The 62,862-nt window shown below is 32.1% G+C and overlaps 8 protein-coding genes and 1 non-coding gene across 15 annotated transcripts; 2 read left to right on the top strand and 7 right to left on the bottom strand.

Annotated features, from left to right (window-relative positions):
• Positions 1–19,950: 19,950 nt before the first annotated feature.
• On the top strand, positions 19,951–27,321 carry LOC112734491 (uncharacterized). 6 transcript variants are annotated; one of them, XM_072233688.1, is made up of 15 exons: positions 19,951–20,819; positions 20,906–20,991; positions 21,690–21,844; positions 22,220–22,278; positions 22,439–22,633; positions 22,934–22,988; positions 23,114–23,308; positions 23,415–23,539; positions 23,906–24,089; positions 24,226–24,285; positions 24,375–24,617; positions 25,205–25,463; positions 25,573–25,778; positions 26,010–26,060; positions 26,532–27,321. In XM_072233688.1, the coding sequence occupies exons 1-15, from the start codon at positions 20,638–20,640 to the stop codon at positions 26,817–26,819; spliced, it is 2,343 nt and encodes a 780-aa protein (XP_072089789.1). In that variant the 5' UTR covers positions 19,951–20,637; the 3' UTR covers positions 26,820–27,321. The 6 variants fall into 6 exon arrangements, with proteins under 6 accessions (XP_072089789.1, XP_072089790.1, XP_025639615.1 ...); XM_072233689.1 differs by having other exon boundaries at positions 19,953–20,819; positions 21,721–21,844; XM_025783830.3 differs by having other exon boundaries at positions 19,953–20,819; positions 23,114–23,338.
• Positions 27,322–28,166: 845 nt separating this feature from the next.
• On the bottom strand, positions 28,167–30,478 carry LOC112734490 (protein BYPASS1-LIKE). Its single transcript, XM_025783828.3, has 2 exons — positions 30,114–30,478; positions 28,167–29,655 (listed from the first exon to the last, which is right to left on the bottom strand). Exon 2 carries the CDS (start codon positions 29,574–29,576, stop codon positions 28,401–28,403), a length of 1,176 nt encoding a protein of 391 aa, XP_025639613.1. The 5' UTR covers positions 29,577–29,655; positions 30,114–30,478; the 3' UTR covers positions 28,167–28,400.
• A 1,038-nt stretch (positions 30,479–31,516) lies between these two features.
• Positions 31,517–36,006, bottom strand: LOC112734489 (tubby-like F-box protein 8). Of its 2 annotated transcripts, XM_025783827.3 has the most exons (7): positions 35,312–35,683; positions 35,108–35,172; positions 34,863–34,911; positions 33,831–34,252; positions 33,610–33,697; positions 32,753–32,885; positions 31,517–32,452 (listed from the first exon to the last, which is right to left on the bottom strand). In XM_025783827.3, exons 4-7 carry the CDS (start codon positions 34,176–34,178, stop codon positions 31,738–31,740), a joined length of 1,284 nt encoding a protein of 427 aa, XP_025639612.1. In that variant the 5' UTR covers positions 34,179–34,252; positions 34,863–34,911; positions 35,108–35,172; positions 35,312–35,683; the 3' UTR covers positions 31,517–31,737. The 2 variants fall into 2 exon arrangements, with proteins under 2 accessions (XP_025639612.1, XP_025639611.1); XM_025783826.3 differs by having other exon boundaries at positions 35,108–36,006.
• Positions 36,007–37,240: 1,234 nt separating this feature from the next.
• On the bottom strand, positions 37,241–37,314 carry TRNAV-CAC (transfer RNA valine (anticodon CAC)). Its single transcript has one exon. It is a non-coding gene; the product is annotated as a tRNA-Val (tRNA).
• A 659-nt stretch (positions 37,315–37,973) lies between these two features.
• Positions 37,974–39,854, bottom strand: LOC112734488 (WAT1-related protein At1g25270). The gene is made up of 5 exons (XM_025783825.2): positions 39,516–39,854; positions 39,128–39,244; positions 38,655–39,057; positions 38,410–38,561; positions 37,974–38,319 (listed from the first exon to the last, which is right to left on the bottom strand). The coding sequence occupies exons 1-5, from the start codon at positions 39,764–39,766 to the stop codon at positions 38,124–38,126; spliced, it is 1,119 nt and encodes a 372-aa protein (XP_025639610.2). The 5' UTR covers positions 39,767–39,854; the 3' UTR covers positions 37,974–38,123.
• A 3,845-nt stretch (positions 39,855–43,699) lies between these two features.
• LOC112734486 (WAT1-related protein At1g25270) lies at positions 43,700–46,369 on the bottom strand. The gene is made up of 6 exons (XM_025783820.3): positions 45,919–46,369; positions 45,720–45,836; positions 44,777–45,020; positions 44,546–44,707; positions 44,324–44,475; positions 43,700–44,239 (listed from the first exon to the last, which is right to left on the bottom strand). The coding sequence occupies exons 1-6, from the start codon at positions 46,152–46,154 to the stop codon at positions 44,047–44,049; spliced, it is 1,104 nt and encodes a 367-aa protein (XP_025639605.1). The 5' UTR covers positions 46,155–46,369; the 3' UTR covers positions 43,700–44,046.
• A 2,219-nt stretch (positions 46,370–48,588) lies between these two features.
• On the bottom strand, positions 48,589–49,758 carry LOC112734487 (cytochrome b-c1 complex subunit 6-1, mitochondrial). The gene is made up of 4 exons (XM_025783822.3): positions 49,577–49,758; positions 49,390–49,474; positions 49,013–49,102; positions 48,589–48,929 (listed from the first exon to the last, which is right to left on the bottom strand). Coding segments are annotated over exons 1-4 (210 nt in total). The 5' UTR covers positions 49,579–49,758; the 3' UTR covers positions 48,589–48,896.
• A 1,441-nt stretch (positions 49,759–51,199) lies between these two features.
• On the top strand, positions 51,200–52,300 carry LOC112734484 (uncharacterized). Its single transcript, XM_025783819.3, has 2 exons — positions 51,200–51,575; positions 51,808–52,300. Exons 1-2 carry the CDS (start codon positions 51,366–51,368, stop codon positions 51,937–51,939), a joined length of 342 nt encoding a protein of 113 aa, XP_025639604.1. The 5' UTR covers positions 51,200–51,365; the 3' UTR covers positions 51,940–52,300.
• A 4,028-nt stretch (positions 52,301–56,328) lies between these two features.
• On the bottom strand, positions 56,329–58,464 carry LOC112734483 (serine decarboxylase 1). Its single transcript, XM_025783818.3, has 3 exons — positions 57,781–58,464; positions 57,138–57,700; positions 56,329–57,052 (listed from the first exon to the last, which is right to left on the bottom strand). The coding sequence occupies exons 1-3, from the start codon at positions 58,022–58,024 to the stop codon at positions 56,486–56,488; spliced, it is 1,374 nt and encodes a 457-aa protein (XP_025639603.1). The 5' UTR covers positions 58,025–58,464; the 3' UTR covers positions 56,329–56,485.
• Between the last annotated feature and the right edge of the window lie 4,398 nt (positions 58,465–62,862).

The following is a 62,862-nucleotide window of genomic DNA, read 5'->3' as shown; positions in this document are numbered from 1 at the left end:
TTAAAAGGTCTAATTAATCTATCTTTCGTTAATTAATACATAATTCACGTGACACTTATTAGCTTCCCCTGAATAATGCCCTCTAATGTTGCATATATACATATCTATCTCTCACGTTTTGCCTCGTCATCAAATCAAATCAACTAATCATTCTTATTCTTATTCTCAAAATTCTTGTTACTTGACCTGGCTATCTATCTAGGTAGCTCTTTTTGTGTGATCGATTAATTAAGGTTACGTTTTTCGTCTATATTCTTCTTTCAGTTAGTGTGTTATGCAAAAGGAATAATATATATAACAATAATGCTAGGAACCAAGATGGTTCAGCCAAATATTTTTAGATGAATCTAAAATTTTTACATGGATGGTGTTTATACTAGACATTAGGATGTTTCTTTTCTTTGTAAATTGAATGGTTCTGAATTTATTTTTTTATTTATAATGTTTTAGGCATTTAGAGAGATAAAGAGGGTGAAGAGACAGAAACTAATTGAATCAGTTTCCGTAATTCACGTTGTAATGATACATTCCTCCTAATTTAAATGTTGTGAAACATTTAATAACCAATATTTTAAATTATAAATAAATAAAATTAATTACTATATTTATAATTAATTAAGTTGTTCCATTTTTGGCTGATTTAGAATTGGTTCCTATACTTTTCCTATATATAACAACCCCCATCAACTACTTTAATAATATTGTTTACTTTTTGCAATTTTGTTGCTTTTAGTTTGTGGTAATTACTTAGTTTCTTCCATCCTGAACGGTATCAGTGAACACAAGATGAAAATGATTCTTGATGTGTGAGTCTTTGAGCAGAGAAACTGAAAATGAATTGTATTGAGTTATGAAAATATTGTGTTACATCACACTCTTATATATAGGCACTACATTTATACACTGCTATAAGAAAGCAGTTATAATATATATATATATATATATTCTCATCATTTTTTGTTATATTAATTATTGAATTAATATACGAGAAAAACTAAAAGACTAACAGAACTTGTTGTTTTTGGTCCGTATTTATCTAATAATTCAATAATATATTTTTAAATATTAATAATTAATTACAGATAAAAATTATAAATTCTGTTGGTTCTCTAGTATTTTGTTAATGTATTATATATAAATTATATTTAGATATATTAGTTATTTTTGTATCTAAATAGTAAATGAATTAATTAAGAATAACTAAAAAATAACAATGACAACAAAAAAATAAAAGAAAAGGAAAGAGTAACATACATATAGCATTTGACTATCATTGTACATGTTTATAGCTTGGGTATGTAGTGTCCTCATATATTTCGTGCTGTTCAGCATGGTGCATTCACCTAGACTTGCGTACATTTTCATTTTTATTATCCAGCACAATTTTCAATACTTGGTAATATATTTAGGTCGGTTAATTAATTACTTGAGTTCGTATTATATACCTCCAATTTAATAAGTAAAATGTTCTAAACATTCAGAAGAGAAATATATACTATATATGAAGGGAAAATTTTTTTTCCCAATTATTATTAGCATGTAAGGTACTAGAGGTAAAACAGAAGAAAGGTAAAGAGTAGAATTAAGAGAAAAACTGAGAGTGAATGTTTTGTTGTTGATTGCAAAAAAGAAGATTAATTGTACAGTGTGTTTCAGGATTACAATTTATAGTGGCAAGTGAGGTGTGAGAAGTGTGACTATAATTGGTTAGAGAGAGTAATTAGTTAACTAACTTGTTGAACTGTTATAATATAATTGCTTGCTAATTTAGGAAGGTTCACATAATTAATAGTTTAATACTAACCTACATGTCCCCTCAAACCAGCGGTCATTTAAGGTTTTGTTTTGAAGACTCTGAGTAGATTTTTAAACTTGAAGAAGGATAAAAAGAGGTTTGGTCAGTGTATCTGCCAGTCCTAGGTTGGGATGTGTTGAACATAATTTTTTTTTGTTACATAATCTCTAACAAATGGCTGATCAAGGGAGAAATATTTTGATTTTGTTGTATAAAATCAGATTAGCTGCGAAAAGAATTGCACTTTGGTTGCCACAATAAACAATTGGTTTTGTTGCACAAAATACTTTAATTTCTGTCAGTAGATTTTGAAGCCAAATAATTTCAGTTATTGCATCAGAGATACCTCAAAACTCTTCTTTAGTGCTGCTCTTGGATACTGTAGCCTATTTGTGACTTGCCCAAGACACCAGATTCGGGCCAAGATAGATCCCATATCCATTGGTTGATTTTCTGTCATCAACGTCACTAACCCAATATGAGTCATAGAAGTCATAAATTTTGAAGTTTGTGAATTTGCTGAACCTTAAGCCATGATGTGTTGTGCCTGCTAGATACCAGAGGATCCATTTTATAGCTTTCAGTGAGAATTGAGGGAATTGTGAAGAAATGGTTTTACCTTGTTGATTGAGAAAGAGATTTCTAGTCGGGTAATAGTAGCATATTGCAATCCACCAACAACAGATATGTACAGTGTAGGATTGGAGAAGGCTTCATCACCTGAGGCAGAGAGTTTGAGAGAGGAGGTATGGGAGTGGGGACTGACTTTGCGTTGCTCATCTCAGCTTTCTTTAGCAAATCCTTGATGTATTTTATTTGTTTAAGAGTTATTGTGTCATTCAAGCTCTTTGCTACTTCAATGCCAAGAAAATAATTCATTTGAAGGTTTTGGTAGGCTTAGAGAAGGGGGGTTGAATCTATGCCTTTCTTTTAAGTTGCTGTTATGACCCTTTAAAACAAACTTTCAATTCTGATTCTGTTTGAACTCAGCAGCGGAAATTTATGAGACAATTTATTTTTGTCTCATGAATATCAGAAAACAGAACTGTGCAGAGAAGAGAAAAGCTAACACCAGCATATATCCTGGTTCGGTTGCCTTGTGTTATGCAACCTACATTCGGTCTCCTCCACAACAATGGAAGAATTTTCACTATAGTTAACAGTATTACATACACCAATTTCACAGGATTGACCCAATCCTTTCACACTCAAGTTCTAACCTAATTTGACATTGGCTGTGCTAATACCTAACTATTCACTCTTAGTGCTAACCCAACTAAGAAAGGGATACCTCACAGGTACAAGATACAAGACACTTAACCAACCTAAAGAAATCTGAAAATAACTCTAGGCTTTTCTCTCAAGTGTTTCTCTCAGCCTTTTTCCACTCATGGCTTTTTCTTAAGCTTTCTCACAATACCTTTTCTCACAAGAAATTACAGAAAGATAAACTTAGAAAAGTACATTACAATCAGTAAAACATGAAGGAGATTGATTTCATCAACAGCCTCTGTGCTATGCAAAAAACCAGATTAGCAAGCCTCTAATTCAGTTCTTCATACTGGCGGAATGCACCTTTTGATTAGGTTACACTGTCCAGTTAGTTGAACTTCTTCAAAGAGCTCTCTCAGAACAAAACCTCTATTCACTGATTTTCTCTCCTTGGTTTCTGAATGAACAACAAACCTCTTTTATCTCCTTGCATGTTGCTGGGTTCTTCTTCCAAGGTCAACACCTTGAGCCTTGAGCTTCACCAACCCACAGATTCACTTTTTCACCTTATTTCCCAGAGTAGAAACTCTTCTTCTGACTTCCTCACCTTGATCGAAAGCCATAAAACAGCAACCATAGAAATCTTCCAATGGTCAACTTGATCTGAGCCCTTGAAAACCAACTTGGTCCCCAAGTCATGTTTAAGATCGTGGATACACAGCAGAGAAGAATAGAAATCCTCTTTCCCTTGTATCCCATTTCGGATAGAACAGAGAGTTGGGAAGAAGAGAAGAAACTGATTTGCATGTATGAGGAAATGGTTTACCTTTGATCTCTTCTTAAGCTTGATTTGGCTTGAACTTGTTGATTTGACATTCTGTCTTGCAAGCTTAAAACTTCTCTCTCTTGCTTCTTTGGTTACTAGCTTAGGGAAGAAGTTCTTTCTCTCTTTCTTACTTTTCTGAGTTTCTGACTTGACTGAGATAGAGAAGAAAGGAACGTTGATTTGGTGAAAGCAAGTGAGAGGGAATTGAAATTCAATTCGGGCTTGGATCGGGTAGTGATATGCTTGGCCCGTTTTTTATTTCTTTGGCTTCTTTCTTTGCTTTTCCTTGGGCTCTTAATTTTGCTTTCAGCCCACCATCCTTGCTGATTGCTTTTCATTCCATTTGGGCTATGGAATTTTGGCCTGCAATAATAAACAATTAGTAATAAGTAAATATAATTAATCAACACTAATTATTTATTTTGCCCAAAAATAATGTTTGTCATCACTAATTAATTTGGTTAATTTCTTAACTCAACATCATTTCACCAAGTTCTTTTAATGAAAAGGTGTCATTTAGCTAGGCCATGAGACTCTTAATTTCTGCTTCTGAACTGCCAGTGACTAGTATGTCATCTACATACACTAGGAGTCTAGGATATAGATGGATGAGGCGTGAGTGAACCTGGTGAAGAGAGATACATCGGATTTGGTGCTAGAAAAATCAAATTGTTGAAGGGTAAGAGCTTAGTTTTGTGAACCAAGCACGAGGGGCTTGCTTGAGTCCATAGAGTGATTTTTGAAGCTTGCACACTTGTTGAGGGTTGGATGACACAAATCTCTCTAGCTACTACATGTAGACATTCTCAAAGAGATCCCCATTTAAAAATGCGTTGTTAAAATCGAATTGGTGAATTTTCCATCCTCTTGTAAGAGCCACATTGAGCATGATTCGATTTGTTGCAAGTCTGACTATAGGGCTGAAAATCTTATCGTAATCAACTCCTTGCCTCTGGTGGAAACCTTTTTCCATGAGCCTCGCTTTATACTTTTGAATGGTTCCATCAGAGTTATTTTTTACTCTAAAAATCCATCTATAGCCTATTGGCTCTGAATGAGCAGGTGGATCAACTAGCTTATAGGTTTGGTTCTTTATGAGGGCTAAGTATTCTTTATTCATTGCCTCCCTCCAGTTTGGAATTGCAAGTACCTGAGTAATTGAGTGTGGAAGGCTATGGCTGGTGTGTTCTTCAGTGACTAGAGTGGCAGCGAACACTTTGAATTTAAAAATTTCACTCTTGCTTTGAGTTTGCATAGTAGGAGTGTTTTGAGCAGTAAGGGAGGCACGATTGAGTTGATCATGCTGAATGTTTGGTCCAATGACAACCTGTAAAGGTACAATTTTGAAAAACTCTGCATTTTCATCAAGTACATTAGCAGAATTATTAGCAGACTCAGTATTAGTTACATAAACAGATGTTGTTGATAATGAATTAGATATGGAATTGGTAAAATTGGAAGGAGTATCATGAATGCCTATGCATTCTGGTTGAATTGTATAGGTAGATGGTGGTGTGGTTTCTTGTTTTTCAGGATTGGGTGTGGTGTGATATTCACTGAAAAGGGATGGAAAAGGAAATTCATGTTCACAAAATAGCACGTGGCGGGTGATATACACCCTGCTTGATAGATACAAACACTTGTAGCCTCTGTGGTCAGAGCTATAACCAATAAAAATGCATTTGGTGGACTTGTGATCAAACTTATATTTATTGTATGGTCTTAGCCACGGATAACAGGTGCAGCCAAAAAGCTTTAACGAACTGTTATCAGGTGAGGTGTGGAAGAGAGTTTCTAGTGGTGTCTTGAGATTAAGAACTTAGGTGGGTAGTCAATTAATGAGGTAGGTATAGGTCAATATGGCTTCATTCCAGAAAGAGATAAGAAAGGTTGCTTGGAACAGTAGTGTCAGTAAGGTCTCTGTTAGGTGTCTGCATTTCCTTTCTATATAACCATTTTGCTGGTGTATTTGGGGACATGTAAGTCAATGTTGGATTTTTTGTTCTCTAAGATATTGAGTGAACACTTTGGACAGGTACTCTCCACCGTTATCTGTTTGGAGTGCTTTGATTTTGTGGTTTGTTTTGGACTCTATCATAGTTTTGAACTGACAGAAAGTTACGAAGGTTTGTGATTTGGTTTGGAGGAGGTAGGTGAATGTGTATTTGCTGAGGCATCAATGAAGCAAACTTAATACCTGAAGCCTAACCTACTAATGGTTAGTGTAGGTCCCCAGAGATTAGAATACACAAGTTCTAAGGGTGTGTTGTATTTGTTTTTTGACTGTGAGAAAGGGAGTTGATGGATTTTGTTGGTGAGACATGGTTCACAGTGTGTGTTGGAGCTACTGTGACTTTGACAAAAAAGAAATTTGGTTCTTGATGAGAACAATTTTGATAATTTTGTGTGAGGGGTGGCCTAGTATGTGGTGCCAGAGGTCAAATGTGCTGGTGTTGTTGGATTTTGGCTCTTGATTGCGTAAGGCAGCTGATTTCAAGTGTGTTAGTGATAATAATATCATTAGTGCTAGCAGTATTAATAGTAATAGAAGGAACAGAAGAAACAATATTGGCGACAGCTTTATTTATACTGGAAATGACATGATGAATTTGAACATTGTTGTTTGCATTTCTCTTGGTGCTAGTACACTTATTTTTTCTATCTAAGCTAAAATTTTCATTATTTGAGCTAAAATTATAGTTGCAGTGCAAAGTTGCAGCAATTTCAGTTTCAGTTTTGTTCTAAACTATATTATTTTGACTACTACTATTACAGTTACTAATTTCTTTTTCTTTTTCTTTTGTTAAATTGTTGCTATTCTTTTTCTTTTCTTTTTCTTTTTCTTTTTTCAAACTATCAGCAACGATCATACTATCAGCAACATTAGCACAAAATTTCTTTTCCTTTTCAACAAAAAAATCTTGAACTTTATCAATTTTTCAGATTGGCCTTTGTATCTGGATATAATGAAACCAATATAATCCATTTCTAAGTCTGTCTTGTAGCAGAATCTTCTTGGATTCTTGGTATTTTACAGCACACAAGTAAGGCTAGAATTCAAAGAATATTCCATTATCAAGTGCAAATTTGGAGACACTCACTAAATTTTTTGAAATTGATGGGACATGAAGCAAATTCTGGAGTTTAAAAAACTTATTTGACATAGATGCATGCATGATAGACCTTCCAATGTTAATAATGCTCATACCTTTTTCATTACCTCCAAACACTTGCTCAGGTTCCTCGTATTCTGAACTATTGATCATGTTCATTTGGTCAAAAATGATGTGGTGAGATGCTCCAGAGTCAGGACACCATCCTGTGTCACTGCTGCTTGCTGGAACTATTAGCAATGCTTGAAGAGCTTGGTTAGGCTTGCTTGGTTGCTGAGTGTATTGGAAGTAGGGCTGAGTTTGGTTGTTCTGTTGATGAAAAGTACCATTTGGTGGTGGAAGCGCCTGATTGAAATGTTAAAGTTGTGGATTTGGGTAATTCTAGTTGAATTTATAGTAACATTGCCAGACAGTGTGGCCAATTCTTTCACAAAACTGACATTAAGGTCTATTCCTTTGCCACCACAATTTACCTCCTCTGAAGCTCCTTCCTTTACTTCTTCTGCTGTTTTGGCCTTTGTATGAGTCTCTTGTGTAGTTCTCATATGAGTCTGGTATTGTGTAGTCATTGAATTCTTTACCTGCATCTGATTTTTTGTGCACTCAATTTACATGAGCCATGGTCAGAACTACTTTTCTAAATCTGTCATTCACTTTCTCTTGTGCCAGAAACTGTAACTTGAACTTACTAATAATCATGTGATCCATTCTTCAATTAACCATGGTGATAAAAGCACTAAACTCTTCCTCCAATTCTCCTAAAGTACATTCAAAATGTTCCTCTTTTGAGAGAGGAGCTCAAAGAGCTGAAAGTGAGTTGATTACCTTGTTTATCTTGTTGATATATTTAAAAACCGTTGATCCATATCTCTTGATTGTCTTCAGCTACACTTTTATGACCTTATCCTTGATTTGAGTCTTGCTGCGAAGTAGTCTTCTAGAGCATTCCAGGTCTCATACGCATAGTCATATTCTACAATTTTATTAACAAAAATTTCGTTCATGGAAGAGAGCATCTAGCCACCAAGCACTTATTTCGTTGTTTCCATTCTTCAAATTTTGGAGAGATTCTATTTTCTGCTTGATCTTGATTAGTGTTGAATTTTCTTGGAATAGACGATATTGCTACGATGTGATTCTGCCACCTATTTGTCTTGAGGCACGCTAGTGCTTGCCGTTTTTATACCTTAAAGTTATCTTTATCTAATTTTATTATTGTTAGAAAGTTGGCAATCGAAGCCATTGTTGTTGTTGTTATTGTTGACGGAAGCTGTGAAGCTTAAACAATTGAGTGTTGATTTGTAGAAGGTGTGAAATCCTCCTTAAATCAGAATCGTAAAGCTCTGATATCATATAAAGTACTAGAGATAAAAGAAAAAAAATAAAGAGTAGAATTAAGAGAGAAACTGAGAGTGAATATATTATTGTTGATTGTAAAAAATAAAAATTAATTATACAATAAATTTTTTAATTACAATTTATAGTGGCAAGTGAGGTGTGAGAGGTGTGGCTGTAGTTAGTTAAAAAAAAAAGTAACTAACTTACTAAGCTGTTATAACAAAATAACTGCTTGCTAATTTAGAAAGGTTCACTTAACTAACACTAACAAACATAACTTTTAGTCTTTTATATATATTATGACGCTCAAAATTTATCTTCATAAATTAAGGTTTAACTTTTTAATTAAGACTTTCCTGGATTAATAAATTGGAAAAATGTTAGATGAATGATATTTTTTTAAAAGGTAAGAGTTAATTAGTTAATATCGATTCAAAATATAGAAAGAAAAATTTCAATAACCTAACATTTGAGTTAAATTTAAAATTAAGCAAGAGAAATGTGTGTTTGAACACGTAATATTGTGTATTTCATGTTGACATCTGGATTTTAGTGTAGTAGTAGCAATTTTAATAACTATAATATAATTTTATATTATGTATATCCACAATTAACTACTTAATGAATTATTATATATTTGTATATAAATATTTGTATTATTTAATTTATTTTTAATATATATTTTATATTAATAATTAATTTAATAATTAATTTTAATATACATCTAATAATATAATTAAAAGATTATAATGCATGATAACATTTCATGTGATATATCATATATGTTATGCACTGTGCAGTGCTAGCTTTATAGTAGAATAAATGATTAAATTCGTTTTTAAAAGAGAATTTATTTTTTAAATTAGTTTTTAAATTTTTTTTTAATTAAATTTATTTTTTAAAATTTTTAATTAATTGTGTTTGTTTTTTATTAATTTTTTATTGACAGTGTTAAAATTTATTAATGGGACATATTAAGTAATACTATAATACACACATAAAGTTTTAATTAACTATTAACATAATAAATTTATAAAATTAGATCAAGTCAAAATCTAATTGAGAAAAAAATTTGAGAGATTGAAAATTTTTAATTTAAAATTTATTTAATTTAATTTTATAAACTTATGATTTTTTATGGTGTCACTTAACGTATTATCACATACATCAACAAATTTTAACGCCGTTAATAACGTAAATTATGAAATAATTAAAATGACTAACTTAAAATTTTTAATAGACAAATTTAATTAAAAATAATATTTTAATAACTAATTTAAAAAATAAATAATATTTTATAAACTAATTTAATAATTTACTCCTTTATAGTATTTTGTGGTCGAAATATGGATGACCAGTCAAAACATGGTACTTTAGTTTAATGTATATAGAACAAAATATAAGATAAGATATAAGATACGGGGTTACCAATTAAAAGTTCTCTTAATTGTAAAGTGCCATAAAAAAATTGAAAAGCTTTAGCTTTCAGGAACGAATTTTGCATTGAGCACTGTCCATTGCGTCGCATTTGCTATTAATATATATACACATTCTTTTGTGTATAAGATAAGATGTTACATGATACGTATTCCTTCACCCCCAATTATATTTGGTTGCAATAAGAATTTTCGCACTAAATAAAGGTAGCTGATTGATATTGCTATAATTAATTAATTTTGGTATTTTGGGTTTAAAGCGTCTAGCAATAGCTACAAGTCTAGAACCATGTATATAATTATATATAGTACTAACAATCTGCGCAAGTTATGAAATTTGTATGCGTAAAAGAACATTTTATATTATTTATAATCTAATCATTTGATGAGAATGGAAACTCGGTGGGTTTATTGGTTCTTTGTTTTGATTAGATGGTGGTCTCTAATTGTTTTTTTATTTCATTTTTCTCTTCTCTTTTTTCTTTGCTTTATTCTCTCTGTAAATCTAATTTATTTTGGAAAATTACTCTAGAAGGCTATTATAGAGAATTAATTATTAAAAATGACAGTTTGGAATGAAATTATTTAAAGAGGTTGATTTATGTAATATTTTAAAAAATGACTAAATTTTATTTTCGTGTTAACAATAATACCTTTGATCATCTTCAATCTTAATGTAATTGAATATATCAGTTTATCTCTGCACTGCATTGGCTTGGGTTGCTGAAATTCTTATCCCTTTTATAAGTACAACAATGTTTATAGAGCAACAATGAAATTTTTTATCAGTGGACAACTTAAACGATACTCGAGAAATTTTGTTGACAAAAAAATATTTAGTTGGCTAATAGAAAAAATAATATGGCAAATTAAATTAAGAGTAAGATAATAATTAGGTTTTTAAAGATTTTGATTTTGGGTAAATTAGTCAATTAAAAAAAAGTATTAATTTGGTCTTTCAGGATAGTAAACGATAGACGCATGATCTTCTTCTATCAATTTATCAACTAAAATCTAACGGTGATACTTATATATACTATCAATTACTATGACATGTCTATCTATGAAACATAGTCATATAGATATAACAATTTTTGGAGCAAAATTTTACTTATTTTAACAGGATTTGTGATAATTAGAGAGTAATTGATAAATGATATATAAAAACTCAAAAGATAATAAATGCTTTACTGTCCAAAATTATATCATTTTTCTGCTCACATGATAGTAACGAAATATGCACCACGGTAAATAACGAAATACATGGACAATTCAATTTCGTTTCGCATTATTTATTGACAGATCACAGAAAGACATACATATCTATTGTTTGCTATCTTAGAGGACCTAATTGATTTTTTTTTCTTCGAGGATAAATTATCACTTTACTCTTAAATTAAAAGATTATCTCGCATTATCTTTATTTTTAATTTTGAAAAATTCAAATTTAAATTTTTATACTATAATGCAAAATTATATTTTATATTAATTTTTTTAATATTAAAAATTTTAGTAGTAATTCTTTATTTGATGTTAATGAGCTAAAAAATATTTTAATGAATTTTTAAAAAAATTAATCGTTTTATTTTATCTTTATTTTTTAACTAAAGATAGAAAATTCGAACCCTTAACCTCTTAGGCGAGTATGAAAAAATTATGTCATTTGGGTTATAATTTATTAGTTTAATTATTTTATTTTAAATTCATAAATATGTAAAAATATAAATTTTATGAAATTTTAATTAAAATATAAAATTTTTATTTTTATTTTTATTTATATTTATTTTGATATTTTATTTTAATTTAAATAAAAATATGTTTTTATTAATATTTATATTTTAAAATTATGTCAGTAAGACGTTGAAAATAGTAAAAACTATATAGAGTAAGTAGCTGTTTTATTTTTTCGTTTTTAATTTCGTTGATAGTACTAGCTGAATTACATTATTAGCTATTTTTGCAACAAAGCCAACAAAATCGTATTGGCTACGAAATTGAGAAATACTATTTATAGAGGTAAATAATTTGATATTTGTGTAAAATGATAAATATGAATTTTTTAAATTAAAAAAAAAAACCAACAAGACCATTTGTTTGTGTTGATGATAATTAACTTTTAAAAAGTTACAAATGTTTAAAAATATCTAAAAAAATACTTTTTGATATTAGACTGTACTTATTAAAATTAAAATACTTCATATAATTTTATATATTAATAATTTAAAATTTTTTATATTTATTTTTATTATAATATTTTTTAATTTTAAATTTTATTTCATCAAACAAAATTATTATTATTTGTATTTATTAAAAATTATTTATAATTTAATTTATCAAATATATATACTATAATTTTAAAAAAAATTACTTTCAAAAATAAAAGTTTTACGAATGGACAAAGATAAAAATGTTATTGAATATTTGAATCTCTTCTCATAGTCATACGGTCATACCCGCTAGCAAGCATTATTACAGATGTTAGAAGCTGCAATAAACTAATAATTGATGAATAATTTAGCCGCTAAACTAAAAAATGTTAATAAAATTTGAAAATTAGATATATAACTAATATAAGTGGCTCTACTTACAATGAGACGTTATTATAAATGGATCGTTAAGAAAAAGATATGCATGGTTGAAGCTAAGGTAGCTAAAGGGTGAAATTGCTCTAGGGTTCATCGAGCACATGTGGTTGCCATAAGACAGCTGGGTTTGAAGCAAACATTCCTTTCATTTTGAATAAATAAAAATAATTGTGTCATTCTTTGTTTCATTATTAGCTACAACTTATCGTCATTTGTGAAATCTTCCTTTCATTAAAATATTTATATATTTTTTAATGGTGATTAATAAAACGAAAATGGAGACACACACGATTTACAATTAATATTCTTTAGGAAATTTTTTTATATATATGCTATAAAGAGCAATAATATATATAGGGGATTGTTTTCTGCATAAAACAATCTTCTCTTCAATATTCTTTTGGAGTGAGATATATACTTACATGAAAAAAGAAAAAATTTCTTTACCTATATTTTTGTGGTAGATTTAGTTATTATTAGAATTAGAATTATGGAATATTTTTTCTTTGAGCAATGGCAGTGAAGGTTGACATCTTGACAATGAGCTAAAAATTTATTTTTTTTCGGTGAGCAACCAAGAAAAGGAAAAAAAGACGGAACAAAAGAGCAAAAAAGAAAAATAAAAGAAAGAAGTAAAAGAAATAAGGTTCCTAACAGTAAAAGAGGACAAATTACTTCTGACGGTATCAAAGGTGAACCTCATCAGTACCGTTACTTCCACATTTCATCTTTACCAACCAATCTGCCACGATATTAGTTTTTTTTGGAATAAGTTCAAAACGAACATCCCAATCCCTTCTCAACTTCAATTATTCAAAGATCAGTTGTATCACTTCTTTATCAAGATGCCAAAGCAGAACTTGCCAATCACTCACCAGCTCAAAAGCTGCTGTGCAATCTATCTCACAGACAACAAGCTTAAGACCTGCCTCCCAAGTCCAAACCAATTCTTTCCATATACTCCACAATTCCATCCTGATGATACTAGATCCAAAGAAATTTTTTGAGCATCCCATTACCCATTGACTGGAGCTATTATGAATTACTCACGCAAAATCTGCACAATCATCTCTCAAGTTCACGCTCCCATCACAATTTAACTTCCAAGCACCAGGTTCTGCCAGAGACCAAAAAAGGAGTTTTAATTCCTAGACGCAACATACTCGATTCTGAGTTGTATATTTAAAATCAAACATCCACCTGTGAGTCTTGTAAGCAATTGACACAGAAGATCCAAAAATTCATTGAAAATTACCAATATTTATGTCTTGCCAAATCGACCATATTATAGCTGCATTTTTAATGTTATTTATTTATTTTTCCCCTTTTGATTCGAAACTAACTGCATTTTTGGACTAATTTTTTATATAAATTTTTTTTATTTAACACTTAATTATTAATTTTATAGTATTTTTTAAAACTTTCAAAAAAAAAAACTCCCGCATATTGTATATCTCAAAAAAAAAAAAAAAACTCATAAAATTCAATAACTAAGTGTTTGATAGAGAAAAGACCAAGTCAATAATCAAGATTGACCAAGATTTTAATTTGGCTGCCAAGTAAGTTAGCAAAATAGAATGCATTTACATAAGCTAGTCTAATAATATAGTGTTCCCTCTTGTATAAATACTGATTGAGCTTGTTTTAAAAAGCGGACTTTTAATGATCATTCATTCAATATAAACATATACATAGTTTTATGATTAATTAGGAACATAATTTCATATCTTCTTTTTTACTTTTTCTCATAGTATCAAAGCTCATTAAGATATATGGGAGAAATAGTTTCAATTTTCACCACTTTATTCAATGCGAAAAATTTTCTTTCTCAACCAATCCTTGATAAACTTGATAAATCTTCCTTCAAAATATGGGAGTAACTTGCTCTTTACACTATTGGTTCCAACAGTCTCGAAGATCATCTAATCAAAGAAAAAATTTCTCCAAAATTCTCCACTGTTTGCAAATTTTATAAAGCTATATATGGATTAAAAACAAGCACCTCGTACTTGGTACATTACATTATCTGCAGCTTTAGGCAAGTTTGGCTTCACTATAATAAGGTCAGACCCTTCTTTATTTATTAAAAGAACTTTTTTTTTCTATGATTTTTATTTTAGTTTATGTTAATGATATACTGGTGACTAGTAATAATCAAAATGAAATCATTGCATTGATGCAGAAATTACATGGCATGTTTGCTTTGAAATCTCTTGGCATTTTCAATTATTTTTTAGGAATTGAGGCCACTAAACTAAAATCTGGTGCATATCATTTATCTCAAACTAAATATATAAAAGATGTGTTACGCAAATCAGGCATGATTGATGCTAAGTCAGTCCCAACACTTATGATTACTTCAGAAAAGCTTTCTAAACATGATTCTGAACATTATTTTGATCCTATTTATTATCATTCTATAGTAGGGGATCTGCAATACTACACTCTCACTAGACCTAAGATAGCATTCTCAGTAAATAAGGTAAGCCAATTTATGCAAAGACCTTTGCTCAACCACTAGAAATCACTAAAAATGATCCTTCGATATCTAGCTGGTATAACTGAGCAAGGTCTTCTTTTTCATCCATCTACTAATCTTCGAATCTTTGGTTTTGCAGATGCTGATTGGGCCTCTGATGTTGATGATAGGAGATCCATTTCAGGCTATTGTATCTTCTTAGGCATTAATCTAGTCATACCCGCGGTACAGTCATCGACTTTCAACTTCATTATGTTTTTGAGCTAAAACTTTCCAATCCTATTGCCTACAAATCTTTCTATGATGATTTTTCTAAAGAGTCCTTTGATCGTCGTCGATATAATTCCCTCATGAACTACCTATTTTTCTGCAAGGATATTTACAAGCGTACTTTCTGCCCTTTCAAACTTGTAAATCTAGACAAATTCCGCAGGAAAGGTCTGAACTTTACACCCTTGTTTGCATGTCAGGAATGGATTCCAATCCTATCCATCCGTGAGAAAATCTATCCTGATCTAGTAAAACAGTTCTATAGCAACATGCCATATAAGGAAGGAAGGATTGCATCCTTTATCAAAGGTCGCACAATCATTCTCGGCAAATACCACTTAGGCAAAGCTCTAGATTACCAGGACAGGGGACTTGATGTGTTCACCTCTGGCAAGTGGGATGAAACTCTTAATGTGTCATATTTTGAAGCCCTAAGTATTGTGTGCGTCAACATTCCTCTCCTAGAAGATACCACTCCTACTCATCAGTCTCTTGGTCCAGTCCGTGCCCAGTTGCACAGGATTGTGAATCATATAATCCTGCCTCAGAGTGGCTCTTTTCAGCGAGTCTTCTTTTGTGACACACTGGTTCTGTTAGCCCTTCTCTCTAAAATTCCAATTTCTTTTACTTACTTGTTAGTGAGACACATACATATTTGTGTTAGTACTAAAAATGCTTTACCTTATACAATGCTACTCACAAAAAATTTTTAATATTATAATATTAATTTTGGAGTTGAGATTTCTAGAGACTGTAACTCATACATCAAAGGGGTGGTGCAGTAAAGAGAACAACACCTAGGCGCTGCAACACTGATGAAGGCACAGAAGCTCCATCTCATGATGAAGATCCACTGATTCCCACATCCAATTCCTCCAAAATCAGAGTTTTGATAGGTATAATGAAAAATGTGCTTCAAGAGTTCGTTAATCTCACCGACCTCCTAATCACTTATGGAGCCAAGCGCAAGAGGAATGAAGTTATGTAAGAGAATGCACTCAAGAAAACCAAAGGAATGATTAGGATTCTGAGGGATTTTGTGGAGGACATCGAGGCTGGCCTTACAACCACAGACAATGAGGATGATGATGATGAAGTCTCCGATGATTTTAACTCTGATGCCTAGAATATTTCATCTCTTCTGTGAATTGGACTATTTTACTTGAACTTTTTCTTCTTTTGGATGACTGTAACACCTAACTACTTTACTACTTAATGACTTTTTTGAATAGCCACTAACAATTTTTGCAGAGTCTTTTCCCATCTTAATGACAAAAGGGAGAGAAAAGAAAAGAAAAGTTAACATGTTAGCATTGGCTTAGGACATGAACAATGATGCTTAAACTTTTACTTTAATTGCTCTGTTTGGTGTTATTGTTATGAAAACTACTCTGTACTGGGTGTTATTGGTATTGTGATATATTGCTTGAAAAATGTTCTTGGTTGTGTTTTTTAGTTTCATCCATCTGAGGAGGAAAGCCATGATTAAAGGGGAGAAATGCTAACATTAAGGGGGATCACCACACATTCCAAATGTCATCAAAGGGAAGTGCTCTCAACTTACTTAAATTAATTCTAAATTACCCTCTTTTATCATGTTTGTCATCAAGAGAGAGATTGTTGAGCTAAGGCTGATTTTGGATTTTACAAATGATGACAAACATTTCTTGGGTTAAAGCCTAAATGTGTTTAATGTGTGTGCTAAGTGTTGCAGGCCCACTTGTATGATTGCTTCAGCCCAAGTTAGCTTTCCTTCAGAAGCTTAATATGCTAAAGCTCTAACACTTAAGTCCATAGTGCATCAACCCTCTTTATTTGAATGAGCAACCAAATGAGCCAAGGGAGAGAGCACCAAATACAAGTGGTTGGAACATAAAGAAAAGGAAGGACATCTGTCAACAATTTGGGATAGCTGTAACACCAAGACAAAAACAAGGACAGCTGGATCAGTAAAGCACAATTCTGATTATGGGAGAGAAAAACACAAACTTGCAAGAAGAGCAGAAGTAGTGTTATAGCTCCTCGGACAGCAGGGGTAATGGAGTAAAAGAAAAAAGGAATGCATGCCAAGGAAGAAAGCAAGTCCAAGGACAACAGAGGTGGTGGAATGGTTCCTCAACATGGCGTGTTGGTGGAGCAGTATGGAAAAGGTCTGCATGCCTTCATTGACAGCTCCAACGGGTAGCTGAGACAAGAAAACCGAAAAGGCAAATTGGAAAGCAAGCAGAAGACATATAAGAAGCCTCACTTCAACATTTAAAGGCAAGAAAAAGAGAGCACATTCAAGAGCATCATCTAAACTATTGAGCTGAATTCTTTTTCTTCTACTCAAGCTTCATTTCTGATTCTTTATTATGACTATCTTGAGTCATCTTTTGAATTGAGAAAAATGCTGAATATATGAGTGAAAAAATCATGAGAGAAAAGAACAAAGAAGCAAGAAAGAGCCACTGAATTTTTGTGTATTTGAGTTGTTGAACTAAGATTAGTTTCCCTTGTCAAATTGGGTTAGCACTTGGTGAGTTTGAATCTGTTTAGATTCCCCTTCCAAGTTGGAACAACACTTTGGGTAGCAGAGCTTTGGTTAAAAAAGCTTAGTAGTAGATACTAGTTGAATTAGGTTGTAATTCAATAATATTGGTGATTGTAATAAGTTGATTATAGTGAAAACTCCACCATGATTATGGTGGAGACTGGACGTATGATTCATGACACTTAGAATTCGAACCAGGATACATGTTGGTCTCCTTTCTTTTCTTTCCTTCTCTGTTTTTTTTTTCTATACATGAGACAAAACAAAAAAAATCTCTTGCATTTTTAGCTTCCACAAAAATAAAACTTAAAATATCAAATTTTGAGCTAACTTAATTCAACCTCCTTCAATTAGTACCATCACAGTGTTATACTAAAATTTTACCAATATCTACAAAAATAAGGAACACTTTTCATCTTATTTGCATGTACCATATAGTACTTTGAGAAGAAGTCAAATTCCACCTAACTGTTTGAATGCAATGGCAGATTGGAGTGAAGGCAGTAATTTTAAAGGGCACTATATTTTCTTAAACGAATTTTTATTAATTTGATGTCAAATCTTTTCGTGGTGGATATTAAAATGTCAAAACTACAATAGGGTATAGATAATAGGCCACATGAGCACATGTCAAATTTCAAGAAACCAGACATTGCTAATTGCTACTCTAGTATTGTTCACATTCTACTTTTATTACACAATATCATGTGCTGCATTCGTGCATTTCCCCTAAAGGATACATTCTTTTATGTGGATATTTTTTTTTTGGAAAATGTTAGGTGATAAATACTTAAATTTTGTTTTTATTTTATATTGGATTAATATTATTTTTTATACTAAAAATGTTGTCTCAATTTTTTATTCTCATTTTTTAAAGGTACTTTACATATAAAGATAAAATGATGAATTAAATGAGTGAAATACCCTTTAAATTCAACTACAATCCTCCTCTTTAATGGATACTTTCCCTTCCCATTTAATGAAACCACCCTTCCCTTTAATGGATACCACCAACTCATAAGTCATAACCACCAAGAGTGCAATAAACTTTACTCTCCTCATCTCCACACCACACACTAAAATATAAAAAAAAAAAATTACTAAACACATAAATATAATAAAATATAGAATAAAATATATTTTTTATCTTTAAAATTTGTCAAAAATTTTAAAAATATCTCTAAATTTTATTTTATTTCAATTTTGTTTCAAATTTTTTTTATTTACATCAAATATATATATGACAACTAAATTTAAAAAAAAAAAATTAGACTAATCCAATAATAATACATAACAACTATCTCTGGTTTGTTTGTGTTGATAATTATTCTTGTAAAAATATTGCTGAATTTGTCCTAAGTTTTTTGAAACATTAATTCTCAGGGATATATTTGATGCAGATCGAAAAATTTTTAAACAAAATTAAAATAAAATAAAATTTAGGTATATTTTTAAAATTTTTAACAAATTTTAAAAACAAAAAATATATTTTACTCTAAAATATCATTTTAAGGGATATTTACTAATTATAATATTACAATATATTCCCTCCACTATATAGAAAGATTTTACTAACAAGTGCTTTAAAAAAACTTTTATGAATATTATAATACAAAATATTAAATAATAAAAATTTGTACTTCTAATATATCAATTATTATTTTTAACTAAATTTATAATTTTGAGTTTAATTTAATGTACTAATAGTATAAAATATTTGTATAGAATTATCAAATTAAATTTATGTATTTAAATAATATTTTAAGTAATATATTTAAAAATTAATCTTTTTATTAATATAACAGAGGCTATTTTTTAATATTGGTAAAAAATATGTATTACACTAAATTATTTAGCTTCAGGTGAGTTTTACTCTATTATGAATATGATTTTTTCTTTTTTACTTTTCAAAAGATAGAAAATGTTATTTTGTCTAAATTTTTTTAATTTATTAAAAAAATGTCATTGACATTTTCATTAAAAATATATTTTTTTATTTTTTAAAAAATTTCGAAAACATGATGTTTTATTATTTAAAAAAAATAATAAAATTGTGACATCCTTATTCCTTACAGTTTAATATAACATACATAATGAATTATTTTGGGGATAGCACTTGTCTAAATCTAATATTAAAAAAAAAAGTCTATAACAAACACCATTGATTGTTTGTATAAAATTCTTTTATGGTAAAACTTAATCTTGATTAATTAATAGGATAAGATTTTGTAACAGAATCATATTTAAACTTTCTCTTGTTAATTTTTTTTTCTCTAAAAAGAATTCAAATAAATCCCACAATTTTCAACTTGCACAATTGGAAAAAAAAAGGGTATAGTAGACTAGACAAGTAGTCTAATAGAGTAGTGAAGGAAGCTTCAATCATTTTTTCCTCGGATCTAAACACTAAACAGAGACACTGCTACTACTCCTACCTTCTTTCTTCCTACTTTTCACGTTTTGCAGTGAAAGTGATACCACATTCAGCATAGCGTACTGGACCCATCATTTACGATCTACGCCTTTCACCGACGCCACCATAACCCCATTCTTTCTCTCAAACAAAGGTCTTTTTTTTTTTTTACTTTCATCTTTTTCTGCTCTGCAAAAGTTACAGCAAAACCCCCCCTTTGTTGAAAAAGGGTTGACAAAAAATTATTCTGTCCACTGAATAATGAATTTGTGAATTACCATCAATCATGGCATGACTAAAGTTTGTACTTTTGTTCTTACCTCTGATTCATTCATTCATTCATTCATTTACCTTTTACTACCTCTTTTGTTCTTTTCAATCTTGGTCCCCAATTTTTCCAACCTTCAACCAGCACATAAAGTTTTGACATTATTCAGATTGATGGGTAGCTCAAATGGGTGTGGGTTGGGTTGAAACCGAGGTGGGTGAGAGAAAGTTGGATCCTTTTTTGGGTTCTGTTGCAGTAGTGGGGTTTTGATCCAGTTCAATTGAAAGGTTAGAAGGATAACGGATGAATGATCATCGGTCTTGTAATTGAGCACATTACTGTATCTGTTGCTGTTGCTAGTGACTACATATGTTTCAGAGACTGAGATGGTTTGTGGGTCTGAATCAGAAGAATTTGTCAACAAAGAGGTTGGGCAATGTTGAGCACCAACCTGGACCTGAAAGGCCAAGCCAGCTCCCTGTGTTAGATGCTGTTCATGAAGTTGCTGTTTACATTCATAGGTTTCATAATCTTGACCTTTTTGAACAAGGGTAAGCTCCAATTTCTTGCAGCCTCATTATTTATTTATTCAGGTTTATGATGAATCTGACCTTTGATTCTTATTTCTATCATGCAGATGGTACAAAATCAAGGTTACCGTGAGATGGGAGGTGGGTGAAGATTCCTATCCTGGGATTCCAGCACGGGTTGTTCAATATGAAGGTGACATATGTTCCTAAGCTGTTTTTTGTAGTTTGTGATAATTCATCCAGTACTAGACTAACTTTATTGAAGCATAAGTTTCTGATTCACTGAGATCTTGTGGTTGTCTCATCAAGGTTGTGCGGTGTGTGTGTGTGATCCACGCACTCACATGTTCATATGTATAAATTTCGGTTTATTTCCCAGCGCAATCTGTCTTTCTTTTAATGCAGTAAGTTGTAATCAGAATGTAAATAAAATTTTCCAAAATCTGAAATGTTTAACATCCAATCCAAGCACAGACTATAGTCAACTTACGCGTGAGTTCTACATGAAACAAGTAGTTGTTGATAGTTTATATCCCACATAGATATTCAAAACAATGGGGTTCCATATATATTGAAATTCATATATGCTAACAGCCTGTATTAGAGATATAACCATTAATGTTGTCTTTTCCCATCGGCTTAAGCTTTTGGGATGAGTGGTTTCATAACATGGTATCAGAGCTCTATGTCCGAAAGGTCAAGAGTTTGATCCTTGGTGGACCCCAAAAGTGAAAAAATAGCATTCTGATTTAGATTTCTTAACATGCAAGCTGCTGACAAGAGCTATGCCGAGCAACTACTGTTTTTTGTTGAGTTATGTTGCTATGTTATATGATATTTGTTTTTAGCTAGAATAACAGTCTTAGAATCCAACTTTTCTTCAAGCTGCAGCTCCTGAAGTGGGTTCTGACAATTTATGTAGAGTTTGGATGATCGATGATGCTGACAACAGTTTTTCAACCCCACCATTCCGAATTAAATATGCTAGGCAGGATGTACTTCTTTCTATCATGGTTTCATTCTACCTATCTTTTGGTGCATGTGAGGTCAGTTTTTCTCTTTCATGATCTTTTTATATAACTATAATATATAGACAACAGCGGATAAAACTGTTTTGTTCAAATAAACAAATTAGGTGTATGATGCCAAAAGTTTAAGATATTAGACATGGTGTTCGCAGGTGTTAAGCCTGATCTTCTGTTATGTAGCAATATTGAACATTTTGTTGCATTTTTTAGTTATGATTCTTTCTTTCTACTCATTTTCCCTCTCGGATCATCGAAGTTCTTTTTTCTTTATGATGATATCTTTTGCTCTTTATGATAATAGCTTTTGCATAGTTGCACACATATTGATGTATAATTTTCATTTCTTCCCTTATCATAAATACCTTTACCTTGGCTAATATTGTTTATGTGCAGGATCAATCTTCTGTTATCTTGAAGTTTGAGCTCTTACATGCCCCTATGAGCGGAACAGGGTTAGTTCATAGGATTCTATTTCCCTTATCGAGTGTAATGGTGTATTAAACTAGCAAAAGCTGTATATAACTAAATTGATTCAGCATGAGTTTGATTTTGTTTTCATGGTTATATGAAGTTAGGGTTGCAAACATTGAAAATGCTTGCATAATTGTGTAGGTATGAGTTCCAAGGTTCACCAGATGCATTCTCTGCTTCAGTTCATGAATATAAAATACCCCCTAAAGGGCTTCTGGGATTGCATTCATATTGTCCTGTCAATTTTGATGCTTTCCATGCTGTCCTTGTTGATACAAGTGTTCACATCAGTCTACTAAAAGCTAGTCATCACACCTCTCGACCGAAGGTATCCAGGTTTGTCAACGTTCCAGTTTTTGAAGTTCAAATAGATACTCTCTTATAAATGTTGTATCACCAATATATCGATAGATTGTTTTCAGAATATCACAAATATATTTTAGGATCAACTAGTTCTCTAATTGATGAGAAATCTTAGTTGACTTGTTTCCTTATTTGATTCAGGTTATGAGTTTGTATGAGCAGGCTTAGGTTTGGATTAATTGTTCTTCACCAGTGCTTTCATTTTATGCATGTTAGTGCTTGACCTACATTTTCTTTTAACCTTTGAATGACCTGGATTTTGAATTGTATCAGTGATTCTAGAGGCTCAGAAGGCACTTATGTTGAAGATTATGTTGGGTCAAACAAGGTATATAGATATATTTTGTTGCTTTAAATTTTGTGCACTCATAAATGTAGTTGTTGTAATCTCTCTCTCTCTCATTTTTTTTTTTACCGTCGTAACTTATTTCCTTACTGATGATCAACAATCAGGTTACGCTTATCAAAGCATTGATGGCTGCCCATGATATCCTGCTTGAGGATTTGAAAAGAATAAGCACAGGCATTGACCAAGCTGTTGATTTGACTGAAATTACTTCTGCATCAGATGTTACGGAATGGTTTCGTTCTACTTCACCAGCAAATGTCAATGGTGATTCATCACCTCTACTGTCTGACAGGCCACACGTAAGTTCTGAGGTCCTCTATCATTACAAAGTGAGTGTTTTGTTATTTGTTTTGTTTCTGTCTCAGACAATTTGCTGATGCAATATGTTAATTTTTCTCTCGACAGAAAGCTGCTCATTCTATCAATAAACTTACCGACCCTTTCTCTTGGGACGACCATCTGTTGATCTCTCTCCAATCTCTAGGGAATCAGCTGCTAAGTCTTTGGAATATTTTTCTGAAATTCCACAGGTTTGTTCAGATAGATTCTACAAGTAATTTCTTATCAAAATTATTCTACTTTGGCAACTGCCTAGGTTTTGGCAACCCTTTTCTCAATAAAGTAATGCTACAATTGTGCATCCATTCTAATGGTTATGGCATCTAAAATATTATTTTGCTGCCCCCGTTATTTTTGGTTTTGGGTTTATATATTTTTTCAGTGTAGTTAGCCAAGCGTGAGCCTGAATGACAAGCTAACTGAACTGAGATTTGGAAAACTTTTTTTCTTTTTATATATATTTTTAATACATCTTGTTTAAGGCATATCTATTAGTATTTTAGCACCACATCAAGTTGATAATATAATCTCCTTTTTAATATTACCACTTCACACAGGGAAAACAAAACAAAGATAATGGAATTCTTACGTAATTCCTGGGCTAATGAACGGAGAACTGAATGGTCAATATGGATGGTGTACTCAAAGGTTGCAATGCCTCATCAACCTAAGATTAATGGAGTTGAAAGGACACTATTGCACCATGGTGCACGCGGAAATACAAGGAGGTTAACTGATGATGTAATTATCTTTATATGTTGTACAGGATTCAATAAGTTCACCATTGTCCACCATGTTTGAAATTAATTGTTACATTGTCTTCATATAGTTCACATAATCATTTTCTTCAAATACGTTACCTTTTTTTTCTGTTCAGCCTATTCAAATTGCAACAATGCGTGCAGAACTTCATAGGCGTGGTATAGCACAAATGAGGGTGAGTGATACTATTGTTTGACTGGAATGCTTTGTAATATCTTGTATTCCTGCTCACTGGAATTTATGAAATATATGAATTCCATGCAGATCAACAATCGGTCACTTCAAGACATGTATATATTTGGAGATCCTTTGCATATTCCAATTATTATTGTTGAACGCTTGACAAACATATACCATTCAACCAGTGTGAGTTCAGATTTCATTCCTCTGAAGGAAGAAGCAAGGCATAAACTAGAAAATGGATATAGAGCCACAAATAAGAGTGGGAATAGCCGGCGACAAAATGAACACGTTTTGAGAGTAGTAGTTTTTGTACATGGGTTTCAGGCATGTTTCATATTCTTGCAGTTGCTTTGATCTTCTTCATCTTTTTTGTTTTTCTCCCATTCTTCCTGTGATTTTGTGGCTTCAATTGTTTGAGTCTAAATAATACATGTGATTCGTTTGTTAGAGTACTATTATTCTAGTTATTTACTTTCCGTGATCTTGTTGTGGAGTTCACTTTGTGGTACCTTCTGTAATAGTGAATTACTGGATTAATAGTCTACAAGTGTTAAATAATCTAGTCTCATAGCTTGGTTGAAGGTTCTACCCATTATTAGAATGTGCCTACAATTGGATGTATCCATGATTCTTCCTTTAAGAAATTTCACTTGCCTTCGGTGACTGCCCTATAAAAGTTGTTCTAATAAAAGTTATATTTATCTTTGTATATGTATTACTTTTGTTAGTTCGTTGATTTTTGTTTTATTTTTGCATAATTTGGTTTATTTCTGATGATTTTGACATAAATTTCGTACATAAGTTATTGGGATTCTTGCTTTAATACATAGGTGTTTACTCAGCAGTTTATTGTTTTCCATCTTGTTCCATCATTGTGACTAAGCATGCACTTTGTTACTCAAATATTGCAGGGAAATCATTTGGATTTACGGCTTGTTCGGAACCAGTGGCTTTTAATAGATCCCAAAATACATTTTCTCATGTCAGAGGCAAATGAAGACAAAACATCTGGAGACTTCAGAGAAATGGGGTCAAGGCTTGCCCATGAAGTGATCACCTTCCTTAAAAAGAAGATGGATAAAGTTTCAAGAAATGCCATCTTAACTGATATCAAGCTTAGCTTTGTTGGTCATTCTATTGGAAACCTCATTATCCGAACTGCCCTCGCTGGTATTTATTGTCAATTTTAAAAGATACTACTAATGAAATTTAAAAGTGGTGAAACTGACTTCTTTCTTTCTCCCCCCCCCCCCCCCCCCCAAAAAAAAAAAAAAAACAGAAAGCATCATGGAGCCATATCTGATGTACTTACATACATATGTCTCCATATCCGGTCCACACTTGGGTTATATGTATAGTTCAAACTCTTTATTCAATTCAGGACTATGGCTATTGAAGAAGCTGAAGGGTACACAATGCATTCATCAACTAACTTTTACAGATGACCCTGATCTTGAGAATACTTTCATATACAATCTTTCCAAGGTATTAGGTGCCAAATTTACTCTTCTTATATGTTGTCCTACTCCTACACCTATCCCTCTATCCAGATCACCTTTCCCGCAGTCTTAGCATTTAGAAGTAACGATAACACGGTGTTTGCTATATGTTTTTGTTGAATGTCATTGATGTATTTTAATGAAGGGAACATAGGAAAGTAAGTTCTATGTTTTACCTTTGGCTGCAAATGTAAAATATTGTCATTCTTGTCTACAGGAGAAGACACTGGAAAACTTCCAGAATGTAATTCTTTTCTCCTCTCCTCAGGTAACCTCCCTTATAAGCTTATGATCAGAATTATCATATATGTTGACAGATCTTAACTTTCCTAACATTAGTTTGAATTACCTTGTATTAACAATTTACATACTGGGCTATCCCTGAAGAGTGAAGATATGGTTTAAGATTGTAAGTTTGTGTAACTTATTGTCATAGAAAAATGGATAAATAGAGATGTACTTGATGTAAAACATAAATTGTTTGGGATTCATTCTAATATTGATAACATGACTATTTTGCCGCTCCATCCGCTTTTCTGCATGAGCATGCTTTCTATTTTGGGTGTTTTTCTTGATTCATGTCCCATGGAAATGATAGGATTTGTTTGAGAGTTTAACGTTCAAAATTAAGTTTTCTACTCTGCATATCCTTAATGTTTAGTGTCTAGTATTATATCTACCTACTCTTTTCTTTTACCATTTCAAATGATATATAATTCCCATGCTCATTGCATTTCAGGATGGTTATGTTCCGTATCATTCTGCCAGAATTGAACCGAGTTCAGCGGCTTCCTTGGATTCCTCTAAAAGAGGGAAAATCTTCCATGAGATGCTAAATAATTTGTTGGGCCAAATCCAAAATGACTCTGACCATCGTGTGGTAATCCGATGTGATGTCAACTTCAACACGGCTTGCTATGGCAGAAACTTAAACACACTTATTGGACGCACTGCACATATTGAGTTCTTGGAGTCCGACATTTTCGCCAAGTTCATAATGTGGTCTTTCCCAGAGCTGTTCAGATAGTAAACAACTGAATTTCCATAATTCAGGCCATTTTGTCAGTTTAGCAAAACAGATAGGTCGACCGAAGGCTTTCGGAGCAGTGTAAAGAGAGATGCTGAATTCAAGTCCGTCAAATGTCAAAACTCCATGGCATCCGGCTTGATTCTCGCGGTCTGAATCGTAATCCTCCAAAAAATGTGCCCACATTTTGCTTACAAGGGGAATCTTGTGGCATATGTGGAGCAACAGGCCTTGCATGGAAGGGGAATATAGCCTTTTTTGCTAACTAGTGTTCCCTGTGTTCTGCTAAAGAACCTGAGCTTTTGCATTTATGCAAGGGCAGAATAATGTAAATTAACTCAGGCATGTACAATTACAAAGAACAAAAACAATGTGCATTGTATCATATCTGACAAGTATATATAATATTGTTAGATCTTCTGCAGGCTTAGAAAACTAGAGATAATGTTGTACACACAAAGTTTATTAACCCTTCCTTGTTAAGCAGTGTTATTTTTGTTAATTGTTCTGGTGGCAGTTGTTATGATCTTGTCTATGGTTTGGTTCTGTTGTCTCTTCTTTATACATGTATATCTGAAGCGGCTAATGCGTTTTGTTGCTTTGTGTACTGAGTTTTCCAATGAGCCAAATGAAGTTGTCTCCATTATTAGACAATGCTAGAAATCTAGTATTTCTGGCATAGTTGTAATAGTAACACAAACTTAATATAGAAATATACATAGTAACAAAAAATGTTCATGAGTCTAGACAAGATTAGAACAAATCATGAACACAAGCAATTTATTTAAATAATAAGAATTTAAAATTTAATGCACTGTGCATCTAATTATGTAACACCATATTACTAAAAATAATTATTTTTTATATTAACTACTTAAATGACCATCCAATAAAACAGACATGATTGGATGAATGTGTAAATGTACTAATACATCAAAATTAAACTCATAATAAATTGTCAGTTTGTTATACGTTTCAGGTGTTTGGACAAATGATAATAACATTTTGTTGAAAGAAATTTTCTTCTGAAAACAAATTATTAAATCTGAACACATTGCACAATGCACATGTGTCATGCCTCAATGGAACACAGAATAAATTCTATTTAATCTATCGGCTGTCTCCATTTTCACAAACACGAGCTGATGTTAGTTTAAGGCATCATACATTCTTCTTATGAATAAGCAACACATTCAGTTCATTGAGAATAGAAACATAACATGCAACTTACATAATACAGGCATTCAAATGAAAATTTTAAACTCTATTTAATAACTTCAACCTAAACCTTAGCAACAGGAAATCATTCAGACAGAACCTTCGGCATTAGAAATTTACTCACATAAGTGTCAGAAAATACTTGCTATATATAAATATATCTTTTAAGCCACGGAACCATAAAATATTTATGAAGTGATTATGTTTTCTTATATATAAATACAATGCAAAACAAGGAAGCTAAATGATTTATCAACTAAGCTCGTCTACTCATTCTTCCTCCTCCCCAAAAAGCTGGCAAGATGTAAAAATATACATGTTCCGCAAATTTGTACATCTGGTAAGCTCAACAATCCAACATTTTCATTGATCTGCATAGCTTGATGAGCCAAGGTAATCAAGACCCTCAGTTCGGCACGTCATAATCTTCCGGAATCCCTCCCTCACTTGGCGCTCCAGTGGATCCAGTCCAGCACTAAAAGCTTCACAAACATGAGTGAGCTCCTTCATGTCCTGTTCAATTTCCATTTCCTGATCCTCTGTCAAGGGAAACTGAGGTGAATCCACCAAGTCTGTCAAGTGACGGGTACATAGCTCAACTCGATATATCTCCTTCAACAATCCATTTGAGTTCCGGCGATCCCGCTTCTTTGACTCCTCCATGATCCGTTCATAGAGGGAGTTAACCGGCACACTCCAGGAAAATTGCCGCGAGACTGAAAAGTGAATGTTTAGACCCCTGTCCTGGCAGGGAATTGCCGCAACAAGGGTCCACAAAACAAACAAGAGAATACAATTCATTGTATAAACAGGAACTGCAAGTCCTCTTGTAGCAGAAATCTCATTCCCACGAGGTGGAACAAGGTTGCTTGCAATGGACTGGAGTTGCTTAGCAGCAGACCATGATCGAGAGACACTCCATGACTGCGATCGTGAATGCCCTGCCGAGTGTTGATCCTTGCTCGAGTTATGACGCCCAAAAGATCTATTACGTTGCGAAAAAACTGATCCAGAGTCTTTCTCCTCGAGCATTGCCAATGCTAAATCCATCAGTGCCTTTCTTGCCCTCCGGAACTGGCCTTCATTCAATGCTCTCTTATTCGAACCCAAGGCAGAAAGCACAATATCCAGATGCTTTTGCCATGTACGAATCTTCTCAACCCCATCACGGCTTGCATTACAAATATCAAGCGCCTTCACTGACTTCTCAAAGAATTCAGAAATCAAACGATCTAAGGGGGGTTTTGAAACCTGCTCTTTATTATTCAACAGAATAGTCCTGAATTCCTCATGGCAGCAGATGAATACACCCAATAGCTTCTGAACCCAATCAATTGAGAGCAATTCATCATTACTCGCCCCAGAGAGGTCCTGAAATCGATCTGTAACCCGCCTTTGGAATGATCCAAGCTCTAAATTACAGGAGTCGGATTCGTGGCCTGCATCAACAGAATGAACCTGTTCCTGCCTGACACCAAATATTGAGCGGCCAAACGAGGAGAATGACGATGAGGGGCTCTGATTATCTGTTGAAGGCATAGTTGCTGACTAGATTTCAGAGGGAAACCTCTGAAACACCTCAATACACTGGACCAGAACCAAAGAGATCACATATAACCTATCAAAAACAACTGCATTAACGTTTGTATCCCGAAAGGAACTAGACTCAAAGAATGTAAGTTGTTCAACAGTCTAACACAATTCTCCCTCAATCCAATCAAAATCGTTACACTTATCAAAACATCGATCCGAATAAACAGATCAACCAAATTCCAATCATGGAATTCAAACCCCAAAAAAGAAAAGACCTCAGCTTTCAATCACATGACACTAATCACCTCCAAACACCAACTCAAATTCAATAGCTACCAAAACCCAACTAGAAAAACAGACTTTTATATCTGACCCAGTGCCCAAAAAATCAAAATTTTTATATACCCACATAACCCATATTCAGACAATCTTCAATAAGAGAAAGATTTCATAGAATATCATCCAGTTAGGTTAAAAAGAAGAAAAGTGCATGAACTGCATGTAAGAAAGCTTTTCAAAAAACATGCGGAATAAAGGAAGTACCTTTGCAGTTGAAAAGCGTAGACCGGAAGCAAAGAAGATCATGGGAGGCTTGTGGATTGAAAAGGGTGATCATAGGAAGCGTAGAATTGCAGAAAAGGGAAAATGGCGAATTCCAAAACCCTAGCGAAGGACCAAAGCCCCTCGCTTTGGTTCAGTTCACGCCAGTTGAAGGGAAGAGAAGGACAGACAAGAGGGCAATGTAAAATCAGAATATTATTGGCGAGACAACTGACATGACAACATTTTTTTAAGGTATAATTTTTTTAAAAAAATGTGTGTAAGAAACTAAGAATAAAAGAGGATTTTTGTTTGGCAACGTGCTATTTATTTGTGTTTTTTCAGGTTACTTACGGCTGTGTTTTTTTATTTATTTTTATTTTGTTGGGTTATATACTTATGATATTTTGTTTATATTTTTATGCTTTGCAGAATTTTTGTACTCTGTTTGGAATTTTTTTAAATATTATTGTTGTATTTTTATTAAAAATAACCAATAATAAACTCAAGTACTTTTTTGGATATAAAAAATTTTAATTGAATGTTGTAGTTTGAAACTTTGAACGTTTTGTGTACTGGAAGTTCCAAGATTTTTAATTGGGTCATGTAACGTTTGACAATTTAGTTAATTCAGAAATTCAATTATTATTTAATTCTATTTTTTTTCTAACTTAATTAGTCCATGTTATTGTTCATAGCTTCTTGCCAACTATAGTTTCACATCACATTCATGAAATTTAATTTAAGTAAATGACGAATAACCCTAATTTATCATTCCAAAATATCAAATGTACGATGAGAATGAAATTTGCAAGCATTGATCAAATATCTCTTTTCCTTTAGTGTGGTAACTTTCCATCTAATTTATTCCGTGAAAAATTCATATGAATGAATTAATAGTTTTCTAAAGAGGCCATTAGAAAATAATAACACTTAATTGACACAGATCACTACTTGTTACCTTGAATATCACGTGAACCAAAATTAAAGGAGAAATGTTCATTGAATATCTAATAAAGAAAAGTGTAGATGGTGAAGTCCTTTGGTAATAAAGAAGTCCAGCCACAAATTTGTCACAAAATTTCAGCCTTATATATATATATTTTAAATAAATATAAATTATCAGCTGAACCTTTAATAAACTCAATATAAACATAAAATTATAATACCAACTGTGCTTAGAAAGGATTATATATGATTTCAGTTGATTAAATTTGAGAGCTGATAATAGCCACATATATCCACAACCTGTTCCAACTCATCTTAGCAGCAAATCATAATTGAATTGAATTGAATTGATAGCTGCAACTGCAACCAACATGGCCAGAAAATGACTCAGCAGAGTTCCGGTACTAATAATTTGCTTTGTGGGGTACTAATAAGTAATAACCTCTTAAAAAACACAATTGAGCACCTAAAATCTGTTACATGATACATTGCTGGAACTGAGTAAGGATACATAGAACAACATTAAAAGTTAAAAATGTTCTTAAACATTGTTACATCAAGGACTTGCTACAGTTAAAATGATTAATACAATAGTAATTGCCTATTCTGATGAAGCTGGTAACAAATGAAATTGACAAATACAAAGAGATGGTAGGATCACTGTTCTCTGCTCCAAGATTTATTCACAAGCCAATTTGGTGTCAAAGCTGCTCAAGCATATTGCAAAAGCCTGGAATGCAGATAGTGGATACCTATAATCCATTGTGAACATATCTTTTCCGACTTTGCCGAACTGCAGAATTACCTTGTCATGCTCCGGGGGAGCCGGCTGAGATGGCGTTGGCACACTGGCAGGTGGCGGCATTGCAGCAATGAGCTGAAAGTTTTTTACAGATGCAACTGTTACCCTTCCCCGGAAATTAAGACACCAACATTGTAATTGTTCATGCCATCTTGGAGGCTTGTTTTTCAGGACCAAGGGCCTTGTCTTGTCATCTAAGTCTTCGTTGGAGGATCCCCCAATCTCAGAGAATCGAGCACTGCTGAACTCGATAGAGCGATCTAGGGACTTCGAAAAGGAGATGCTTCGGAATGAGTCCTCTAAGGCGCGAGGAAGAAGCTCTGGTTGACCAGGAACGCTGCCACCCACATCAAGTGCTGACATTGGTATTGAATGCATAACACAATGCATCTTCCTGGGGCCTCTTGTGCCAAGCACATTCAATTCATATGTCACCTGAGCTATGTTGTAACTCCCAGATGGGACCTTGGGTGAAACCTTCTTGGAATAAAATCTCCGGCTTGTTCTCCCAACCCCTGGAGCTGCTACATGGGCACCAGTGTATGGAGGCTGTGTATCATATATGATGAATTTTGTGCCAAGAAAGTTCGATCTGGTGTTGCAAATTAAAAGAAGTGAGAATACAAAGTCATGAAATAGAACAGATATTTCTAGTGACATCTCCTTAAAAATAAAACAATGGGAGGCAAGAAGAGCCCAAAATGGTGATATTTGCTTATACATTATGATCAATTTAAGCTTACAGATTGTATGATCATGAATTTCAACTTATACTTCTGGGAGTTAGAAGTTGTCATGCTTCTCTTAAAGCATAGTACTTTTAATAGTTATAAACTTATAATATCGAAGATGATGGACAAGAATAATAAAGATTTTCAAGCAGTAAACCCACCTCAGCTTCCCAATGTAAGTGCTACTTGATCTAGATATGTTGCCAGCATCCATTGAAATGACATACTCTGTGTAAGTTGTTCTCCTCGTCCTCTTGGCAGAAAGGAGGAATTTCCCATTTTCAACTAGCAAAGCTGCAAAAATCATGGGACAAGGTTAGAAATATCACATTCTGATTTATTACCATATATTATGCAGTGACAGACAGATTGATGATAGCAACTAATGATAGAGAGAAACAATTTATACCATACTCTAACAGAATAATCTAACTCCACAAAGTATTTAATAACTTCAAAAAAGTTTCACATGCAATTTGTAGAAAAGATCGTTTTTATAATCCCAGCTGGTCAACAACCCAATGAAACTTGTAGTACTTCATAAAAAATAATATAGGCATAAAATAATGTAACTAATAGGTGCTATCAAACTAGCTAGCTGGTTATTAGAGATATAATCATTCATGTTGTCTCCTCCTATCAGCTTAAGCTCATGGGATGAGTGGTATCATGACAGCAAAATCATGACTATCGATACATGCATAAATTAGCATTTAACACCATTAATAAGCATTAACAAACACCTAATTCCTAGCTAAGTAGATAATAACATCCATAACTTGAAATTTGAATACATAACATAAAATTCCTAAGTTGCAAAATATCAACTGCACATACAATAGTATTACATACTTCCCCCTTTTATCGATGCAAAATATGAACATAGACAACGGGTATCAACATTTGCAGAGTCACATTTATATCAAGTAAGGATCATTCTTTAAGTTATATCTATATCAATCACATCAACTGTTTGACCTAAATAGTCATAGATAGCACTATACAGAAGAAGGCTTACCAGGGCTGAGACAAAGGAATAGGCGGTACGTTAAACTTGATTTATCTCTTTTGATAAAACATTGAACCATTCCATCACGTGGTCCTGGCTGAAAGATCAATGAAGAAGGGAAAACAAGAAAAATTATTATGGTGCTTCAAACAAATATATCATGGATGAGTGATAGATTAGTTCACCAAAGTGAGACAATCTGCTATAGAAAAACAAACAACAAAACTAACCTGCTTCAAGGACACAGGAAACGTGAGTTTGCCACAGAACTCTGGACTCTTCACAATTTCCTTGCACATACTCCTCCAGGACCTGCATACTGCAGCACATGCAACAACATGCTTTCGAGCAGGCCATGTGCTCTCGCTCTCCTCGAGTCTTTTAATGACATCATATAATAATTCCGGGGGCAAGCTAGCCCAGCAACTACTTTGAACAACAAAAGGCTGGTCATGCAAATCTTGTACAGACCCATGAGATTTTCCTCTATGATGGCCAGTGAGCCTAACATCAAAACTCCTCATAGACAAGCTCCCGAAACTACCCCTCACATCTCGAACTATGCTTCGGAACGACATTCTTCGCTCGTACCCCAAATATAGAATTATATATATATAGTGATGGACTATATCTGACCACTGTGAGCATATACCTGTCAAACCCATAAAAGGAAAGTTTCGGTTCAACAGTGACACTGCCATGTATCAACATTGTTGTTATTCTTCATCTTTTCCATATACCAATTACTCACTAAATACAAAGTCTTGTTCCACTGAGTGAGGTTGACTATATATTAAGCATCCACACAATCATAAGTTCATAATGATAAATCAAAACACACAGGTATCCAAAATTTGTGAAGTCGGTTTAGTTAACAAGGGAATCAAGGTTTGTTATTTGATGAGTAGCAGACATTGTAAAGGATAATCCAAGAGGGCATTATCATTAACAAGATGATAAAATGGCTGCACATAGAGCAACAAAAGTGCTACAAAACTTGTGCCATTTAGAAGTTTATTTATATATTCTAATTCAGTTCCGAAATGCATTTTACACAGGATAAAATACTAAGCAGAAAAGATCAATTATTCAGGAAAGGTCTAATGCAGGACTTTAAAATGTTAAAAATAAAAATTAATGAGAACCTTTCATCTTAATTTTCCTCTTCTCTACTTACCTAAGCTCAAAGCACAAGCAGTTTCTAAATCAGGAAGAGGCAGAAGAAAAGGGCATGTGAAACAAAGAAGGGAAAAGAGACTCACTTTCAAAACTTAACAACTAATCCAAGCTAGACCACAAGCCACCCTTTAACTGCAAAACCATAAGAAAATGTCAGAAATTGGGTACTTAAAATAGGGGGAAAACCTAAAAAAAACCACAATCTTGTTTAAGATTGTACCCATTTTCATGCCCTTCATTTTACTTCAAAACCCAAACCCAGCAAACTTGTACAAGATCAACAAAAACAAGATGACAAAACAAAGTTGCAACTCAAAGGAGAACATACCCAAATTGGAGAGATCTGGAGGAGCTGAAGCACAAGCACTACTTAACAAGAGATGAAATCTACAGCTGAATACAAATAAAGAAAAAAAAAAAAAAAGTGTCCCCTTTATGCATCAGAGAGATTCAATAAAGCAAAAAGACTCAACCTTTTATGTGTGTGTTTGGTGTTAAAAAGAAGGCTAAGATTAAATTAATAAGATGCTACAGCTAAAGTCTTCTTCTCAAGACTCTTTGCTCTGTGTCTCTGAGATACCCGGACTCCAAAGCTGCATTAAATCTACTTCACCAACCAAAAGGGTTTTCAATAATTTATGTTTAATCAAAACCTCTTCTCAATTTTCCTTTTCTTTCTTTTCCTAGATTTGCCTTTGTTAAAGTATGTAATGTAAAAAAATTTATTGAAAAATATATCTTTGGGCTTTACATTACATGAATTTATCATAAATTTTATTTTATGTAACTTTTTCTAGTGAGCATGAAATTTTATTTTTCCTTGAAATATAAAAATACATATTTATTTATGGATTACAACTGTGAACTGTAAAGAGAATATAGTAGAACATATTATTTTGGACATAACTAGTTGGTGTCCAGCATTAAATGCCATTTGACTTTTCTCTTGTCTTCCTTCGGATGAATCATCTGCAATTCTTTTTTAGAACAAATCATAGAACTGCTATGCATGATTGTCAACTAATCACTTATTTTCTTTTAATTGTGTATTCATCATAGTAGTGAGTGCAAATTTTCAATATTGTAGTAATCTAAAAATTTAAGTTCTAAAGTACATGCTTGCTTAGAGGGCAAGATGAGGTGTTCTCCAACGGGTTTTGGATTTGTTATTATTTTATTTCAGTGAAACTTTGCTTAATAGTTACATTTTTGAGTTGTGAACAATATAATATCGATCTGTAACAAAAAGAATATATAAATATAAACATGTATAATTATTTATTTAATTACTTGAAACTTACGCAATCTATCCAAAAAAGAGCAAATAAACCAGGATCCCTTGCTAAAATGGTCAAACTGATTACTGTTATTGCACCATTTTTTCAGTGCAATTAATTAGTCTAGAAAATATCCTGATAGTAAATAATGTATACAATTTTTTATGATTGATCTATATACTAAAATTAGTGGTACTTGTACACTAAAATTTATTGTTCATTATTATTCACAGATGACACCTAGTAAGCATGGAGAATTTAAGTGGGATATATGGTAGATACTGTTAATCTAAATTTACTATAAACTAGTAGTGAGGGAATGAAGCATAAATTGTAGAGAATAATTTTGTTGAATAATTAAAATAAATATGTGTATGTTAATATGTATGTGGTGTGGTGATGGGGAAAGGATCTTCTCCAATTTTTTTAATAATTGATAGAATACAGTGTAATTTCTCATCTTTGATTTTATGAGTGGACCAGAAATAAATAAGAGAGAGCAATAAATGATTAGATTGAACACTAGATACTATCCAATTTTTTTTTCATTGGAGAGGATCCACTCCTTTGGTGACACGAGGGTCATGATTTTTTTTTTCAAAGCCAAAGGGTCAAAGGGATGGTTTGTATTATGATTTATGAGTATTAGTTTTTTTTTTTTTTTATCAAAGATATGAGACTCGAACCCGCAACTTCTTAATTGAGTATGGAGAGACTATACTATTTGAACTATTACTCATTGAGACTATACTATTTGAGTTATTACTCATTCAGTACTTATGAGTATTAGTTAATTACCTGAGAGTCTGACTTTGACACCGCCCTATCCCGTATCTGTATTCGTATACGTATCGTATGTGCTGATTTCTGGTCATAACTCATTCACACCTTTCTTGAATCTTCCCAGAAACTGCACAACAATGTACGTACGTGTGTTCCTTTGGTCCCCTCCCTCATTCATATTATAATATGTGCTATACAATGTTATCTTTGTTCTTTCTTTCTTGTGCATATGCATTGACATGAAAGATGATGTTTGAAGATGGAGCATAGTAGATTAATTTCAATATTTTTATCTATACAACATGATTAAAGGCCACTCTTGTATACAAATGGTATATATTCATTTCAAACAAAAGAAACCTCCCAAGAAAAAGAGAAACAAAAATCTTCAACAAGAAAGATGTCTGAGCCCGGGTTCGAACCAGGGACCTCTAGTGTGTGAGACTAGCGTGATAACCAACTACACCACCCAGACTTTGTTATTGTTGCATTTTGTTTTAATATATTATAATCATATCTGTTTTAGTTATAAATACATGATTTCTCATATATTTTTACACAAGCTAGCTGATACAGAGTAACAGTGTACAATAATGTTCTCCTTACTAGTTACTATGACTCTATGAGTGAGAGTTGGATTAAACCCCCTACTTTGGTTTTTAAGATTAGCGAGTTGCATTAATTTAATTTTTTACTTTTTAATTGATAATTTGATTCCTCATATTTAAAAAAATGCACTAATATAGTTGTTCGTATATTTTCTATCACTATAACTCAATATTGTTAATGACGTAGTTTAAACCTTATCACATTGAATATATTAAAACAATATCTATGTATTTTGACGTTAAAAAAATGCATTAAACGACGTAATATGAGGATTTGAACAATCTTGTCATAATTAAGTTCTTTGTCATAACCCTCGACATCGTTCAATGGCTTTTTTAGTGTCAAAACACATACAACGTTGTTTTAATGTGTATAGCGTAGCAAGGTTTGAACCACGTCATCAATAGCGTTGAGCTTCGATAACAAAAAATACACGAGAGATTACATTAGTGCATTTTTTTAAATTTAAAATACCAAATTATAACCATTGAAAAGTCAATAATTAAATTAGTGGAACTGGCCAAAGAAATCAAAGTGGGATCATTAGTTGCAATATATTTGAAACACCAAAACCATGAACCAAAAAAAAAGTGTAAAAGGATTATCCAGTTAAAAGGGGAATACAAAAACACAACCTATACTACTAAAGAGTAACGCGTTTTATTTCCCCCATTATTATGAGGAGGGCAATTCTGAATTTGATGATGAGTTTTGTTGTTGTTTCTGCGGGGACATAACAATAACTTGAAGAGGATCTCTTGTGATTTCTTCTGATAACTGAGTGTGAATCTGAATCTTGTGTTTGGTTTCTCTGCTGTTCCCCCAAAGCACTGTGTATAGCCCAATCACTATCAACACTCCTCCAATCACACTATGAGTAAGTGTCAAAGTTACAATTAAATTAGTAAACTTAGGTAACAATAAAATCATGAAATAGCATATATTAATTCATAGTATGTACCTTCCTAAATATAAATTCTCATTCAACAAGAAGGAAGCAGCTATGGCCACAAGCACAAGCTGCAGAGGATTGAAAACAGAGCAAAATAGAGGGCCTCTCATATGCACGCACCATGCAATAATATTAACCACAATTCCAGACGTCACAATTCCCTGCAATTCCAGTACGAAACAAAAAGAATCAACAAAAAAAAAAACAATTAATGAATTTTAAATAAGACAAATTTTGAGGAAGGCAGAAGGTACCGAATAAGCGACAGTGAGGAGCCTGATATTCCAAGCAAGCTTCCATTGGGAGGCCCAATCCCTATCAAGAGAGAGAGCAAAGAGAGTGGATTGTAATGCGGCCATAGTGCACATAAGAGCTGTGCCTGTGTGGTGCCTGGGGAATTCTTGATTCAACTTAGCCTGAATGTTGAGCCACAATGCAAAAGAGCAGCAGCTTGCAGTTGCATATGAAAAACCCAAGAATTTGTTACCATAATCACGGCCATGTACATGATGCAAGAGGTTGATACGGGAAGAAGAAGACCATGTATCAATTTGTTTGCCTTTGTAAAACGTCAACACCATTGCACCACTGATTCCGGTTATTGTTCCTATTACTTTGGCCTTCCCTGCTGCTGCTCCCAAATTCAACTTTTCCAAACTATGTATAAATAAAAATCAATAAGATGATGCATATTGCATGGAGTATATATAGTAGCTAGCGTACGTACCCTGAGGTTATGGCCATGATGAAGGTGACAGCTGGACAAAGATTAAGGATGGCCAACACAAACGTTGCTGGCATCAAAGCCAATGCCGCGAAGTAAAAGTTCAGAAATAAAGTTCCCCTGCGGCAAGCAACATTGTACGTTACATGTAAAATTGGCGTCTAATATGAGAACTGATAGGTAAACAATGAACATCTTGGACAACATGAATAACCACCAATCAAATAAAAATACACTACATCCTAATTTAATGCTACTAAATAAATTTAAGATTAATTTACTCTTTTAACCCTATTAATTCACATTGTTCACAAATTGTTCAAAAATATTGTTGGTTATATATACTTAAAGGTGAATGAAAAATGAGAGATGATAGGATGAAGATGCATACCCAAATAATCCACAAAGAAATTCCAAAAGAAGCACCCTTGGAGTAATCTTGGGTTTATTGTTGTTGTTGGTATCAAAAATGAGAGCAACGGGGAGAGTGAAGGCGGAAGCAAAGATGAGGCGATAAGCAGTAGCAACTCTCATGCTCATTCCATCATTAATGGCCATCTTGTACAACACATTCACCACCACAAATGTTATCTGCACCAACACCATGAGCATTATTGGCTTCAACCCTTGCAACAACACCATCCTGCAACTCAACAATTAATTATTAATTCACTTGATTATTACTTATTAGCGCGCTGTTAGTATGTATGGATATTTATATGCGGATTTAACGGCCACGGTTTCTATATACTATATGCTGCACTACTATACTTGTACATAAATAATAATAATTAATGTGTTGTGCGTATATGCTAACATTATTATTGGAGATACACTCATTTGGGGGCTGAAATCAAAGTTTCCTCAAAATGACTTCACATTTTAAACATTCATGTAATTCTAGTGACTTAATTTATTTTATTTCTAATTTATGTACCACCACTCATGAATCATGAACTAACTTCGCCAATAAGTCCTTCCCCGGTGGGCGAGGCTATGCTTTAGTACTACTGCTTCATCATTTCATTTGCCATCCTACTACTGTCACTAGTATATTTGACAAAAAGAGATTGGTTAAAATGATACATATTTTATTAAATTAAAATTTGTTACATTTTTTTAGAAATGAAAAAAATTATGTGTTTATATCATGGTTAATTGGTGTGTTTTTTTTTTAATATAGATTTATTTTATTTTTTTCTTTTAAATAACAAATCAGACCAGTCAAATTTTATATTATACAAATTGATCGATGAAATAATTTTTTTCCCCTGTAAAGTAAATAAGAGAATTCAATTAGTATGTTTAAAAAAAAATTAATATTAGAATATAAATTTGAGGGTCATATTTGTATATTTAAAAATTTTTAAAATAATAAAAAACAAGTTTGATCCTCAGATTTGTGGTATATAAAAAAATGCACCAAATTTTTACATTATTAAAAAATACCACTAAAATTAAAAAACGGACTTTTGTTTTTTTTTCCGTAGTAGTTCAACAAAATCCTATTTACTTAATCAAACATTTAATAATTAGACTATTAAAAAAGTAGTAGTTAAATGAAAATAGTAGAAATATAAAAAAAATAAAATATGAAAATTTAAGTACAATTTTTATATAAAGTTAATAGTTGAAAACTGATAAATAATAATTTAGTCAAACTTATTAAATTATTTAACAATTTTCAAAACTATTAAGTTTGCAGTGCACTTAAATTTTCACATTAATTTGTTATTTGAATTTGTCCGTTGTCCCACAGAAAGCAGACACTTCACATCAGATTATGATGGTTTGTTGATTGAGAGCAATAGAGCATATATCCCATTCTTCAAATGATCTTGTCATCAGTCATCACCCACCATATATATATACAAGACATACAGAATTTATTAGTGCTTATTATTAGAGAGCAGATATCATATTCTCCATAGATTCCCACACATACATACGTGAGAGAATAGAAATTGTGCATAAATAAGAAATCTTCGATCTTAATAAACTACCTAATTAAACCAATGGTTTAATTTTGCCACTTATCTTGTTGCCCATTATTATACATTATGCATTACGCAATGCAAAGTCTTAACTTCATTTATTTCAATGATGTATAGCGGCTAGTGGATACGTCTACAGAATACTTGCACTTTCGTATTATTAGAGTTTCTTTGAGGAAATTAAACAACGCTCAAAATTATTATACTTTTATTATTCCTTCCTTCATTTCTTTTTTCACTTACCTTGGGGGAGGATAATTAAATTAATAAGTACTTTTATTTTTATAATTCTCTCATCTTAAATTTATTTTACCCATCTCTCATCTCTCTAATAGACATAATTCGAAGATCTTAGTCTTTACTAGCAAATATAATTTAAAGAAATGTTACGTGAATAGCACTGGCACTAGCACATAGATAGAACTCTCAAGTCCCAACAATGTAATTGACTGGCAGAATTAATAATCAGCTTCATGCGGTTCTGATGTGGATGCAAATTCAAGGTTGATGGGAAATAAAATAATGGAAAAATATCAATTTGTAGAAAGTCAACACCATTGCCCCCACCAATTACACTTGTAGTTCCTAACACTTTGGCCTTTCCTAGTGTTGCTCCCAGATTCAATTTTTTCCAAGCTCTATAACAATGATCGTGAATTAAATACAATATTATAATTTGCAGTGCAAAAAGTAACTTTAATTTCCACTCATTTTTATCATTTAAATGTGTATTGTCGTATGTGTGGCCTGACTAAGCATAGCTTTGACGAAATATGATTTTATTCATTTACATTTTATATTTTTTAAATAAAAAATATTATAAACATACTAAAAATTTTATTATTATATATTTGTATATAAATATATATAATATTAATTTATTTTAATATATATTTTATTTTTAATATTTTTATAAAAATAACTGATTTAATAATTAATTTTTTGTTTATATCTGACATGATTGTTATTATGTGTACATAAAAAATTAATTATTATATTAATAATTAATATAAAATATATATTAAAATATAAAATATACATAAAATATAAGTTGAACAATAAATATACATACATACATTATAATTAATTTAATATTTAATTTTACCAATAAATTATAATTTAAATGACATAATTATTTTATATTCATCATCTAAGAGATTATGATTATTTTAAGATTTTTTATCTTTAGTAAAAAAAATAATATTTAATTTCGTGTGTATATATCATTTTTTATTTAATATATAGATCTTGATTATATAATCATATTGGTGCATAATTATAGTAGTAAATATAAAGAGAATATAGTTAATATGTATTTTTATGGTACATCATAAGTTTATTATTAATAAAAAAATTTAAATATTTTTATTTAAAATATAAAATAAATATATTAAAATTTTTAATTTTTTATATTTTTAATAAAAAAAATTTTTAATTTGTAAATTTAATATGTGCCATAAGGACATGGTAACTAAATTCATATAAAGAAAACCCGTGTCCTATATATAGAGATAGATGTGCATGCAACTTGCAAGATCGATGAACAAGAGATAATAGGCAACTTAATTAATTAATTAGTAAATGCTGAGTTTGATCATTTTTTTGAAGAATTATGAAGCTGTTAATAAAAATAATATTTATTTTAATTTTTGATATTTAATTTTGTGAGACTAATTAATTTTTTTAATAATAATTTTGTTCTAAAATATATTTATATGATACATTAATCATTAATACATTTTCTATTTAATTTCTATAAATAAAAACAATTTAAAATTATTAATATTTTTTAGTTTTACATAATAAATTTAGTTAATATATTTTTTAAAAAATAATAAAAAATAAAAACTAAATGACCCTAATAATTATTCTTAAAAAATAATAATTTTTTTTAAAAAAATTGTTAATTCTAATTAACTTTTAATTTAACAGATAAATTAATAATTAAACTTGCTATAAGTTAATTTCATTAATATAAAAAAAAATATAATAAAGAAATGAACCAATTTTAACGTTTACGTACAGTGCAGTATCGCCAAAGAAACATAATGCACACTTTTATATTTCTCATACACATGACACATACATATTCGGCTGTTCCATTAAATGTAAGATTTTCAATCTAAAAGTATGATGAATTTAACTAATGTATTCTTTACTTATCTACGTGGAGTGCATCTATTCAATATTTAATCAACTACTCTGTATAAATAAAAAATTAACTCTATTACTTTCTCTTTTTTTATATGATGAAGTAAATGTACTGTAGAACTTTAATATGTACAAATACTAAGATTCACAAATATTAAGTGGTCATTTACTTATATTTTAATATGTTTAACTAAATTATTTAATATAATATATATTTACACCTAAATTATTATTTTTAAGTAAATATATTTTTACGTCATCCTACAAATAATATTATTTAGATGCATTAATAAAATATGAATACTATGGCACCGAATATAAGACAATGTGATGTATGTCCTTACCAGTTAGGGAAAAGTTTAGGGGTTAACAACTTTATTAAATTTTGGCTAGTATGTAACCATAAAAAAAATTGAGTCATTAGATGAAATTTTACACTATTAAAATCATCATTAATGATTATTTGATGGCTACAAATTACAAAAACTGCTAATCCCTAACACTTCTCTAGCAGCTAGCTAGTAAAATATGACGTGTCACATTAGACTACAGAAAATACAAAAATATAAAAATTTACATTATTAAGTTCAGATAAAAATAACTGTAAATAAATATTCCGTATTCAGCAATTCTTGTGTGTTGGGATGATGAGATGACATGACTTTTGTGTTGAATAATTGTGTGTTTCCATACGAATTATGGAAACAGCATTGTCCTTACGTAGTAGTAGTGGTAGTTTGATATGACGATGAAGTGATGAACATCCACTACCAGTCACTATATATTGTTGTGTTGTTCACTTTGATGATCATCTATTTGCGGAGACCTAACAACAACATCAACATCAACAACTTGGGACCCTTTATTATTATTCATTAACTCATCCATCCTCTGCTTCTCTTCAATTTCTTTGCTCTTTCCCCATAGCACCGTGTACAAGCCAATCACAATCACCACTCCTCCAACCACACTACATATAAATTATTAATTAATTCGTGAATAATGAGAAATGCGAAGAAATATAATGTGTGATGAGTTTGATATATATATGTACCTTCCTAAATATAAATTCTCATTGAGAATCAAAGAAGCAACAATAGCCACAAGCAGAAGCTGTAGAGGATTGAAAATAGACGCAAATAGAGGGCCTCTCACTTTTATGCACCACGCAGTAATAATAATCACTATACCTGATGCTACGATTCCCTGACAATTAATTATATGTTAATGAACATATATAATTCGTTATTAATCCTAATAGATGTTAAATACGTACCGCGTAAGCCACAGTGAGAAGCCTTATGTTCCAACCAAGGCGCCATTGGGTCCAATCCCTATCAACACAAAGAGCAAAAACAGTCGCCTGTATTGCGCCCATTGTGGACATCAATGCTGTCCCTGTGTGATGCCTTGGGTATTCTTTACCATTCATTTTACCCTGCAAAATGTTTGAGTGGACGAGTGAGCTGACCACTTGAGCAATTCAAATTGGTTCAATTATTCGTACCTGAATGTTGAGCCAGAGAGAAAAGGAGCAGCAGCTTGCTATGGCATATGTGAGACCCAAGAGTTTGTTGGCATATTCACCATGTGGTGGAGGATGATTACGATGCAAGAGATCTATGTGTGTGGACCAAATATCAATTTCAACACCTCTGAAAAAGCTTAACACCATTGCCCCTGTAATTCCAGTTACTGTTCCTAGTACCTTCGCTTTTCCCGCTGCGGATCCCAAGTTCAGTTTTTCCAAACTACAAAAACCAACTACTTTATTATTACGAGGAGTGTTAAGGAGTAATTTTTGTGATTTGTAGCCATTAAATAGCCGTCAATGATGATTTTAATGGTATGAGATTGGTGTAAAATTTTATCCAATGGTTCACTTTTCTTTACTGGTTACATGCTGGCTAGAATTTTCTAAAGTTGCTGGTCCCTAGACTTTTCCTATTATTATTACTATTATATACTTGCTAAGGTAAAAACTCAGGTAAAGTTGACTTCACGTGAAGTTGATACTTGAGAACCGTTAAATGATTTGACTGATTTGACTAAATTTTCATCTAACGGCTCTTAGATATCAACTTTACGTGAAGTCGACTTCACTTGAGTTTTCACCACTTGGTAAACTACTTTTAAATTATTAAAATGATGTTATCAATTCCGAAAGTAGCTTTAGTTTCCAATAAATTCTAATTAAATTTCCGAAATATAAATTTGAGTTTTCAATTTATCAGTACAATTTGTCTAATAATAATATGCAAAATTAAATGTGTTGACAACACTAAAAAATAAATAAATAAAGTGTATGGCAACCAACTATAATTTAAATGGCATAGTTATTTTCGTACTCACTTAGAAATTGCGAATTGGACACTCCTATTTTTTATAAATTAAAAAATAATAAAATAAATAAATAAGGTGTGTATATATATATAAAGCATACTACACACCGGAAAATTATGGCCATAACAAAGGTGACAGCCGGAGCAAGGTTGTTGATGGCCAACATGAACGTCGCGGGCAACAGAGACAGGGCGGCAAAATAAAGGTTGAGAAATAAACTTCCGCTGCAGATGATTTAAATAAGCATAATATATAATGCAGCATATAATAAGAAAAGAGTGTAGGTAGGTAGAAGCATATATATACCCGAAAAATCCACAAAGACATTCCATAAAAAGCACCTTGCTGGTAATTCTTGGTGGGTTGTTCCTATCAAAGAAGAGAGCAAGTGGGAGAGTAAAAGCAGATGCAAAGATGAGACGGTAAGCAGAAGCCACTCTCATGCTCATTCCATCAAATATAGCGAGCTTATACAACACGTTCAGCGCTGCATATAATATCTGTAGTAACACCATTAGTATCACTGGTTTCAACCCTTCCATCTCCCAACCACCTGAACTTGCTCGTTAATTATAATTAGGTTTTGAATGATAGTGGCTACCTCTTTCAATTGAGTTACTTAGTTAGGCCAAGATCAGAGAGGTGTTAGTTTCAGTAAATAATTAAACATTTGATTCATTATGCGCCTTTCCAATTACATCTTAACCTTTGCACTTGATTAGTGGGATTACACAGTGGACTACACTAACATATATACTTTAAAGGAATTCAATTTATTTAGTAATATAATAGTAAACTCCAACCCCCAATAGTTCAGATAAAATATATATAGAATAAATGATCAGTAAGGTTAGAAAGACAATATCTAAAATTATTTTATAAATATAATATTTAAAATTATACAATTATTCTAATGATAATTAATAAATATTGAATAAAATAATTTGTTAAATTGTTTAAATTAATTTTTTATTATTTCTCAAATATTATTGGTAAAAAAATGATAGGGGCAGGCAGTATCTATTGAAAAATAAAATAAAAAATAGATATCTCTTTTATTCCTTGGAACTAAATGAGAAGCACATCTTTTTTTTTTTTAATCAAAGATAGAAAGAGTCGAACTTACGACTTCTTACAGGTACCAAACAAAAAAAAAGAATAACATGAGAAATAAGAATCATTAATGACATACCATTAAATTCTTTGTTTGACCTTAAATTATATATAAGGTTATAAAAATTAAACTTGTTTTATATATATTTGGAAAGAATAAAAACTAATGATCAACGCTTAAATGCTTGTCATTAATGTACCTTCAGAAAGTGTATGTTTATGTGCATCATGTGAGTGGGCTTGGCTTGGTTACCAAATTGGATGCTGATGCCTATGGAATTAGAATACATATTACGGAAAGAAAAATGTGAATTGTCAACTTTTCAATATGATTTAATTTAACGTGTATAATGGATGTAAAAGTAATAATGGTTCCAATTGTCTGATTGTCTATACAGAACTGATGCTGTTTTAAATTAAATTTGGAGTTTTGTTACGAGAGTCAAGAGTAATACTATATGATTAATAACATTTATTATTTTTATCAAACATTTGGCCAATTAAAAAATTTAAATATTAAATTTTAAATCCTAAATTTTAAATTATAATAATATAAAAATAAGTTTTTGAACTAAAATATTGATTAATATTAATAAAAATATAGATTCTCTAACATTTATCTTGTTACAATTATGTCAACGGAAGCAACTTTCCTTCGTTTTATTTGTTTCTCTGTATGACTGTATTGTTCCAACTGATGATTGGAGGAGTGAAAACATATTAGAATCTTTTATAAAATCAGGTGATAGAGCGTGGTTGAGTGGAAGAAATGTATCCTTCCTTAATCAAGTGTGGATAATTTGTATGCACCGGCACCATTGTTACGGTTCGTTGTTTGCAACATGAAGTTTCGTGTAACCGGAGTAGTGCTGATTGTGTGCGGCTTACAGTGAAATTTGAATTTTTTAAATTTTAAATTTTTATTTTAGAAAATAAAGTGTAATTTTTTATTATTAAATAATTTTTTTTTCATATCTTTTTTTAGTCTCATCTATAAAATAAATGATGAGGTTCTTTTGGAGACATCCGATAAAAAAAACAAAATAAATGATGAGAAATGATATTTTACCCTCTAAAGTAAAATTTAAAATTTAGAGGATCAAAATTCATTAAGTCTAATACTCAAAGTCTTGTTTGACAGATGAGACATAGATAGAGACATTGTGTCCAAAGACACTGAACTAATATATTATCTTGACAAGAAGGACACAGAGACACTACCAAGGAATACAACTTAATTTTTATTTTTTCTTTCATTATTCTTGTTAATTTTTTATAATTATATTTTTCTATTATTATATTTTTCTTCTCAAATTTTTTGAATGAAAAAAAAAATGAAAAAGTAAAAACTCAGGTACAGTCGACTTCACATGAGCGAAAATTTAGTCAAATCAGTTAAATCATCTAGCTGCACTTCACGGAAGTCACCCATCCAACCCACTTCCAGTGAAAGTGAATCGTTAAAAAAATAAAATATTGTTGTATGGGAACAGAGACGCTGTAGTATCAAACTGGTTTCACTATAAAATTAAACTAAATTCAGCGCACGATCGTAATGTAATGTGAGTAGGATTAAAAGTTTAAAACTAAGCCAACTGATTTGCTTTGACAAATTGTAATGCCCTTCTACGATGAGACAAAGATGCTTACATTTCAGAACCACTTTGTATTGAATTACGTTGAACTTGAATCATATAGTTAGCAACAACTTTCCTTTACCTTTTAGCTTCGGATCTTGCTGCAACAAACACTTAATAATGGCGTGGACGTGGCTAGTTCCCACGTCAGACTCAGACCTCAGTAGTCATATATTTTCTGTCATAATATTCCTTGGAGAACAGCAAATGGATCACTCAAGAAATATGGGCAAGGTAAATTTTTCCTATTCAAATGTGCGTGTCGGACAGTAAATCAATCCAACAATATAAGCTCTTCAATCAACACCCTACTTATTAACAAATAATTCAAGACAGAATACATCCTTCAGAATCTAAAAGGTATAATAATTTCGCATAATGTTCTTATTAATCACAGTCTAAGCTCAACATGATTTCAAAATTTCACACTAAACACAATGATAACTGTAGGGGAATAAAGTCCGGGTAGTTTTGTTATTTGTGAATGATGTAAACAGGAGGTATTTGATAAAACAACTGAAAAAATTTCCCTCATTACTTCAGTTTGGGGAATAGCTTTGGCGCAACCTGCATTGCAACATGATGATTTATTACTGGTATTCAGAGAGAACAAAATGGTTGTTGTTTGCTTTATAAACTGTAATACTTACACATTTATCAATACATGACCAGTAATCAAAATATTGCCCAGTGCAGTGTTTGTGACCGGAATCATCACCATCAATCCTCTTGATACATGCCTGTAGCAAGTTGGAGAATTACTTTTTCTCTACTAAGCAATAATACAATTGAAGAACAGAATGAAAGAATGGTAGCATCTCTTGTTTGTTTCTAGATTATACGGTTCAGTAAAAATTTATAACCAACTCACATCATCCATATGACCATATAAGATTGCAGTAAAAAATATAAGCATTTCATTTCCTAGTAGTGTTTTACCATTTTGTCCTAAATCTTTGAATCTATCTATTCTGCCATTCCAGAAGCCATCTTGTAGAAAAAGCAAAAAAAATAAAGGAATCCATACCTGATATTCAAGTAATGGTTTGACACACTTTGGTTTGCAAGAGTCTTCGAGATATCTCTTTTGATCAACGGGTTCGTCGTCAGCCCTAAGTGCAGGTCAATAAATAAGAAAACAACAAATTAACATAGGATCAGATCCATGGGAGGAATCAAGTACAAAGAGAACAGATCTGATTGAGGAGACTTACATTGCAGTTAGCGTTGGGAGCAGAGAGAGAGAGAGCGTGGTTAGTGCGATGCGATGCGATGGAAAGGAGGGAGGGAGAGAAAGGAGAGGGTTGCTTCTTGGGTTTTGGGGGGTGCTTGGGTTTCGGATCCAACTCCTTTCAAGTTTGAACCTGTCAACGTTCTTTTTTTTTTTTGGGTCATAATGTCAACGTTCTTTGATCTGCCTCCCTTTTTGGCACTCCTTACTAGTTACTACCTTTTTTGTTGTTTCCAGAAAAGCTTAGTGGGCTTTCTGTCCAAAAAGAAACTAAGAACGAGATTTTGCCTTGCCCAAAAAAAAAAACACATTATATTTGTATGAAATAATTAAGATGTAAATGTATGTTTTATTAAATACTTCAGTCAAATATATTAAATTATTCAACAATTTTCATCAGATATCATCTTCAATATCTTCATATGAAAAATTAATTTAATAAAAACTAGGGGTGAACATGGGTAGCGGGTACCCAATTATCCGTTCGAATCCGAACCGAACCAATTAAATTGGTTCTAAAACTAACGGGTAATCGGGTCCAACTCGAACTAAATCGATGGTCTTTGTTAGTGATTGGTTCGAGTATCGGTTCTGGGGTGCGGAACCCGAACCAACCCGCGAACTCGATCATATATTAATTAAATAAAAAATATATATATGACTTTTTCATTAGACAAAGATTATTCACTACTAATATGTTTGAATTTTAATGAGTTTAGTTTTTAATGTATTTAGTATTTAACATGTTTGGATTATTTCTATTGATATTACATGTTTATTGTACTTGTTGAATTTTTAAGATAAAAATTTGGTTTTTTTTTTATGAATTTCAAAGTCATTAGGTATCCAATTACCCGAGTCGAACCAATCCGTTCTTAATCGTTTTGGTTTAATTTGGATACATTTACAAAAAAACACAAATTCGAACCAATTATATTTTGATCGGTTCGATTCTAATTTTACTATGAACCCGAACTAAACCGACCGGTACTCACCCATAATAAAAACTTTAAAATAAAGATTGCTAAAATGTTAGAAATTATTTATTCAGACAAAAAAAATATATAACTTTACCAGCCAAGTTTGCCGCCACTTCAATGACTTCAATCCACCACCATTTTTGTTGATATGAAATCTACCTCCTCTTCAAAATGAAAAGCTAGAGTTAGCTTCCAATAAATCAAATAATTATACATAGAATTATTTATTTAAAGTTTATGATTGTGCAATTTCATTTAGAAAAAAAATACTATTAATAATTGATATAATTTAATAAATATAGGACTTTAATTTTCCATTTTTTAATAAAAACAAAAATGATTAAAATCGTAATTTACTTTGATTCTTAAAAGTATAACATAACCAAATTGAACCAAACAACATGTTTGGATTAGCTTTTTAATGATTGGTTAATTGAAAAGACTCACAGCCCATGGTTTTAAAAAGTTGTAATTGTGTTGATAGAGTAAGAAGAAAGGCTATTTAAGAAAAGGAATAAAAAAGCAAGGGCAACCGTTGGCCTCCTCAAAATATTGCTGGCTATTAGGAACAAAACAATCCAAAACCCACCCTTTATAAACTACTTTGGGATATCAACTATTATTTTATTCTTTTTTGGCACTTTCCCTATTGCCTTCTTAGTGTTCTTTCTCTCATAATTAACCAAGGGGGAGAACCACCAAGAAGGTATAGTAATAATTAACTTTCTTTGTTTCTTCATTATATTCTCTCAACCAAAAACAACAATTTGAGTCTAGCAATAATAATTGAACATGGGTAACTGTGGTGCCAAGCCTAAGACTAAGGAAGGTCTTGAGCCAATTGAAGAGGAGCCCGTGATGAACCAGAATGAGCTCAAGCATAAGGAAAAGAATGAAGATGAACAAGAAAATAATGTTGATACCATTAATTATAATAAGTTAGAGGAGATACCCTATAATAATGCTTCTGATCAGAAGTCCCTTCATAACTTGCTCAATGAGGTACTTGCATATTTAATTTAGTATTTTTCTCTACAATTTAAATTTTATTATTATATTGTTAGTAGTATGAAATTTCTTTACATACAATGCTTCTAAAGTAGTTTTCAGTATTCAGTATTCACCCCTGCATCAAGAATGTTACATCATTATATACTCTTGTTTATTGTAGTAAAATCTGAAAACTATGAAATTATCATCTTAAGAATAATATGTGGATATTGTATATTGGCAGAAGGAGGAGGAGGCACCAAAATCGGAGGCGGCAGAGGCGGAGGCGTCCGGCGTGGCGGAGGTGGTAAAGTTAGAGGTAGTAGAGCCCAAGGAGTTAAAGGTCATTCAAGAAGAGGCAAAGATTGAGGCCTAGATATAATAGCTAAGAACATGCACACCCTTTAAAAACATTAACTATAGAGATGGTTGTGATGCATGCTTTTAGCTAATAATAATAATAGTTATTATTATTTATTATTATTATTAATGATAATAATTAATAGCTATATATGATAACTTTTAGCTTTTCAGTTTTGAGCTTCAACAAGACTTTGATGACTTTGTTTGGGTTTAGGATTTGTTGATTTGATTTAGTAGCTGGGGGAAGGATGATTTTCCTCTCATACTAAAAGCAAGTGTGTTGTATGAATAATTATGTAATGTGAAACTTTATTAATTAATGCATGGCCAGGGTTAATTAAATAACGCCATTGGCATGTTTCCAAAGATTACAATTGAGGTGGCATTACATTTTTTTTTTAATTTATATTATTTGGTATTGCTCCAAATACAAGTATTTCTGTAATTAATTCTAACCAATAATTATTCAATAAAATAATTAACTTTTTTATCTCAATAATTATTCAATAAAATAATGAAGAAAAATAAAAAAGAACTGTTGAATGAGAGTTAACCGAAAAAAAAATAGTTTTCAATTTTTTCCATTTGCTAGATAGCATATATTACAAAATAAAACTTAACTAGAACTAAAATCAATCAACTTTTATTTTCTTTATTTTTAATTATTTTTTAAAACCTTTGTTTTTAATTATTTTTTTAAATCTTTGTCCATCTACTGGTATTGATTGATGGATTATTGTTGGTTAAGAAAAAAAAAAGTGTTGATTAATTACGTGCTAAAACCATATAACAGTGATAAGAGTAGTTATGGTTAACTGATGTCGGAGATAACCATAATCCAACAAGGAATTGAAGCGCGGTAGAGGAAGAAACATTCGGTGGAGGTAGGCAGAAAAATGTCTTAGTTTTCTTTATTTTAATTTAGAGTATTTATACTGAAATCAACTACTAAGTTAATTATTATAAATATATATATTAGAATACAAATATACATTAAAATTAAAATAAATTAAATTATACGTATATTTATATATAAATATATTGGTGGTTAATTTTATTAATTAATTTTGGTGTACCAATTATATATATATATATATATATATATATATATATATATATATATATATAGGGTTAAGTATTTTTTTCGTCCTTAAGGTCTTAGATCAAAATCAAAATCGTTCCCAATTTTTTTTTTTTGTATTAGAATCATTCTCAACGTTATAAAACGTTATAAAATCATCCTTTTGTCCATAAATAATATTTTTATCACAATTTTACCCTTAAAAAAAAACCCTTCACCCCCCACCCCCAGCTAAATCTCTTCATCAATCATCATCATCGTCGAGTCTCTTTCCCTCTTTCTTTTCCCCAGACTTTCCCTCTCTTTCACCAAATTATTTATAATTGAAAAAAATTATAAAATAAAAAAATAAAAGAGACAGAGAATATTTAAAGGGGTGAAAGAGAAGTGGAATCGGAGTGGGAAGCATTTAAAAGGATGAAGGGGGAAGTGGAATCGGAGTGGGAAGTATTGAGATCGCAGGAGGGATGTTCGATGGGGAGGCCTTCCAATTCATCCTCGTCCAGAAATCGAAGGTGGTGCGCAGCAGTTTCGAGAGATCGGAAGTGGGTTTGGGATCAGGTTGGGGATCGATGGGAGTAGAAAGAGTGAGGTCAGTTGTGAGAGGTTGGAAAAGTGGAGAGCGAAGAGTGGTTGGATCAATAAAAGCGTCTTCAAGTTCGTCGTCTTCAGCTTCGAATCCCTCGACATGGTGGCGCTGTGACGTGTTCTGGAAAGGGAGAGACGGCGCTTGTAGTTGCTGTTAGCTTTCGATAGACGGTGACAGTAGGTGGCAGTTGAAAGGAAGAGGAAGAAGAAAAGAAGGGGAAGAAGAAGGAGGGTAGAACCGGTGCACTGAGGGTGGCAGCGGTCAGAGGTTGATGACAATAGGTTTCTGCATCGTCACTTCCTTCTTCCTCCTTTTGTTCTTTTTTTTTTGTTTGAAGAACATTAAACATCATTCCTTTTTATTTTTTAATTTTTTTTCCTGATTTTGGATCTAAAGTTTAGGTTGATGATTGCTGAATTGTTGTTAAATCTAAAATTTCTATTAATTTATTTTGGGAATGTTGTTGTTGTTGTTGCTATTGATTCATTTTGATTTTGTTGTTGCTGAAAATATGTTGCTGTTGCTAAATTTATTGAAATTGCTGAATTTGTTATTGAATTTGTTGTTACTGCTACTGAATTTAGTTTGTGAGTGAGTGATAATGAAAAAGGTGTAATGGTAAAGAAGGTGTAATGATGGTAGTAGTGATGGCTATGAAAAAATAAAGAGGGAGAGGGAGAGAGATGTAGCGACGATGATGATTATGCAGAATTGTCCGAAAGGAAGAGGGAAAGGGTAAGGGTAAAGAGGGTTTTTTTATTTGGGAGTCATTTAAATAAAAATGTTTTTTAAAAATTAAAATTAAATACATAAAATAAATTAAATTATATTATTTTTATTAAAATTAGACCGGACAAATTAATTTAGCAAAAAAATTAATAAATTAAATTTTGAACCGGTATAAATTAATATTTTTTATAAAAAATTACTACAATATCCCTATTATAAAACACAACTAAAATATCCCTATTTTATATATATATATATATATATATATATATATATATATATATATATATATATAACCCTATAACGATAGAGAAGAAAATGCTAGAATTTAGGATTATCAAAATTAATATATATAATAAAAGTATTTTAGTCATTTTATATAATAGAGATATTGTAGTCATTTTTTATAAAAAATAATATTAATTTAGACGGATTCAAAATTTGATTCACTATTTTTCGATCAAATTAATTTGCCTGACCTAATTTTGACAAAAATAATATAATTTAAGTGATTATATATGTTAAATTTTAATTATTAAAAAATATCTTAAAAAAATATTTTTTGCGTCTTTATGGGAACATTCTTTTTTATTTTTGTTTAAAAATAAAATTGTCCAAAAAATATTGTTTAACGTTTTATAACGTTGAGCATAATTTTAATACGTAAAAAAAAGCCAAAAACGATTTTGATTTTGACCTCTTACATTTGGGACGAAAAATACTTAACCTATATATATATATATCAACTTGCTATTTCTCTCACAGATCTATCTCTTTCCCATGGCAAAACACACCACTACTTCTCCAGCATATTCCTCTAATAATGAGGAATCTAATTCTAACCATAACGTTCCTCACACAAGAATGTTGAACTTATTAGATGCGGAAAAACCACAGAAAGAAGAAGAAAAAGTGTGTGACTATTGCAAGCGAGCACAGTGGGTGAGAGAAGCAGTTTTGGGGGCCAATGATGGGTTGCTCTCAACAGCATCACTGATGATGATGGGCGTTGGAGACTTGGAGCCGTTAGAGAAGACAATAAGCTGATGGTGCTAACGGGTGTTGCAGGCTTGGTAGCTGTGTTAGACATTGAACTCGCACACTTCACAAGGCAAGAAGAAAAGGTAGCCACTAAGTCATGCAAGCAGCGCTGGCCTCAGGGTTTTCGTTTGCGCTGGCCTTTCATATATGGTGGTATTATTATTGGTTTAATGTTGTTTGACTTGTTTCTTTCCCATACTAGTAAACTGTGAAACAAAGTATAACTATACGGTAAAAACATTTACTCATGAGTATTTTTTGCAAATTCTTATGTGATTCTCATTTTAGAAGAAACATCTTTTTATGCAACCGATTTACATCATATGCCAACGATATCACAATCGTTGTTATATGCAAGGAAAATTATTTTAATTTTGTTATTGCAAAAATAATTTGATTGATTGAAAATATTTTTGGTTAGATACATTTTATGCAATTAAATGATGAGTTAGGTTACGATATACATTAAAATCAGCTACTAAAGTCAGCCATCAGTATAAAATATATACTGAAATATAAATACATATTGAAAATAAATTAAACTACACATGTATTTATACATAAATACATTGATGGCTGATTTTGGTGTACAAATAATATTTTTGTTAAATGATTAATATGCCAATGAATTATAGCTCAAATGATATAATCTTCTCATACTCACTTAAGAAGTTAGGAATTTGAGTTCCCTATCTTTGGTAAAAAAAAATTAAATAATTAATATGTTGTAACTTTTTAATTTTTAAATTAGATTTTTTTGAACCCTTACTTATACTTTTTTTTCATTTCTTCTTTATAGTTTGTTTTCTTAGAAAAATTATATCTATAAACCAAAAAAATATTTCTTATTCTAACATAGACATCAATTTGATTACTAATAGATAATTAATTGTGGAGCACATGTCATTGTAAAAATAATGTAAATTATAGACCAAATTAGAAGAGAAGGAAAAGAGTCTATCTGAAAATTAAAACAAGTCTGGTATTAAACAATCTTCAATTCATCCATTCCAGTGTAGCTACATTTGCTTTGAATACCACAAACATTAAGAAACATAAATCATACATACAAGCGTTTACACACAACAACAACTCTATAAATATCCGAGTGACAGTTTCTCACCTATGCAAAGCACAAAGGCAATTGTGTATGCCAACATCAGAAGCTATACAAGGAGGCTGAGATTTCCCTTCTCCGAACCATGCATCACGCTTTTGCACAAGCTCGTCAAGAAAATCATCCAGCTTGTGTATGGTGACGTTTGGCATGACCACAACATGTGCTATGTTCCCCTGGCACGCCAACTGCCACTTGCGCACGAACTCCTCGTCGTGAGGGCGCTCAAACACGACGGTGCTGCTGAGCTCGTTCAGCATTGCTCCGATCCCCGCGTGGACGAGGCGGTCCTTGAAGTAGTGTGCGTTCCTCAAGCATTTCTGAACCTCTTTCCGGAATCCCCTGTATCCTTTTCTGTTTAGAGTGTACCATAGGAAGAGTGGCGCGTGGCCGTTACGGCTACCCATGATTGTTGCATCTCTCGAGGCAAGGTACTCTACGTTCCTTGACAGCACCTTCACGTGTTCCAATCTTGTTATCAGCACCCCACATGGCATTGGACACCCAACGAATTTGTGCCCTGACACACTCACGCTTCCAATTGCCTTCTTGAAACTCACTTTCGGAGCCTGATGAATTAGTTAAACATGTCAAATCATTTAACAGTTAACAATTAACAATTGATGAATGAAATTGGAAGGGTTGATTAATTACTCGTTTGACAAAAGGTAACATGAGACCAAACAAAGCCCCATCACAATGGATATAGAATCTGTCATGGGAGAATCCTGCTTCCTGAAGCTTGTTAATAACCAAATCAAGATCATCAACAGCTCCTTTGACAGTTGTACCTATGTTAACATTAACAATTGCAGGCTTATCCTTGTTACAAAGAAGCTTGGACTTAAAATCATGGCAATCAATCTCGCCAGAGGAAAGAGTGTTGACTTTGACACAGTCCATTCTGTACATGCGAGCAGCCTTGAAAACGGAGTAGTGTGATTCCTGAGAGGCATACAAGATTCCATCTGGAAACACCTCTCTGCCAACAAGGATTCCATGGAGATTCCCTTCTGTGCCACAGTTTGTTATGTATCCCCAGTACTGGTTCTTGTCAAGTTCCCACAACCTTGCAAACCAGTCCAAAACACCAACCTCGAACTGCCTCGAGTGCACCCCGTAGTTGCTCTCAATAAACGGATCCCCCAGGTTGTTTATGGAGAAGTGCTGAAGCTGACACAGCGCATCGTAGTCGAAATCCAGATTGTACGGATAGCCTGAAACAAGTCATCATAAATTTGTTAGTTTTGAATTGCAACGCCATGCATACTAGTGGATCAATACTATATATATATACCTAGATGGAACTTGGTTTTTTCTGTCAGGGATTTTTTGTACTTGGATAAAACACTAGCCATATAAGCTTCTCTTTCTCCTGTAACGTCATCATCCAGATCTGGTTCAGTGATTTCAAACGACACCGTATGCATATCTCTTCCCAGAACTATCTTCTCCCTTTCGCCATCATGATGGACTAGTTCTTTGATCAAACATCCCCCTACACCTCCTCCATTCATGCTTGAATCAACACTTCCCACCATTTTTAAAGAATAATTGAAATTAAGTACCAAGAATGGAATGAAGCATGTAGCATGATGCCTCTGATTTATATAGTAGCTAGTATCACAAGCAGATATTATTGTATGAACGCAACGTAATACATAATTAAATGTTTTGGAATCAATTATTGACACCTTATTAGGTTGTTGGGAGTTTCAGACCATACATATTTTTAAATCTGCCAGCACCAACTTTTTACTTTTATTTTATTTCATTAAAAATTTAGATACAGTCAACTTTATGTATGGAATTGATAGTTAAAAAATATTAAATAATTTAATTGATTTAACTAAATTTTTATTTAACAGTTTTTAATTATCAATTTCACATCAAATTGATTATAGATTAGTTTTTATCTTATTTAATTTCAGTTATGAGAATGCAACAAAACCAGAGAATCAGTTCTATTTACATAATGATCATTTATTCTGTTTTGCCTCATGAAGATGATGTAGTAGTAGTAAAGAAATTCTCTTGACATCATATGATGATGATGCCTTATCCACAGTACATACAATGATACAAGAGTGTTGTAATAATTGAGTTCATATAATTACGAGTCGTGGGGGCACCCATGTGATTCTCATGCATGCTGGAATGTAGAATCTGCATGTGGGCTCCACTATCATCTATCACAATATCTTCTAACGGAAATGTTTGGAAAACGATAAAAATTAGTTAAAATTAGCTTAAAATTATTTTATTTTATATTTATTAATTATTTTTAAAATAAATTATTCTTCATATCCAAACAATTTTAGCATTCAAATTAGAGGCACATAATACTACTACTTCTTCTTCTTCTTCTTTTCAAATTCACGTACGCGTGGAGTTTCTTTTTCATCATCGCATTTCTCATCCTCCTCATTCTCCTATTTCTTTTTTGCGTTCCTTTTTCTTCACGTGTTTTCTCCTTATCGTCATTTAGTCTATGCTTGTTTTAAAACGAATTTATATTCTGAATTTAATTTTCGGTTCATTCTAAATATAATTTCAGTTCATTTCTAAATATAATTTTGGTTCATTTCTATTCTGCACAATTCAAAACTCTTCTTCCTCACCTTCTATTGCTTCTTCAATAGGGAGAGAAGGAAGAAAAAAAATAAAGCAACAACAACAAAAGAAAGACGATAAAGAAAAAACACGTGAAGAAAAATAAACACAAAAAAGAAGGAGGAAGAGGAGGAGGAACACAAAGAAAAATGAGAAAAAGAAAAAGTTTCGTGCGTAAACGAGCGTGAGAAGAAGAAGCACGTGTTGTAAAAGCTACCTCATCAAGTTCAATCCTTTTCAATCATTTTCTTTTTGATCTCCAATACGAATTTCATGTCCCTATCTTTGCAATATTCATCTATTAGTGTTGTAAACGTGATTTTGTTAGATTTTAAACCTCTCTCACTCATCTCATTCATAACTTTCCTAACTTCCTTCAAATCACAGATCTTGCAAAGGCTATTGATCAGCGCATTGTACGTGATTAAGTCCGGCCTAATGGCTTGATTGATCATTACTTGAAAATTTTTTCAGACTAAATCAATTTTTCATATTTGCATTGTCCATCAATCAAAGTGGTAAAAGTAATACTATTCGAGACTAACCCTTTCTTACACATGTCATCAAACAAAATCTCTGCAACATAAGAAGAAGAAGAAACAGCAGTAGCAATGACAAGGAACTAAGGTTATTACCAACCAAGGCTAACAACTAATATAATAGCAGGTACAATGACTTGTTAAAATTTAGAAATACTTGTTCTATTTCATGATTTATTATAAGTTTATGTTTAAATTAGTTAGAAATTTAATTGTCTTATAAAATTTTTTTAAAAATTTAATGGTCCTATTTTATTACAACATATTGGTGATATGGTAGAAAATATTTTGTTCTTTAAAATGATTCTTTATGATTTCTTGATACTTCATCAGCTAATGTAATATATAGATAATATTCATTAGCTTTGGATGAAGAGGGTAGAATGTCCGACAAACTTAATTATTAGAAATCACAATATTATTTTTCAATTAATAAAAAATAAAATGAGAGTTAGAAAAATAATTAGAAGTGGGACGTGGGAGTGAGATTTTACTTTATATATATATATATATCAGATAGTGAAGAGAAGGTTATTATAAGGAAGTAACTACTAAGGAGGACAAGGTGTAGTGTGGTCCGCTATACTAACTAAGATGCTTTGAATCTTTCGTAGTACATAAATGTATTTGGGCCTCTACATTGTCACATCTGTAGTACATAAATGTATTTGGGCCTCTACATTGTCACATCTCTAGTTAAAAGAAATCTAAATTTTATGTGAAATTGAAAAAATAGATTTGTCAAAGAGCCTTAGCTCAGATGGTGTTTCACTCTTTTTTCATTATTAATGTCTAGAGTTCAAACTCTAGAGAATGCATTTGAAAAAAAAATATGATAAATGTGTGAGAAGTATATGGGTGTATTATGTACTTAAAATTTGGGGTTGTCCAATCTATTAAAATACCTAGAATTGGGAGTTGTTTAATTCATTGACAAAAAAAAAAAAAAAAAAAGATTTAGTATATAAAATATGAAATCCTAAAAAGGAATATGGTTACATCATCATCATCATCAATCAATAGTTCAATACTACCTGCCTCTGAAGCCACTATAATTTCTGTGAACCCCAGTTCTATATAAATTTCCAAGGGATGAAAATAAAGGAACATTTGGGTATAAGCATAAATTCTAGTTATAGCAATATCCAATTGTTCTTGTGAAGTGAGTGTTGTGAACTTGTGATGTATATAATTCGTCCTGTTCAAGACTAAGTTCATCTTCGCCTGAAATAGATGAGTTATTATACGTTAATTTCAAGAAAATTGAAGACATTAAACACTTATAAAAATATTCTGACACTCAAATAAAAATAAATAAATATAATATATATTCATAATAAATAGCGTTTTTTTTTTTAAACTATCATTCTTATAAAATGAATTAAATTTAAATATTGTATAATAGAATTACTTTTTTTGACCTAATCTTTTGATAATCATGTAAAATTTATCTTCTGAGTAATATACGCTATATATATTGGCAATCATATGAAACGTGCTCTTTGTTATTAAGTGATGAGATTTTCAGTTAACTTTAATTTTATTAAATATGTCAATTTATATGGATTTTTTGATCGAATTATAATGGACAAATTATCAACTATTCATTATATATCTGAATGAAGATGAAATTAAATAAAAAATGAAAACTAAATAAGATTGACTAATTTTTTAATTATCAAATATTTTTATTATAATAATTAGATTTTGTATAATCGTTTCATAGGGTGTTAGGATTTGGTTGAATTAGTCCCACATTGCTTAGGATAGCAAATGGAGTGGGTGGCCTAGGCTATAAATATGAGGCTAAGTTCTCCATTTGTTTTTGCACCAGTCAGAAACACTTTAAGCTTGTATCTGATTTTTCTTTTCCTCTGTACTCTTTGATTAGAGAGTGTTGTGAGGTGTAGTTAGATATTTGCTTTGAAAGAGTGTGGGTGTACTGGGGTGCCGGTGAGAGAAAGAAGTCTATGTGTTGTAACAATTTTCACATAGTGATATTCTCTGGTTGTCATTTGACAACGGCCGTGGTTTTTTCTCCGGTAATTGGAGTTTCCACGTTAAATTCTTGTGTTGTGATTGTGTCTATTTTATTTCTCTGTCAAAGGTGTTTTCTCAAGGGGGAATTGTGTCTTATTCCCAACAAGTGGTATCAGAGCTTCGGTTCGGTGGGATTTATTCTTAGTATGCTCTGTGGTTGCAGCCTAGTCTAATCTCTTTGGTTGCTGTTGTTGTTGCTGGAAGGCAGTGTGACTCTGTGAGAGTGCAGTTTGGAAAAGGTTCTGGCTAAGGAAAGACTTGGTATTTAAGTGTGTCCATTGTGACCCACCTCTCTTTCCTGGGGACCCTTCCTAGTGCACGGTCTACAGTTGAGTTATAATATTCCAGTATACGGTTGCAACAATGTCAGGATATTCAAGTGCTGTGAAGCTTGAAATAGAGAAATTTGATGGAAGAATCAATTTTGGCTTGTGGCAAGTACAAGTCAAGGATGTGTTGATACAATCAGGTTTGCACAAGGCGTTGAAGGAGAAGATCTCTGGTTGCTCTCTCTATGAGAGAAGATGATGTTCTCTAGAAGACAAGAAGTATCCTCATGGTATTACCGCACTGCCATGGATAAGGATGAGTTGTGGCAATCAGGTCCACAATTGCACACGGGCATTGGTTGGCGTTGAGATGCAAGGTGTGTGGCGGAGTTAGGTCGATGGCTGAAGAACTTCCAGGAAAAGCCAATTTGGAAGTTGCACCATGAATTTTCAGCAAGGTTTCGATCTGTACCAAGGCGAAATTCTTGGAGTGGTCTAATTCCAAGTGAGTATACTTTCATGGTGGAGTATGATAGTTCTCTGAACTATGATTGTCGGTATAGACAATGGCAGCAAAGAATTGTCGGTGTTGACAATGGAAGCTGAAGATGTGTGACTATTTCAATCAAGGTGGAGATTGTTAGGATTTGGTTGAATTAGTCCCACATTGCTTAGGATAGCAAATGGAGTGGGTGGCCTAGGCTATAAATATGAGGCTAAGTTCTCCATTTGTTTTTGCACCAGTCAGAAACACTTTAAGCTTGTATCTGATTTTTCTTTTCCTCTGTACTCTTTGATTAGAGAGTGTTGTGAGGTGTAGTTAGATATTTGCTTTGAAAGAGTGTGGGTGTACTGGGGTGCCAGTGAGAGAAAGAAGTCTATGTGTTGTAACAATTTTCACATAGTGATATTCTCTGG

This window comes from Arachis hypogaea, chromosome 3, assembly GCF_003086295.3.
Source record: "Arachis hypogaea cultivar Tifrunner chromosome 3, arahy.Tifrunner.gnm2.J5K5, whole genome shotgun sequence".
NCBI lineage: Eukaryota > Viridiplantae > Streptophyta > Magnoliopsida > Fabales > Fabaceae > Arachis > Arachis hypogaea.
Note: the sequence above shows the minus strand (reverse complement) of the source record. Positions and strands in the feature narration are given on the sequence as shown.

What these genes read in the sequence shown, in the direction of transcription:
- LOC112734491 (XM_025783829.3), top strand. Translation starts at nt 20,638, where the DNA reads ATGTTTCAGAGACTGAGATGGTTTGTGGGTCTGAATCAGAAGAATTTG. An exon ending in CTTGACCTTTTTGAACAAGG is followed by an intron (nt 20,820 to 20,905) that starts GTAAGCTCCAAT and finishes TCTATCATGCAG; the next exon opens with ATGGTACAAAATCAAGGTTA. An exon ending in TTTTTGTACATGGGTTTCAG is followed by an intron (nt 24,618 to 25,204) that starts GCATGTTTCATA and finishes CAAATATTGCAG; the next exon opens with GGAAATCATTTGGATTTACG.
- LOC112734490 (XM_025783828.3), bottom strand. Translation starts at nt 29,576, where the DNA reads ATGCCTTCAACAGATAATCAGAGCCCCTCATCGTCATTCTCCTCGTTT.
- LOC112734489 (XM_025783826.3), bottom strand. Translation starts at nt 34,178, where the DNA reads ATGTCGTTCCGAAGCATAGTTCGAGATGTGAGGGGTAGTTTCGGGAGC. An exon ending in ATTCCTTTGTCTCAGCCCTG is followed by an intron (nt 32,886 to 33,609) that starts GTAAGCCTTCTT and finishes TGATTTTTGCAG; the next exon opens with CTTTGCTAGTTGAAAATGGG. An exon ending in ACTTACATTGGGAAGCTGAG is followed by an intron (nt 32,453 to 32,752) that starts GTGGGTTTACTG and finishes TTGCAACACCAG; the next exon opens with ATCGAACTTTCTTGGCACAA.
- LOC112734488 (XM_025783825.2), bottom strand. Translation starts at nt 39,766, where the DNA reads ATGGTGTTGTTGCAAGGGTTGAAGCCAATAATGCTCATGGTGTTGGTG. An exon ending in ATCATGGCCATAACCTCAGG is followed by an intron (nt 39,058 to 39,127) that starts GTACGTACGCTA and finishes ATTTATACATAG; the next exon opens with TTTGGAAAAGTTGAATTTGG. An exon ending in GAGAATTTATATTTAGGAAG is followed by an intron (nt 38,320 to 38,409) that starts GTACATACTATG and finishes ACTTACTCATAG; the next exon opens with TGTGATTGGAGGAGTGTTGA.
- LOC112734486 (XM_025783820.3), bottom strand. Translation starts at nt 46,154, where the DNA reads ATGGAAGGGTTGAAACCAGTGATACTAATGGTGTTACTACAGATATTA. An exon ending in TTCTCACTGTGGCTTACGCG is followed by an intron (nt 44,476 to 44,545) that starts GTACGTATTTAA and finishes ATTAATTGTCAG; the next exon opens with GGAATCGTAGCATCAGGTAT. An exon ending in GAGAATTTATATTTAGGAAG is followed by an intron (nt 44,240 to 44,323) that starts GTACATATATAT and finishes ATTTATATGTAG; the next exon opens with TGTGGTTGGAGGAGTGGTGA.
- LOC112734487 (XM_025783822.3), bottom strand. An exon ending in AACCATTACTTGAATATCAG is followed by an intron (nt 49,103 to 49,389) that starts GTATGGATTCCT and finishes AACTTGCTACAG; the next exon opens with GCATGTATCAAGAGGATTGA. An exon ending in GGTCATGTATTGATAAATGT is followed by an intron (nt 48,930 to 49,012) that starts GTAAGTATTACA and finishes GTTGCAATGCAG; the next exon opens with GTTGCGCCAAAGCTATTCCC.
- LOC112734484 (XM_025783819.3), top strand. Translation starts at nt 51,366, where the DNA reads ATGGGTAACTGTGGTGCCAAGCCTAAGACTAAGGAAGGTCTTGAGCCA. An exon ending in TTCATAACTTGCTCAATGAG is followed by an intron (nt 51,576 to 51,807) that starts GTACTTGCATAT and finishes GTATATTGGCAG; the next exon opens with AAGGAGGAGGAGGCACCAAA.
- LOC112734483 (XM_025783818.3), bottom strand. Translation starts at nt 58,024, where the DNA reads ATGGTGGGAAGTGTTGATTCAAGCATGAATGGAGGAGGTGTAGGGGGA. An exon ending in AAAAACCAAGTTCCATCTAG is followed by an intron (nt 57,701 to 57,780) that starts GTATATATATAT and finishes GACTTGTTTCAG; the next exon opens with GCTATCCGTACAATCTGGAT. An exon ending in TGTTACCTTTTGTCAAACGA is followed by an intron (nt 57,053 to 57,137) that starts GTAATTAATCAA and finishes CTAATTCATCAG; the next exon opens with GCTCCGAAAGTGAGTTTCAA.